Genomic DNA, 72089 nt, shown 5'->3' with positions numbered 1-72089 from the left:
CCTGTCTCTCTGGTAAAAGAGGGAGGGAGAGGAGAGGAGCCTGTCTCTCTGGTAAAAGAGGGAGGAGGGGAAAATGTTTCTCTGGTAAAAGAGGGAGGGAGAGGAGAGGAGCCTGTCTCTCTGGTAAAAGAAGGAGGGAGAGGAGAGGAGCCTGTTTCTCTGGTAAGAGAGGGAGGTAGAGGAGCCTGTCTCTCTGGTAAAAGAGGGAGGGAGAGGAAAGGAGCCTGTTTCTCTGGGAAAAGAGGGGGGAGAGGAGAGGAGCCTGTTTCTCTGGTAAAAGAGGGAGGTAGAGGAGCCTGTCTCTCTGGTAAAAGAGGGAGGGGAGAGGAAAGGAGCCTGTTTCTCTGGTAATAAGAGGGAGGTAGAGGAGCCTGTCTCTCTGGTAAAAGAGGGAGGGGAGAGGAGAGGAGCCTGTTTCTCTGGTAAAGAGGGAGGTAGAGGAGCCTGTCTCTCTGGTAAAAGAGGGAGGGAGGGAGAGGAGAGGAGCCTGTTCTTTGGTAAACAGGGAGGAGAGGAAAATGTTTCTCTGGTAAAAGAGGGAGGGAGGGAGAGGAGAGGAGCCTGTCTCTCTGGTAAAAGAGGGAGGGAGAGAGAGGAGGAATGTCTCTCTGGTAAAAGAGGGAGGGAGGGAGAAGAGAAGAGCCTGTCTCTCTGGTAAAAGAGGGAGGAGGGGAAAATGTTTCTCTGGTAAAAGAGGGAGGGAGAGGAGAGGAGCCTGTCTCTCTGGTAAAAGAGGGAGGGAGAGGAGAGGAGCCTGTCTCTCTGGTAAAAGAGGGAGGGCGAGGAGAGGAGCCTGTTTCTCTGGTAAAAGAGGGAGGAGAGGAAATGTTTCTCTGGTAAAAGAGGGAGGGAGAGGAGAGGAGCCTGTCTCTCTGGTAAAAGAGGGAGGTAGAGGAGCCTGTCTGTCTGGTAAAAGAGGGAGGAGGGGAAATGTTTCTCTGGTAAAAGAGGGAGGGAGAGGAGAGGAGCCTGTCTCTCTGGTAAAAGAGGGAGGAGAGGAAAATGTTTCTCTGGTAAAAGAGGGAGGTAGAGGAGAGGAGCCTGTTTCTCAGGTAAAAGAGGGAGGAGAGGAGCCTGTCTCTCTGATAAAAGAGGGAGGAGAGGAGCCTGTCTCTCTGGTAAAAGAGGGAGGGAGAGGAGAGGAGCCTGTTTCTCTGGTAAAAGAGGGAGGAGAGGAGAGGAGCCTGTCTCTCTGGTAAAAGAGGAAAGGAGAGGAGAGGAGCCTGTTTCTCTGGTAAAAGAGGGAGGGAGAGGAGAGGAGCCTGTTTCTCTGGTAAAAGAGGGAGGGAGAGGAGAGGAGCCTGTTTCTCTGGTAAAAGAGGGAGGTAGAGGAGCCTGTCTCTCTGGTAAAAGAGGGAGGGAGAGGAAAGAAGCCTGTTTCTCTGGTAAAAGAGGGAGGTAGGAGGAGCCTGTTTCTCTGGTAAAAGAGGGAGGGAGAGGAGAGGAGCCTGTTTCTCTGGTAAAAGAGGGAGGTAGAGGAGCCTGTCTCTCTGGTAAAAGAGGGAGGGAGGGAGAGGAGAGGAGCCTGTTTCTCTGGTAAAAGAGGGAGGAGAGGAAAATGTTTCTCTGGTAAAAGAGGGAGGGAGGGAGAGGAGAGGAGCCTGTCTCTCTGGTAAAAGAGGGAGGGAGGGAGAGGAGAGGAGCTTGTTTCTCTGGTAAAAGAGGGAGGAGAGGAGAGGAGCCTGTCTCTCTGGTAAAAGAGGGAGGAGCGGAAAATGTTTCTCTGGTAAAAGAGGGAGGGAGAGGAGAGGAGCCTGTCTCTCTGGTAAAAGAGGGAGGGAGAGGAGAGGAGCCTGTTTCTCTGGTAAAAGAGGGAGGTAGAGGAGCCTGTCTCTCTGGTAAAAGAGGGAGGAGAGGAAAGGAGCCTGTTTCTCTGGTAAAAGAGGGAGGTAGAGGAGCCTGTCTCTCTGGTAAAAGAGGGAGGGAGAGGAGAGGAGCCTGTTTCTCTGGTAAAAGAGGGAGGTAGAGGAGCCTGTCTCTCTGGTAAAAGAGGGAGGGAGGGAGAGGAGAGGAGCCTGTTTCTCTGGTAAAAGAGGGAGGGAGAGGAGCCTGTTTCTCTGGTAAAAGAGGGAGGGAGGGAGAGGAGAGGAGCCTGTCTCTCTGGTAAAAGAGGGAGGGAGAGGAGAGGAGCCTGTTTCTCTGGTAAAAGAGGGAGGAGAGGAAATGTTTCTCTGGTAAAAGAGGGAGGGAGAGGAGAGGAGCCTGTCTCTCTGGTAAAAGAGGGAGGAGGGGAAAATGTTTCTCTGGTAAAAGAGGGAGGGAGAGGAGAGGTGCCTGTATCTCTGGTAAAAGAGGGAGGGAGAGGAGAGGAGAATGTCTCTCTGGTAAAAGAGGGAGGGAGGGAGAGGAGAGGAGCCTGTCTCTCTGGTAAAAGAGGGAGGGAGAGGAGAGGAGCCTGTTTCTCTGGTAAAAGAGGGAGGGAGAGGAGAGGAGCCTGTCTCTCTGGTAAAAGAGGGAGGGAGAGGAGAGGAGCCTGTTTCTCTGGTAAAAGAGGGAGGAGAGGAAATGTTTCTCTGGTAAAAGAGGGAGGGAGAGGAGAGGAGCCTGTTTCTCTGGTAAAAGAGGGAGGAGAGGAAATGTTTCTCTGGTAAAAGAGGGAGGGAGAGGAGAGGAGCCTGTCTCTCTGGTAAAAGAGGGAGGTAGAGGAGCCTGTCTCTCTGGTAAAAGAGGGAGGAGGGGAAAATGTTTCTCTGGTAAAAGAGGGAGGGAGAGGAGAGGAGCCTGTCTCTCTGGTAAAAGAGGGAGGAGAGGAAAATGTTTCTCTGGTAAAAGAGGGAGGTAGAGGAGAGGAGCCTGTTTCTCAGGTAAAAGAGGGAGGAGAAGAGCCTGTCTCTCTGGTAAAAGAGGGAGGAGGGGAGCCTGTCTCACTGGTAAAAGAGGGAGGAGAGGAGCCTGTCTCTCTGATAAAAGAGGGAGGAGAGGAGCCTGTCTCTCTGGTAAAAGAGGGAGGGAGAGGAGAGGAGCCTGTTTCTCTGGTAAAAGAGGGAGGAGAGGAGAGGAGCCTGTCTCTCTGGTAAAAGAGGGAGGGAGAGGAGAGGAGCCTGTTTCTCTGGTAAAAGAGGGAGGGAGAGGAGAGGAGCCTGTTTCTCTGGTAAAGAGGGAGGGGAGAGGAGAGGAGCCTGTTTCTCTGGTAAAAGAGGGAGGTAGAGGAGCCTGTCTCTCTGGTAAAAGAGGGAGGGAGAGGAAAGAAGCCTGTTTCTCTGGTTAAAGAGGGAGGTAGAGGAGCCTGTCTCTCTGGTAAAAGAGGGAGGGAGAGGAGAGGAGCCTGTTTCTCTGGTAAAAGAGGGAGGTAGAGGAGCCTGTCTCTCTGGTAAAAGAGGGAGGGAGGGAGAGGAGAGGAGCCTGTTTCTCTGGTAAAAGAGGGAGGAGAGGAAAATGTTTCTCTGGTAAAAGAGGGAGGGAGGGAGAGGAGAGGAGCCTGTCTCTCTGGTAAAAGAGGGAGGGAGGGAGAGTAGAGGAGCTTGTTTCTCTGGTAAAAGAGGGAGGGAGAGGAGAGGAGCCTGTTTCTCTGGTAAAAGAGGGAGGGAGAGGAGAGGAGCCTGTCTCTCTGGTAAAAGAGGGAGGGAGAGGAGAGGAGCCTGTTTCTCTGGTAAAAGAGGGAGGAGAGGAAATGTTTCTCTGGTAAAAGAGGGATGGAGAGGAGAGCAGCCTGTCTCTCTGGTAAAAGAGGGAGGAGGGGAAAATGTTTCTCTGGTAAAAGAGGGAGGGAGAGGAGAGGAGCCTGTCTCTCTGGTAAAAGAGGGAGGGAGAGGAGAGGAGAATGTCTCTCTGGTAAAAGAGGGAGGGAGGGAGAGGAGAGGAGCCTGTCTCTCTGGTAAAAGAGGGAGGAGGGGAAAATGTTTCTCTGGTAAAAGAGGGAGGGAGAGGAGAGGAGCCTGTCTCTCTGGTAAAAGAGGGAGGGAGAGGAGAGGAGCCTGTTTCTCTGGTAAAAGAGGGAGGAGAGGAAATGTTTCTCTGGTAAAAGAGGGAGGGAGAGGAGAGGAGCCTGTTTCTCTGGTAAAAGAGGGAGGAGAGGAAAATGTTTCTCTGGTAAAAGAGGGAGGGAGAGGAGAGGAGCCTGTTTCTCTGGTAAAAGAGGGAGGGGGAGGAGAGGAGCCTGTTTCTCAGGTAAAAGAGGGAGGTAGAGGAGAGGAGCCTGTCTCTCTGGTAAAAGAGGGAGGAGAGGAGCCTGTCTCTCTGGTAAAAGAGGGACGTAGAGGAGAGGAGCCTGTCTCTCTGCTAAAAGAGGGAGGGAGAGGAGAGGAGAATGTCTCTCTGGTAAAAGAGGGGAGGGAGGGAGAGGAGAGGAGCCTGTCTCTCTGGTAAAAGAGGGAGGAGGGGAAAATGTTTCTCTGGTAAAAGAGGGAGGGAGAGGAGAGGAGCCTGTCTCTCTGGTAAAAGAGGGAGGGAGAGGAGAGGAGAATGTCTCTCTGGTAAAAGAGGGAGGGAGGGAGAGGAGAGGAGCCTGTCTCTCTGGTAAAAGAGGGAGGAGTGGAAAATGTTTCTCTGGTAAAAGAGGGAGGGGGGGGAGAGGAGCCTGTCTCTCTGGTAAAAGAGGGAGGGAGAGGAGAGGAGCCTGTTTCTCTGGTAAAAGAGGGAGGAGAGGAAATGTTTCTCTGGTAAAAGAGGGAGGGAGAGGAGATGAGCCTGTTTCTCTGGTAAAAGAGGGAGGAGAGGAAATGTTTCTCTGGTAAAAGAGGGAGGGAGAGGAGAGGAGCCTGTCTCTCTGGTAAAAGAGGGAGGAGAGGAAATGTTTCTCTGATAAAAGAGGGAGGTAGAGGAGAGGAGCCTGTTTCTCAGGTAAAAGAGGGAGGAGAAGAGCCTGTCTCTCTGGTAAAAGAGGGAGGGGAGGAGCCTGTCTCTCTGGTAAAAGAGGGAGGAGAGGAGCCTGTTTCTCTGGTAAAAGAGGGAGGAGAGGAGAGGAGCCTGTCTCTCTGGTAAAAGAGGGTGGGAGAGGAGAGGAGCCTGTTTCTCTGGTAAAGAGGGAGGGAGAGGAGAGGAGCCTGTCTCTCTGGTAAAAGAGGGAGGGAGAGGAGAGGAGCCTGTCTCTCTGGTAAAAGAGGGAGGAGGGGAGAGGAGAGGAGCTTGTTTCTCTGGTAAAAGAGGGAGGAGAGGAGAGGAGCCTGTCTCTCTGGTAAAAGAGGTAGGAGGGGAAAATGTTTCTCTGGTAAAAGAGGGAGGGAGAGGAGAGGAGCCTGTCTCTCTGGTAAAAGAGGGAGGGGGAGGAGAGGAGCCTGTTTCTCTGGTAAAAGAGGGAGGTAGAGGAGCCTGTCTCTCTGGTAAAAGAGGGAGGGAGAGGAAAGGAGCCTGTTTCTCTGGTAAAAGAGGGAGGTAGAGGAGCCTGTCTCTCTGGTAAAAGAGGGAGGAGAGGAGCCTGTTTCTCTGGTAAAAGAGGGAGGTAGAGGAGCCTGTCTCTCTGGTAAAAGAGGGAGGGAGGGAGAGGAGAGGAGCCTGTTTCTCTGGTAAAAGAGGGAGGGAGAGGAGAGGAGCCTGTCTCTCTGGTAAAAGAGGGAGGGAGAGGAGAGGAGCCTGTTTCTCTGGTAAAAGAGGGAGGAGTGGAAATGTTTCTCTGGTAAAAGAGGGAGGGAGAGGAGGAGCCTGTCTCTCTGGTAAAAGAGGGAGGAGGGGAAAATGTTTCTCTGGTAAAAGAGGGAGGGAGAGGAGAGGAGCCTGTCTCTCTGGTAAAAGAGGGAGGGAGAGGAGAGGAGAATGTCTCTCTGGTAAAAGAGGGAGGGAGGGAGAGGAGAGGAGCCTGTCTCTCTGGTAAAAGAGGGAGGAGGGGAAAATGTTTCTCTGGTAAAAGAGGGAGGAGGGGAAAATGTTTCTCTGGTAAAAGAGGGAGGGAGAGGAGAGGAGCCTGTTTCTCTGGTAAAAGAGGGAGGAGAGGAAATGTTTCTCTGGTAAAAGAGGGAGGGAGAGGAGAGGAGCCTGTTTCTCTGGTAAAAGAGGGAGGGCGAGGAGAGGAGCCTGTTTCTCTGGTAAAAGAGGGAGGAGAGGAAAATGTTTCTCTGGTAAAAGAGGGAGGGAGAGGAGAGGAGCCTGTTTCTCTGGTAAAACAGGGAGGGGAAGGAGAGGAGCCTGTTTCTCAGTTAAAAGAGGGAGGTAGAGGAGAGGAGCCTGTCTCTCTGGTAAAAGAGGGAGGAGAGGAGCCTGTCTCTCTGGTAAAAGAGGGACGTAGAGGAGAGGAGCCTGTCTCTCTGGTAAAAGAGGGAGGGAGAGGAGAGGAGCCTGTCTCTCTGATAAAAGAGGGAGGGAGAGGAGAGGAGCCTGTCTCTCTGATAAAAGAGGGAGGGGGAGGAGAGGAGCCTGTCTCTCTGGTAAAAGAGGGAGGGAGGTAGAGGAGCCTGTCTCTCTCGTTAAAGAGAATGTCTGCTGAGACACCTGATTTTCTTATTGGGGAGAACTCCTAACATACTTTAATGTGTTCATATCAAGAATTGGAATTATCTAAAACTAGTGCCTATATTGGCTATTTTCTTTTTTCTAGATGTTCAAAGCTCTTTTCATTGTCTGGTGAGAAACTCACCTCATTCTCTACCAATGTGTAACAACTACTACCTCTGTCGTTGATAGAAGCAGAGAAGTATAGTCTAACTTGTTGTGGAAGTCTCACAACACAGTGGTCAACAACCCTGGTGCTGGAGAGCTGTGCACACTATCTTTATGATTAGTTAATTAGCTTGATTCAGGTGTGTAAGTGCTGGGCTGGAACAAAAGCCTGATGGTAACCACTGTCGTCGGACATCTCTAAGTTCTGTTTTAATGTTGAGAGGCTGTTACTTGTTCACGTCATCTCTCTGACTCACTATGACTGGTTGATATGTGTTCATATTTTAATCCTAATTTTTCTATAATTAGAATCTGATAAGTGTTGCGTGAAGTGAGTGTAAAGAAAACTTGAATTAGTTTGTTATCGCCAGGCAAGGCTGAGTTTACATCACAGTACAGCAGTCAGGTACAGCATAAGACCTGTCAATAGGCACCGTCCAAATCGTCTGGTAGAGGGAGGATGTTACCTTCTGTTTGGTAGTGGTGATACCTTCTGTTTGGCAAGGATGTTACCTTTTGTTTGGCAAGGATGTTACCTTCTGTTTGGTACTGGTGATACCTTCTGTTTGGCAAGGATGTTACCTTCTGTTTGGCAATGGTGTAACCTTCTGTTTGGCAATGGTGTTACCTTCTGTTTGGCTCTGGTGAGGGTTCCCTATGACAGCTTTGTCCCCCCATCCCCATCACTTGCTGTCTGCAGCCACATGAAACAACACAGTTTTACCTTCACATCTCCATGGTAACCAGCTGTTGCCCACGTCCGAGTAGATTTGTGGGCTGTGACTGGTTTGCCTTAACCCCCTTCCTCAATCTCTCTCTCTCTCTCTCTCTTTCTCTCTCACACACACAAAAAAGCTCCCTTTTCACATCCCTGCCTCAATTAATCTATCACTGATAAACAGTCTGGTAAAGAATATTGCAGCAGTTTAACTTATGTATTATAAATAATGTTAACTGTACAACCTAGAATATTTCATGTTCACATTTTGAAGTTACCTAATACATGCTGGAATATTTCACATTACAGGTCTTCCCACAGTGTGAGGGATTTTTTAGCTCTGTGAAGTATTTCAGAGATTTGAGACTTATGTATCTGTGTAAAAAGTGCATGATCAAAACCATGTCTTCAGCCATTGTATGGTAGAGTGGTTGAGTGATTTGTAAGACAAGCTTTCATGTACAGGTAACTGCCAAAATAATGGAAACACTTGAGTAAATGAGGGATACAAAGTATATTGAAAGCAGGTGCTTCCACACAGGTGTGGTTCCTGTGTTGATATCTTAATTATCATGCTTAGGGTCATGTATGAAAGTTCTGGACAGGCCATTATTTTGGCTACCATGGCTATGCCCCTATAGCATGACAATGCCCCCATCCACAGGGCATGAGTGGTCATTGTGTGGTTTGATGAGCATGTGAACCATATGCCATGGCTGTCTCAGTCACCAGATCTCAACCCAATTGAACACTTATGGGAGGATTCTGGAGCAGGGCCTGAGACAGCGTTTTCCACCACCATCAACAAAAACACCAAATGATAGAATTTGTCCTGGAAGAAATGGTGTCACATCCCTCCAGTAGAGATCCAGACACTTAGAATCTATGACAAGGTCCATTGAAGCTGTTCTGACTAGTGGAGGCCCAACGTCCTATTAAGACACTATATGTTGGTGTTTCCTTTATTTTGGCAGTTACCTGTACATGTGGGCAATGAATGTATATGGATGGACAAATCCATCGATCACGTGACACCATTCATTCCTATGTGAATAGCGCATTGAAACCAAATGAAGTCTGATAAATTGGCATCTCATGGAGACGTAACATGCGCAGTTAAAGCTAGTCCAGGAAATGATGTAGGGTAGCTCAGTGCTGCCCCCCTCTCATTGAGTAACTTAATTAGAAGGCTGACCAGGGTACTGCAGGCTGCCATTAGCGACTAAATTACCCTTAACACCTTCTGTGTACGATTTGTAAAGAATCAGTTCAAGGGCATACATCTGGTGTATTAGAAGCAACTATAATTTCTATGATTGTCTTAGATTTAAAAAATGTACACGGATATTGCAATCTATAATGAGGGATCCTGTTTTCTGCAAACAATGCCTGCAGTACCACGGTCAGCCTTGAACTGCCGTGGCTTCAATGATAGGGGACAGTCGTTCTCCCCTGATATGTGGTTATACTGTTGTTGTTTTTGCTTGTATTGTCAACCTGTTTTTTTTTTACTCCATCCAGGTATGGCCCGGGGCTATCCACTACTTGTCAGAACTGACCCATCCCGAGTCTTCCTGCTTCCCAGCATTTGAAATTTGACCTGGGCCTCTGGAGGCGTAGACTGTGACCTCATCCCCCTCCCATTCTGAACATTGTGAGAGATGAGCAGGGTTCTTAGATGAGGGGGTAAGGGTGGGCAGTCTGGACCATGCGGTCAGGAGATTTGGTCAGACATGGAACCTTCAGACCAGAAGCTCCAAACTGCAGCCTGAGGAGAGATGTGTCACGTGAAGACTGTCACAGAAAAATGTGCTGAAGACTGATAAATACCACGTTGGCCTTGCTGTTCTGCAGACACATGGACAGAGAGGAAACAGCCCTTTAACTCTGTAAATGCTGTGTACACTATGGGTTCTTGCCTGGAGTCTCTGATACAATGTTGGGTTTCGTTGTGAAAGACAATTAATTTTTTGTTCATTTGTGGGGTCTTTGCCGCTGCATTCCTATCTAGATTCTCCACCCCTCCTTCCTTTCAATGTGATTCCTAATCCTTGTCCCCCACATAATGTTTCAGTGTGACGCTGGGGTTTCTCACCCAGCTCCCCCCTCTTCCCTAGAGAGTCAGTCGTTGTTGTCTTTGCATGGGGACGTCAGCCTTGGAATGTGCCCGCGTGCGTCTGTCAGGTCAATGTCTAATGGTGAAGTGGCGTGGTTGTTCTCTTTGTATGCCACTGTGCTTTTCTCCCATTTGGTTAATGTGCTGAAGAGAATACTTTGTGTGTTAAATACCATGTTGACCTTTTCCAGTGGGTATCGTTTCCCTCAGGCGAACAGTTACATTATGAATGTTGTACAATGAACTAACGTTCTGTTATGACTTGGTGTTATACCAATCCATAGTGGTATTGCACTCTAGGACTCGGTGTGATACATTTAAATAATCAAATGTCATCTATGTAATGATTTATCATGAGAGGGCCATAAACAATTAACAATGCAATTAACAATTTCTTGCATTCTCCAAGAAAGGTTAAAATCTCACCTTTCTGGAAAACAATAGTTATAAATTGCTAATGTTTAGTCACTTTTGAGGGCAAGCACAACTATGAAATATTTTTATGTATTTCCTATTGTCATGACGTTGGCCTGTGGGTAAGGTTTATGACCCCCCCCATAAATACCTTTCTCCCTTCCCCTCTCTTACTGACCCTGCTGAAGGACTGCTGTCCTGTTAAATATAGAGAGTCTGGGAACATCAAACAAATGGGGAAAGGAACCATATTTTGATAATAAAACCAGTTGGAAATATGCTTGATAACGTAATGAGTATGTATGTCAGTTCATTGTTATCTGAGACATTATGATTGATGACAGGATGACATAAACTGTACCTGAGAAAGTATACACCCTCTAGTTATCAGAGTCACATGGAATTGTTATGCAATTGAAATGTTTGATATTGAAATTGTTTGTTAGGAGATTAAATGTAATTTTAGCTTCCAAATGAGAGAATTGGGTTTTCATAAGGAAAGTGCCCTGCTCGATCAGTGGCCAACCCTGTGAAGAGACAGGGGTTATAAACGATGAAACACCTCCTTCCCCCCTCTCCACTATATAAGCCTTTGACGAAAAGACATTCACCAGTTCCAGTAAGGGAGGTCTGCAGCCTCTACGTTAGAAGGACACATGACAACTAAGCCAACCTCGGCGTGAGCTATGGTATGAACTGGTATGAACTTTGAGCTTATTCACTACAGAAGTGATACTTCCTAGCCGTTGAGTTAGCCGCTGCTAACGTGGGCTAGGAAAGGACGGACGGTGGATCCAGTCTAACAGACGGACGAAGATACCACCACGTATCTAATTTACCACCAGAGACATTCTTAAGAGTTTACAGGAAGATCTGTTGGCCAACCCGGCCAGCATCTACGACCAATCTACCGAAGCGCAGCTCAGAGTAAATATTTATTGCATTTTCCTTTTCCAAATGGGCGGTAATTTAGAATGCATAAGATAATGTATTTACGATAGCATAGCTGCTGTTTCTTTTGTTCCTCAGTCTTCCCGCCCTTTCATTCAAGCCCAACCCCCTTTCCTTTGTGTAACCAGCTTTCATACAGGTTCCGTCCACCAGGGATGAATTCTGTATGACATCATTGTATTCTGTGTATTTGTAATTCTGTGTGATTAGTTAGGTATTTAGTAAATAAATAATTAAACCCAATTTTGTATTGCTGATTCAACTTGTTAGCCAGGGTTCGTGAAGATAACCAAGAATTTACAACTTTCATTATGAGACTGAAAATAAGATAAGGGTTAATATTGACTGCTTTCGATGTAAAATATTACTAAGTATTTTAAGAGTTTATTCGGAAGATAACGGCTCTATAAACGTTCTTCTGTGGTGCCCCGACTTTCTAGTTAATTACATTTACATGATTAGCTTAATCAGGTAATATTAATTACAGAGAAATCATTTTATAAGTTAGCATGTCATATCACTTAATCCGGCATAGCCAAAGACACGACACTATTCAACAAAACTGTATAAGGCATTAAATGACATTCTTTCTAAATGTAGTAAAATCTAATTATAAAATGATAACTATATTATTTCACTTTCTTTATAACTGTAAAATACACATTTGTATGTTTAGTGTTAGAGGAAAGGTGCATATTTTCTAAAAAGGTCTTGATTAAAACGTCTGTCCCATCACTGTGAACGTCTCAGAGCTCTCGTTTGACTTCCTGAACTCATTAGGAACTCGCCTTTCATCTCATTAATCTTGTCGGTCTATTTTAAATGTAACCTTTAACTAGGCAAGTCAGTTAAGTACAAATTATTATTTACAATGACGGCCAAACCCGGACGAAGCTGGGTCAACTATGCGCCGCACTATTGGACTGTAATATAGGGTTCAGCCCACCCTGGTCAGTGCATTTCGTATTATTCTGTACGTAAATCTGAGACACTCCATTTAGTATGATATGTAATGTTTCGTATGGTATGTCATTCATTTGTTGTCCATCACCTATTTCGTAATTTGTTGTCCATCACCCATTTCGTAATTTGTTGTCCATCACCCATTTCGTATGATATGGTACAATTAGTATTGATACAAATTTGCTGAAATGTACAATATGTTACTTACTCTAACTAGGTGGCTAATGTTAGCTATAAGTTTAGGCGTTAGGTTAAAGGGTTGCGGTTAGGGGAAGCGCAAGTACTATAGTTGCAAAGTAGCTAAAAAGTTAAGTATACTGAACAAACATAAAAACAACATGTAAAGTGTTGGTCCCATGTTTCATGAACTGAAATAAAAGATCCCAGAAATGTTCCATACGCACCAAAAATGATTTTTCCTCAAATTCTGTGCACAATTTTGTTTACATCTGTTAGTGAGCATTTCTCCTTTGCCAAGATAATCCATCCACCTGACAGGTGTGGCATATCAAGAAGCTGATTAAACAGCATGATCATTACACAGGTGCACCTTGTACTGGGGACAATAAAAGCCCACTAAAATGTGAAGTTTTGTCACAACACAATGCCACAGATGTTTTGAGGGAGTGTGTAATTGGCATGCTGACTGCAGGAATGTCCACCAGAACTGTTGCCAGAGAACTGAATGTTCATTTTTGTACCATAAGCTGCCTCCAATAATGTTTTAGAGAATTTGGCAGCAAATCCAACCTGCCTCACAACCGCAGACCACGTGTAACCACGCCAACACAGGACCTCCACATCCGGCTTCTTCAACTGCGGGATCGTCTGAGGGGGGGTGCTGAGGAGTATTTCCGTCTGTAATAAAGCCCCTTTGTGAGGAAAAACTCATTGTGATTGGCTGGGCCTGGCTCCCAAGCTGCGCTCCTGCCCAGTCATGTGAAATCCATAGACTAATGAATTTATTTCAATTGACTGGTTCCTTCTATGAACTGTAACTCAGTGAAATTGTTGCATGTTCCATTTATTTTTGTTCAGAATAGTTGAAAAGTTGTTAATTAGTTGTCTATGATGATTCAAACTCGCAACCGTTGGGTTGCTAGATGTAAGCGTTGTACATCTGACCAATCAAAAAACTTTCGTTTCTGCTTTAAGTAACCATCTGTCTTATGAAACCATACCAAACATAACATATCATGCTAAATGGAGAGTGTGTAGGATTTACGTACAGAATAATACAAAATGCTCTGTGACCAGTTTGTTCAGCCAGGAGTTTGGAGAGTCTGAAGAGCAAATGAAAATGGTAGGAGGGGCATCCTAGCTTCAAGTTTACATCCTATGTCAGACAAGCTGAGAAAGAAAAAAAAATGTGGGAACCGGGGCTATCGCTCAGTGCAAGCCACTTCGGTCTACCGTGTCCACAGATCAATTTATAAACGAAATTGTCAGTTGGAACCGGTACCAGACCCACACAGGTCCCCACATCTAAAATGGTTAATGAGGAAAAATGTGGCTTATTTCCTTCATTAAAATGCAAATCAATTTATAACATTTTTTACATGCGTTTTTCTGGATTCTTTTGTCAGTGGGCAAACGTACAAAATCAGCAGGGGATCAAATACTTTTTTCCCCTCACTTTTTTCTCCAAGCAGGACTGAAGTGAGACGGCAGTCACGGACAACTTTAAAGTGAATAAATCAACCCCAACTTTGATCAGAAGGAAACTTTATTAACCACATCTCATGGATGGATAATTACTTTTTTTGTCGTAACATAAAATGGCAAAAACCAACCGATCGCTACAACAGTAAAATAAAATCCTCAAGCTCCACGATTTAAATCTCTGTTGCATAGTTAAAATGATTAAATAAATAAAAAGTCAGATTAGCCAAATGTCTGTACAACATCCAATACTAAACACTTACCCTACTGTAGATCCCCCTTCTTGGTTCTGCTCTAATAGTGTCCATATACACAGTTTGCCAGCTATCTACACAAACAGACTTGAAATGTCCACGAGGATGTTGCTCTATGACAGTAATGGTTGGTTAGTTGGATCTGGTCAACAGATCTTATGGTCTCATATCCTGCAAAGACAATAGTCACCTCTCTTAGGACATTTTCACATGATCGTGTTCCTTGAGGGTTTGGGTGCCTGTTTCACACTAGATGTCAACAGAACACATCCTGGTACTTTCGTGGGTCCATACCAGGGTCTAGGAACTACTCAACCAATAGCCAGTCACATGGAGTCTTTACTGTACACATCATGTAGAATGGTTGTCTTGTGAAATGTGTTATCTGAAATTAAATGCTTCCAGATTTATACATGAAATCATTTTTACCAATTTACAGAGTTTTACCTATGCAGGACCAGTTGACCAATAACATTCTGCTTGTTTGAACAACTAGGCTACTGAAAGTAGTAAGATATGGCAGCTCTGCTTCTAGCTCCTAAGCAACTTTGACAAGCATTTCGCTACACCCGCAATAACATCTGCTAAATATGTGTATGTGACCAATAAAATTAGATTTGAAGAGTGCCGTTAGCGTTTGTGACTACCACTACATTTTCTAGAGATTTATTGCAGCACAGAAATTGAGAATCCGTCAGTTCTACCAGTGTGTCATTAGTCAAAGCTTCCCATACACACTGTCTTCAGAAAAGTATTCACACCCCTGGACTTTTTTCTAAAATTGTGTGTTACAGCCTGCATTTAGAAATTGCTTAAATTGAGATTTGTCCCTGGTCTACACACAATAATCCCATAATGTCAAAGTGGAATTTAGGTTAAGAATTTTTACAAATTCATTCAAACTGAAAATATGTCATGTCTTCAGTCAATTGGTATTCGACCCTTTTGTTATGGCAAGCATAAATAAGTTCAGGAGTAAAAATGTGCATAACAAACTCAAACAGATTCAACCACAAAGACATTGAATATCCCTTTCAGCATGGTCAAGTTATTAAACTTTGGATGGTGTATCAATACACCCAGTCACTACAAAGATACAGGCGTCCTTCATAACTCAGTTGCCGGAGAGGAAGGAAACCTCTCAGGGAGTTCACCATGAGGCCAATGATGACTTTAAAACAGTTACAGTTATTAATGGCTGTGAAAGGAGAAAGCTGAGGATGGATCAACAACATTGGTGTAACTCCATAATACTAACCTAAAGGACAGAGTAAAAAGGAAGCCTGAACAGAATAAACATATTCCAAAACATGCATCCTGTTTGCAACAACACACTAAAGTAATACTGCAAAAAATGTGTCAAAGCAATTAACTTTTTGTCCTGAATACAAAGTGTTATGTTTGGGGAAAATCCAATACAGCACATTCCTAAGTACCACTCTCCATATTGTCAAGCCTAGTGGTGGCTGTAGAATATTTCTTCCACTTTGACATTCAAGTATTGTGTAGATCGTTGACAAAAAAACATCATTTTAATCCCACTTTGTAACAACTACATGTGGAAAAAGACAGGGGATGTGAATACTTCGAAGGTCCAGTATTCAAAGTCCTTGAGTTCCTCAGCGAAACGTGATCCAGTTGCAACCTGCATGCATGCGCGTGCAGAACAAACGCATTGATTTGAGTTAATCCTCATTCTGGTCGAGCTCCTTACATTACAAACTGAAGTCCAGATCTCTGAAAAACCATGGCTGAACCTCTGTGGCGGTGAGTGGAAGTGGATTCTTAGAGAATATGGCGTTGGCAGGGTTGCGATAGCTTTCACTCTCGACATCCTGTTACTGACTGAAGTTATCACAATGGAAACCACATGACTTGGTCTCAATTTGGAGTCTGGCTGGTTGATTGGATTTCTTGCCAGTTTGTTGTGTCCCGATCCAGAGGGATGAATCGCCACAGTCCGCACAGTAGGAATACACGCGTCCATAATGTGAATAAACAAATAAAAAAATCTGCCTCTCCATATTATCGCTCTCTCCAATGCACATAATAGGTGTGATAAATCCAGGTCTGATTAATCCAGGTCCGTTTCCCCTCCTTCACAGCGATCAGACTTCCTGCCCGGAGTGTTTATAGTCACAGGATTCAGGAGGAGACAAGCAGCCCAATTAGTGTGGACGCATCCTAACAGAGTCTTTAACCCTTTAAGCTATTCAAAACAACTTGTGTAGTAACTTCTCCAAGGTGCCTTCAACTCCAATTTGCTGTCACTCGTGTACAGTTTTAGACAGTGTCTGTTCTTATGCCCTGGTCCTAGGTCAGCTTACTCTACCATAATACTAACGTGAATCTGTTCATCTAAAAGCAATTTGCTGATCTTGGGTCAGCATTCTCCATTGAAATTCCTCAGTTTAGTGTCATTTACAGGAGTCTGAGTGCCTCATGACAGATCAGTCACAGACCACGCTCATCAAGATGACACTGCCAGCAGAAAAAGACTGATATATATATAATTATGCTTTTGTGTAAATTAGAAAGTATGATTGATTGTGAAAATCCAAACCATGGAGACATATTGAGCCGGTCTGTATCCAGGTCCTCAGGAAGGACAGTTTGTTCCTCTAGGTGGTTGTCGGTTTCTTGTCCCTGTGACCTGGGTGAGCACTTGGGCTGACACACTGTGGCTGTCCCCTCCTGTCCTTGTCCATTCTGCTGGTGATGTCACAACGAAGGAGAAGGAACGGAGGGAACGCCGCTGAGACTTACTTCTTCTCTGGTGTCCGGAAAATCTGTTCGTAGGGTGGGGGTGGGTGGTTGCAGTACGAGGGCGGTGGAGGGTAGTCGTTCATCGTATGGGCGGGGCCGGGATGGATGGGGGTGAGGGGGGAAGTCATGACGCCACCGGGGTCGCCGTAGCCTACCATGCCAGGCTGCTGGGATACTGCATGGGGAGGACAGAGAAACCATTGTTAAATCAGAGTGCAAATTCAGATCTGTGTGAGTTATGTGATTTGTGGATTCAAATAAAGTATTTAAAAATGTTCCTCTTTCCGCCCTCTTCTAAACAGCTCAAAGCCCCCGGTTAAGTGTTCTGACACAGGATGCAACATCAAATATTCATGACAAACATCCCACATACTGTTCCCACAACTACCAACATGCTTAGCTGTCAACGCTGTGTTTCCAATGTTATTTGAACAACAACAACAACAAAAATCAATGTGACGACGTTGAATCAACGTGGAAAACGGATTGGATTTACTAAAAAGTCACAATTTGTTGATTTCACGTTGAATTATTGACAACTGAACAAAATGTAAATCAAAACTAGACTTTGAACTGCGCCAGTTCTCAGCCGCCTTGGAAACCGAAACCATACACTCGTTTAGCCTAAATGCAGTGGTGGGAAAAAGTACCCAATTGTTATATTTGAGTAAAAGTAAAAAAGGTATCTTCATAAAAAATGACTCAAGTAAAAGTCACCCAGTAAAATTATACTTGAGTAAAAGTATTTAGTTGAAAATATACTTAAGTATCAAACGTATTAATCGTTTCAAATTCCTTATATTAAGCAAACCAGACGGCACCATTTTCTTGTTTTTTTATTCACGGATATTCAGGGGCACACTCCAACATAATTTACAAATTAAGCATTTGTGTTTAGTCAGTCTGCCAAATCAGAGGCAGTAGGGATGAGCTCTTGATAAGGGTGTGAATGAAACCATTTTCCTGTCCTGCTAAGCATTCGAAATGCAACGAGTACTTTTTGGGTGTCAGTGAAGTAAAAGTTATCAAAAATCTAAATAGTAAAGTACAGATACTCCCTAAAAAACTACTTCAATAGTACTTTGTTTTAAGTATTTTTACTTAGGGTACTTTACACCACTGCCTAAATATATGGTTTTGACTAAGAGCGGCTGCCTGGCTCTACGTGTGTATATCATCAGCAGCCATTTTAATTATCTCACTGCACCTGGAATGAACATAATTAGATCTGATTAAACACACACCCCCCCCCCCCCCGGGGTGTAAATTGGCTCTTTGAATCAAAATAACCTGTGATTCGGTCTCCTTCAGCGATGTCTTAATCAGAATGAAACCTGTTTGACAGATATCCTCCTGCTCTAGAAATGTATTTCTGAATACTTAAAACATAACTGTACAGTATAGATAACCATTGCTGACCCCCAAAACAGTTATACAAGCCATACTCAACTGGCAGACCGCGGTTCCGGATTCAGACCCAGAACGGGATCAATGTGGACTGCGGGTCCCGACATTAAATCATATTTTTTAGGAAATCAGTCAGGTTTTCAAATTACTGTTGTTGACAGTTCTAATAGTAGAAGGCACAAAGGTGCAATATGGGCAGTTTTCATCTTATGTCGTTCACTGACAGACTTTGGAGAGATATTTATAACCTGTCAGAAATGCCCTGTTGATCAGCTAGCCCATGTCAGCCAGATAGCTGGTTAGCCTAATTTACCCATCTACATCTTCTAGTCATCATGGCCAAATGACATGCTGCATCCAATCATGGGGCAGATGTAAGTCACGTGTTTTGCTGTCGGGTGCCGCCATGTGTTTGCTGGCGTATCACGTGACTTGTATCTGCTCTGTGATTGGATGATACAGACTGCAAGGTTAGTGAAGTTTTTGGGGCTCTTTGCACCAGAAATGGGCTTAAAAACAACTTCAAGACAGAGGTTGAAACCAAATACATCAACATATGAATTTGTCTTGCAATCTCGGAGAGAAAATAGAACATCTAGGTTGCACAGTAATATCGCTAACATTTATCACAATGGGTTAAAAGAATTGAGAATCCACTTCCTGGAACCGCTCGTCTATGCCGTATACTCCCACTGACCTGGCGTGGATACAGGCTGCCTGGTAAAGGAGACGTTGAAGGCATGCTCGTCGCTGAGGGGCGAGGGGTGAATGCACCTGCGGAAAAAGATGCCCGCTCCGCAGCAGAACAGCACCCCCATCATCAGCATCAACCTGGAGAAAGAGAAGGGGAGAGAGAGAGGAGAGAGAAAGAGAGCAGTCAGAGTGGGACATGCATTGGAGTATAAAGTTAAACTTTGCTATGGCTTTCGTCAATCTAGTAAGAGGGGAATATTTTATTAATGTAGTAGTGTTTCCAACCTCAAGAAAGCTATGGAATTGTTTATTTATGTCTGAAGAGATACAATTCCATAGCTTTCTTGAGGTTGGAAACACTATCAACCCATATGATCTAGTACACAATAAAAGTAAAATAATAATATATATATTTTTGCTTTTTCATACTTTACAGTGTATTCGGAAAGCATTCAGACCCCTTGACTTTTTCCACATTTTGTTACAGCCTTATTCTAAACTGTATTCAAATAGTTCCCCCCGCCCCCAACATCAATCTACACACAAAACCCCATAATGACAGAGCAAAAACAGCATTTACAAATGTATAATAAAAAATAACTTCAAATATCACATTTACATAAGTATTCAGACCCTTTACACAGTCCTTGGTTGATTACAGCCTTGAGTCTTATTGGGTATAACACTACAAGCTTGGCACACCTATATTTGGGGAGTTTCTCCCATTCTTCTCTGCAGATCCTCTCAAGCTCTGTCAGGTTGGATGAGGAGTGTCACTGCACAGCTATTTTCAGGTCTCTCTGGAGCTGTTAGATTAGGTTCAAGTCCGGGCTCTGGCAGGGCCACTCAAAGACATTTCTGAGACTTACCACGAAGCCACTCCTGCGTTGTCTTGGCTGTGTGCTTAGGGTCGTTGTCCTGTTGGAAGATGAACCTTCGCCCCAGTCTGAGGTCCTGAGCAGGTTTTCATCAAGGATATCTGTACTTTGTTCTGTTAATCTTTCCCTCAATCATGACTAGACTCTCAGTCCATGCTGCTGAAAAACATCCCCACAGCATGACGCTGCCACCACCATGCTTCACCGTAGGGATGGTGCCATGTCTTTCCTCCAGACGTGACGCTTGGCATTCAGGCCAAAGAGTTCAATCTTGGTTTCATCAAACCAGAGAATCTTTTTTTGCATGATCTGAGAGTCCTTCAGGTGCTTTTATGGCAAACTCCAAGTGGGCTGGGATGTGCCTTTTACTGAGGAGAGGTTTTTGTCTGGACACTCTACCAAATAAATGCCCAATTTGGTGGAGTGCTGCAGTGATGGTTGTCTCTGGAGCTCTGTCAGAGTGACCATCATGTTCTTGGTCACCTCCCTGACCAAGACCCTTCTCCCCTGATTGCTCAGTTTGGCCGGGCACCCAGCTCTAGGAAAAGTCTTGATGGTTCCAAACTGTGTTCCTGGGGACCTTCAATGCTGCAGAACTGTTTTGGTACCGTTCCTCAGCTCTGTGCCTCGACAGAATCCTGTTTCGGAACTCTACGACAATTCATTCAACATCATGGCTTGGTTTTTGCTCTGACATGCACTGTCAACTGTGTGATCAATCATGTCCAATCAGTAGAATTTACCACAGGTGGACTCCACTCCAGTTGAAGAAACATCTCAAGGATCATCAATGGAAAAAGGATGCACTTGAAAAAGGTCTTTTTAATTTGCATACATTTGCAAAAAATTCTAAAAACCTGTTTTCGCTTTGTCATTATGGCATACTGTATTATTTAAAAAAAAATAGATTTTAGAATAAGGTTGTAACGTAACAAAATGTGGAAAAAGGGAAGGGGTCTGAATACTTTCCGAATGCACTGAGATGTGTGTACACACACTTCAAAAGTTTGGGGTCACTTAGAAATGTCCTTGTTTTCCATGAAAAACATACATGAAATGAGTTGCAAAATGAATAGGAAAAATAGTCAAGATATTGAAAAGGTTATAAATAATGATTTAATTGAAATAGTGTCCTTCAAACTTTGCATTCGTCAAAGAATCCTCCATTTGCAGCAATTACAGCCTTGCAGACCTTTGGCGTTCTAGTTGTCAATTTGTTGAGGTAATATGAAGAGATGTAACCCCATGCTTCCTGAAGCACCTCCCACAAGTTGGACTGGCTTGATGGGCACTTCTTATGTACCGTAAGGTCAAGCTGCTCCCACAACAGCTCAATAGGGTTGAGATCTGGTGACTGTGCTGGCCTCTCCATTATAGACAGAATACCAGTTGACTGCTTCTTCCCTAAATAGTTATTTTATAGTTTGGAGCTGTGCTTTGGGTCATTGTGCTGTTGTAGGAAGAAATTGGCACCAATTAACCGCCGTCCATAGGGTATGGCATTGCAAAATGGAGTGATACCCTTCCTTCTTCAAGATCCCTTTTACCCTGTACAAATATCCCACTTTACCACCACCCAGACCATCACATTGCCTCCACCATGCTTGACAGATGGCGTCAAGCACTCCAGCATCTTTAAATTTTTTCTGCTTCTCACAAATGTTCTTTGTGATGCGAACACCTCAAACTTAGATTTGTCTGTCCATAACACTTTTCCAATCTTCCTCTGTCCAGTGTGTGTGTTATTTTGCCCATCTTAATCTTTTATTTTTATTGGGCAGTCTGAGATATGGCTTTTTCTTTGCAACTCTGCCTAGAAGGCCAACATCCCGGAGTTGCCTCTTCACTGTTGACATTGAGACTGGTGTTTTGCGGGTACTATTTAATGAAGCTGCCAGTTGAGGATTTGTGAGGCATCTGTTTCTCAAACTAGACACTCTAATGATGTACTTGTCCTCTTGCACCGGGGCCTCCCACTCCTCTTTCTATTCTGGTTAGAGACAGTTTGCTCTGTTCTGTGAAGGGAGTAGTACACAGCGTTATACGAGATCTTCAGTTTCTTGGCAATTTCTCGCATGGAATAGCCTTAATTTCTCAGAAGAATAGACTGACGTGTTTCAGAAGAAAGTTCTTTGTTTCTGGCCATTTTGAGCCTGTAATTGAACCCACAAATGCTGATGCTCCAGATACTCAACTAGTCTAAAGAAGTCAAGTTGTATTGCTTCTTTAAATCAGAACAACAGTTTTCAGCTGTGCTAACATAATTGCAAAAGGGTTTTCTAATGATCAATTAGCCTTTTAAAATGATCAACTTGGATTAGCTAACACAACGTGCCATTGGAACACAGATGTGATGGTTGCTGATAATGAGCCTCTGAACGCCTATGTAGATATTCCATAAAAAAGAAATCAGTTTCCAGCTACAATAGTCATTTACAACATTAACAATGTCTATCCTGTATTTCTGATCAATTTGATGTTATTTTAATGGAAAAAAAAAAAAATTCTAAGTGACTCCAAACTTTTGACCGAGGAGAGTGATCCAACACAGCCGGTCCTAATCACGTTGTTGACCGAGGAGAGTGATACGACACAGCCAGTCCTAATCACGTTGTTGACCGAGGAGAGTGAAACCACACAGCCAGTCCTAATCACGTTGTTGACCGAGGAGAGTGAAACCACACAGCCAGTCCTAATCACGTTGTTGACCGAGGAGAGTGATACGACACAGCCAGTCCTAATCACGTTGTTGACCGAGGAGAGTGATACCACACAGCCAGTCCTAATCACGTTGTTGACCGAGGAGAGTGAAACCACACAGCCAGTCCTAATCACGTTGTTGACCGAGGAGAGTGAAACCACACAGCCAGTCCTAATCACGTTGTTGACCGAGGAGAGTGAAACCACACAGCCAGTCCTAATCACGTTGTTGACCGAGGAGAGTGAAACCACACAGCCAGTCCTAATCACGTTGTTGACCGAGGAGAGTGAAACCACACAGCCAGTCCTAATCACGTTGTTGACCGAGGAGAGTGATACCACACAGCCAGTCCTAATCACGTTGTTGACCGAGGAGAGTGAAACCACACAGCCAGTCCTAATCACGTTGTTGACCGAGGAGAGTGATACCACACAGCCAGTCCTAATCACGTTGTTGACCGAGGAGAGTGAAACCACACAGCCAGTCCTAATCACGTTGTTGACCGAGGAGAGTGATACAGCCAGTCCTAATCACGTTGTTGACCGAGGAGAGTGATACAGCCAGCCCTAATCACGTTGTTGACCGAGGAGAGTGATACAGCCAGCCCTAATCACGTTGTTGACCGAGGAGAGTGAAACCACACAGCCAGTCCTAATCACGTTGTTGCTCGAGGAGAGTGAAACAAGAGTAAACAGCAACAGGTGATTATCATGTGTTACAGCTGTCTTAGCCGTGTATTGCCCTGGCCACATCTGCAGTCCTCATGCCTCCTTGCAGCCTGCCTAAGTCAAGTTCACGCAGATGAGCAGGGACCCTGGTCATCTTTCTTTTGGTGTTTTTCCAGAGTCAGTAGAAAGCCCTCTTTAGTGGCCTAAGTTTTCATAACTGTGACCTTAAATTGCCAACCGTCTGAAAGCTGTTAGTGTCTTAACGACCGTTCCACAGGTGCATGTTAATTCATTGTTTATGGTTTATTGAACAAGCATGAGAAATAGTGTTTAAACATTGCAATGAGAAAGCCTTACAATTCAGCTAATGTCATGCATGCTTTTGATTGGACCAAACAAATAACACTGAAAATCTCTCCAAAAACTCTTGTCCAGTCCATTTATAGTCAGAGTTAAGATGGACTCACCAGAAGTACCATAGCCGCTGGATGGAGAGGGCTCGGACACAGCAGCGGGTCCCGCAGCAGTCCTCGTACGAGCGGCATCTGAAATGAGAGCGCAATCTTGGTAAAAACATTTTGTCTAGTCACATCTAGAAACAGAGTGGAGTGAGTTATATACACTGAATGCACCAAACATTAAGAACACCTGCTCTTTCCATGACAGACTGACCAGGTGAAAGCTATGATCCCTTATTGATGTCACCTGTTAAAATCAATTCAAATCAGTGTAGATGAAGGGGAGAAGACAGGTTAAAGAGGGATTTTTAAGCTTTGAGACATGGATCGTGTATGTGTGCCATTCAGAGGGTGAATGGGCAAGACAAAATATTTAAGTGCTTTTGTATGGGGGTATGGTAGTAGGTGCCAGGCACACCGGTTTGAGTGTGTCAAGAATTGCAATGCTGCTGGGTTTTTCATGCTCAACAGTTTCCCATGTGTATCAAGAATGGTCCACCACCCAAAGCACATCCAGCCAACTTGACAAAACTGTGAAAAGCACTGGAGTCAACATGGGTTTCCCTGACAGAGTTTAAAATCAGGACTAGGCTAAATTCTACTTAAATGAATCCAGAATAAAAATTGCTAAACTTAATTATTTAGATTAATTAGTTCTAGACTAGGGAGTCCCAGACTAAGGCATGTAAGGACTAACCAGTTAATCTTTGTGAAGCCTAATCAGATAACAATGTGCACTTAGTGCAGACCTGAAGATGCTTCAGAAACCAGGGATGGGAAACTAATACATAGCATTGTGTGGAATTGTAGGAAATCACCTAAACCAAAAATAAAACGTTCAAAAATGTCAGTGGCTTTGAAAAAAAACCTAAAAGAGAATTGTGCCGACGCATCCAATTATCGAAAAAATAAAGTACTTTATGGGGACTGAATGCTGACTGAAGTCTACCAGGCTTGCTAGGACAGACCAGATACAATTTCAATTAGCACGGAGGTGTGAGGTGTCGAGGCCTTTGGGCCCGACAAGTGGCAAGAGTCTTTGAAGTCCCCTCCTGCTGTTCAAAGACCATCCATTGGCATTTCCTACAAGAAATCTGCCTTCAGAAATAAAAGCTTCTCCCAAGTGGGTGTGACACCTACTCATCGGATTCCACCTGGCGACCTGTTCACAGTCTGCCCTAGCCCGTCTCCCAGTCTGGTACAAGTACCCCCACCACACTCCCCTCTCCCTGTCCTCTGCAGTGCCTTGATTATACTACTGCTGATGATATCTGGAAATGTGCATGTACACCGTTGCTAGCCCCTTGTACTCGGAAATCTGGTTCACTGATTTCTGCTCTCGTAAAAGCCTAGGTTTTCTGCACGTTGACACTAGAAGCTTATTACCTTAAATGGATCAATTGAAAGTGTGAGTTCACAGCTCCAATCCAGATGTGTTGGTCATTACCGAGACATGGTTAAGGAAGAGTGTTTGAATACTGATGTTAACCTTTTTCGACAAGACAGATCTTCCAAATGTGGTGGAGTGGCAATCTTTACCAAGTATCACCTTCAGTGCTCGGTTGTCTCCACCAAGACTGTCCCCAAACAATTTGATTTGCTGGTTCTAAGCATTAAACTTTCAAATAGCTCTTTGTTGACTGTTGCTGGGTGCGATTATCCTCCATCAGCACTGGCCTGTACCCTACCTGTACCCTACCTGCCCTAAGCTCTCTTCTGGCCTCTTACACTAAGTCTGAATTTGTCCTGCTATGTGACCTAAACTGGGACATGCTTAAATCACCTGACCAAGTCCTAAGGCAATGGGACTCCTTAAATCTTTCTCAGATTATTACCAATCCCACAAGGTATGACTCCAAACACCCAGAAAATACTACTCCTCAATGTTATCCTCACAAATAATCCTGATAGGTATCAGTCTGGCATTTTCTGTAATGACCTTCATGATCAGTGTTTTACAGCCTGTGTTCGTAATGGCTGCTCTATGAAATGACCTGTCCTGATTTGTCATAGACGCTTACTAAAACACTTTAATGAGCAAGCATCATGAACTGGCCTCTGTAAAATGGTATAGAATCAGCTTGATCCCCTCTGTCCCCTCACTTGAACCTTCTTTTTTTATATTTTCAGTGGTATTGTTAACAAACATACCCCCATAAAGAATCCCTTAATGTTGATGATGTGGTTGTTACTGATAAGAAGCTCATGGCTAAGCTCTTTCATCACCACTTCATTAAGTCAGGATTCCTATTTGACTCAGCCATTCCTCCTTACCCGTCCAACATTTCCTCACCTCCCACCCCTTGTAATGCGACTAGCCCCGACGCTTCTCCCTGCAGGGAGTCAATGAGTCCGAGGTGCTAAAGGAGCTCCTGAAACTTGACACACAAAAAAAACACCTGGGTCAGATGGTTTAGAACCTTTCTTCTTTAACCTGTTGGGGCTAGGGGGCAGTATTTGCACGGCCGGATAAAAAACGTACCCGATTTAAACTGGTTACTACTCTTGCCCAGAAACGAGAATATGCATGTAATTAGTAGATTTGGATAGAAAACTCTAAAGTTTCTAAAACTGTTTGAATGGTGTCTGTGAGTATAACAGAACTCATATGGCAGGCCAAAACCTGAGAGGATTCCATACAGGAAGTGCCCTGTCTGACAATTTCTTGTCCTTCTGTTGCATCTCTATCGAAAATACAGCATCTCTGCTGTAACGTGACATTTTCTAAGGCTTCCATTGGCTCCCAGAAGGCACCAGAAAGTGGAATGACGTGTCTCCTGTCTCTGGGCGAAGAACAGCAGGAGATTTTGTGAGTGGTCAGGCTGGGAACAGTGACACTGGAGATGCGCGTTCGTGAGAATTCTCAATTTTTTTCTTTCAGCCTTTGAATGAATACAACGTCGCCCGGTTGGAATATTATCGCTATTTTACGAGAAAAATAGCATAAAAATTGATTTTAAACAGCGTTTGACATGCTTCGAAGTACGGTAATGGAATATTTAGATTTTTTTTGTCACGAAATGTGCTCGCGCGTCACCCTTCGGATAGAGACCTGAACGCACGAACAAAACGGAGCTATTTGAATATAACTATGGATTATTTGGAACCAAAACAACATTTGTTGTTAAAGTAGAAGTCCTGGGAGTGCATTCTAACGAAGAACAGCAAAGGTAATCCAATTTTTCTAATAGTAATTCTGAGTTTAGTTTAGCGCCAAACTTGCTGGGTGTCAAATTAGCTAGCCTGTGATGGCCGAGCTATCTACTCAGAATATTGCAAAATGTGCTTTCGCCGAAAAGCTATTTTAAAATCTGACACTGCGATTGCATAAAGGAGTTCTGTATCTATAATTCTTAAAATAATTGTTATGTATTTTGTGAACGTTAATCTTGAGTAATTTAGTAAATTCCCCAGAGGTTTGCGGTGGGTATGCTAGTTCTGAACATCACATGCTAATGTAAAAAGCTGTTTTTTTATATAAATATGAACTTCATTGAACAAAACATGCATGTATTGTATAACATAATGTCCTACGAGTGTCATCTGATGAAGATCTTCAAAGGTTAGTGCTGCATTTAGCTGTGGTTTTGGTTTTTGTGACATATATGCTTGCTTTGAAAATGGCTGTGTGATTATTTTTGGCAGGGTACTCTCCTGACATAATCTAATGTTTTGCTTTCGTTGTAAAGCCTTTTTGAAATTGGACAATGTAGTTAGATTAACGAGAGTATTGTCTTTAAAATTGCATAAAATAGTCATATGTTTGAGAAATTGAAGTTATAGCATTTGAGGTATTTGTATTTCGCGCCACGCGATTCCACTGGCTGTTGACTAGGTGGGATGCAAGCCCAGGGAAGTTAAGGTTGCTGCCCCTATCATCGCCAACCCTATCTCCAACCTATCTCTTCTTTCTGAGGAGGTTCCCATTGCTTGGAAGGCAACCACGGTTTGTCCAGTATTTAAAGGGGGAGATCAAGCTGATCCTAACTGTTATAGGCTTATTTCTATGTTGCCCTGTTTATCAAATGTGTTGGAAAAACTTGTCAATAATCAACTGACTGGCTTTCTTGATGTCTATAGTATTCTCTCTGGTATGCAATCTGGTTTCCGCTCAGGTTATGGATGCGTCACTGAAACCTTAACGGTCCTCAATGATGTCACCACTGCTCTTGATTCTAAGCAATGTTGTGCTGCTATTTTTGACTTGGCCAAAGCTTTTGATACGGTAGACCATTCCATTGTTGTGGGCCAGCTAAGGAGTATTGGTGTCTCTGAGGAGTCTTTGGCCTGCTTTGCTAACTACCTCTCTCAAAGAGTGCAGTGTATAAAGTCAGAAAATCTGTTGTCTCAGCCACTGCCTGTCACCAAGGGAGTACCCCCAAGGCTCGATCCTAGGGCCCCATGCTCTTCTCAATTTACATCAAGAACATAGCTCAGGCAGTAGGAAGCTCTTTCATCCATTTACAGTTGAAGTCGGAATTTTAAATGTAAACCTCCGACTTCACCTGTAAATATTTCTCACTGCTGTCGCTCCCCTCTCTCTCTCCCTTTCTCTATATACAGTTGAAGTCGGAAGTTTACATACACTTAGGATTGAGTCATTAAAACTTGTTTTTCAACCATTCCACAAATGTCTTGATAACAAACTATAGTTTTGGCAAGTTGGTTACTTTGTGCATGACACAAGTCATTTTTCCAACAATTGTTTACAGACAGATTATTTCACTTATAATTCACTGTATGACAATTCCAGTGGGTCAGAAGTTTACATACACTAAGTTGACTGTGCCTTTAAACAGCCTTGAAAATTCAAGAAAATGATGTCATGGCTTTAGAAACTTCTGATAGGCTAATTGACATAATTTGTGTCAATTGGAGGTGTACCTGTGGATGTATTTCAAGGCCTACCTTCAAACGTAGTGCCTCTTTGGCTTGACATCATGGGAAAATCAAAAAGAAATCAGCCAAGACTTCAGAAAAAAAATTGTAGACCTCCACAAGTCTGGTTCATCCTTGGGAGCAATTTCCAAATGCGCGAAGGTACCATGTTCATCTGTACAAACAATAGTATGCAAGTATAAACACCATGGGACTACACAGCCGTCATACTGCTCAGGAAGGAGACGCGTTCTGTCTCCTAGAGATAAACGTACTTTGGTGCGAAAAGTGCAAATCAATCCCAGAACAACAGCAAAGGACCTTGTGAAGATGCTGGAGGAAAAAGGTACAAAAGTATCCATATCCACAGTAAAACGAGTCCTATATCGACATTACTTGAAAGGCCGCTGAGCAAGGAAGGGGCCACTGCTCCAAAACCGACATAAAAAAGCCAGACTACAGTTTGCAACTGCACATGGGGACAAAGATCGTACTTTTTGGAGAAATGTCCTCTGGTCTGATGAAACAAAAATAGAACTGTTTGGCCGTAATAACCATCGTTATGTTTGGAGGAAAAAGAGGGAGGCTTGCAAGCTGAAGGACACCCTCCCAACCGTGAAGCACGGGGGTGGCAGCATCATGTTGTGGGGGTTCCTTGCCTGGTGCACTTCACAAAATAGATGGCATCATGAGGAAGGACAATTATGTGGATATATTGAAACAACATCTCAAGACATCAAGTCAGGAAGTTAAAGCTTGGTCGCAAATGGGTCTTCCAAATGGACAATGACCCCAAGCATACTTCCAAAGTTGTGGCAAAATGGCTTAAGGACAACAAAGTCAAGGTATTGGAGTGGCCATCACAAAGCCCAGACCTCAATCCTGTAGAAAATGTGTGGGCAGAACTGAAAAAGCATGTGCGAGCAAGGAGGCCTAAAAACCTGACTGTTACACCAGCACTGTCAGGAGGAATGGGCCAAAATTCACCCAGCTTGTGGAAGGCTACCCGAAACGATTGACCCGAGTGAAAACAATTTAAAGACAATGCTACCAAATCCTAATTGAGTGTATGTAAACATCTGACCCACTGGGAATGCGATGAAAGAAATCATTCTCTCTACTATTATTCTGACATTTCACATTCTTAAAATAAATTGGTGATCCTAACTGACCTAAGACGAGGACTTTTTACTAGGATTAAATGTCAGGAATTGTGAAAAACTGAGTTTAAATGTATTTGGCTAAGGTGTATGTAAACTTCCGACTTCAACTGTTTAGTATATGCAGATGATACGGTCATACTCAGCTGGCCCCTCCCTGGATTTTGTGTTAAACGCTCTACAACAAAGCTTTCTTTGTGTCCAAAAAGATTTCTCTACCCTTAACCTTGTTCTGAACACTTCCAAAACAAAAGGTAATGTGGTTTGGTAAGAAGAATGCCCCACTAAGCACAGTCATGATTACTACCCCTGTGGATTTAGAGCTTGAGTCACCTCATACAATTACTTGGGAGTATGGCTAGACGGTACACTGTCCTTCTCTAAGCACATATCAAAGCTGCAGGCTAAATTAAATCTAGACTTGGTTTCCTCTATCGAAATAGCTCCTCTTTCACCCCAGCTGCCAAAATAACCCTGATTCAGATGACCATCGTACCCATGTTAGATTATGGAGAAATCATTTATAGATTGGCAGGTAAGAGTGCTCTCGAGTGGCTAGATGTTCTTTTTCCATTCGGCCATCAGATTTGCTACCAATACTCCTTATAGGACACATCACTGCACTTTTTACTCCTCTGTAAACTGGTCATCTATGTATACCCGGCGCAAGACACACTGGTTGATGTTTATTTATAAAACCCTCTTAAAACTTCTTAAGGCTAGGGGGCAGTATTCGTGAAGTTTGGATGACTGAGGTGCCCAAAGTAAACTGCCTGTTACTCAGGCCCAGAATCTAGGATATGTATATGTATGGTAGTACTGGTTAGAAAACTCTAAAGTTTCTTAAACTGTTAAAATAATGTCTGTAAGTATAACAGAACTGATTTGGCAGGCGAAACCCCGAGGAAAATCCATCCAGGAAATTCTTTTTTTGAGGTCATTGGATTTTCCAATGCTTTTCTATGGGGAAGACAAATTATTAGGACCCAGATTGCAGTTCCTATGCCTTCCACTAGATGTCAACAGTCTTTAGAAATTGTTCAATGTTTTTTTGTTGAAAAATGAAGTAGTAGTCGTATTCTTTAAGTGTCACTCAGGTGGACTCTAATCTTTTAGTGCGTGTGAATGAGAGCGCGCTCCTTGTTTTTCTCCGGTATTGGAAACAATTTATTCCGTCTTAAATTTGATCGATTATTTACATTTTAGGGTACCTGAGGCTGGATTAGAAACGTTGTTTGAAATCTTTGGACCAAGTTTACAGGTAACTTATTAGATCCGTTGTAGGCATGTTGGGCGAGTTGGAACCGGTGTATTTCTGAATCAAACGCGCCAAATAAACAGACATTTCTGGGATATAAAGAAGGACTTTATCGAACAAAACGAACATTCATTGTGTAACTGAGACCTTTGGGATTGCAAAAAGATGAAGATCTTCAAAGGTAAGCGATTTATTTTATCGCCATTTCTGACTTTCGTGATGCATCTGTTTGGTTGGAAAATGTTTTTCATGCTTTTGTAATCGCATGGTATGCTTTCGTTGTAAAGCCTTTTGAAATCTGACAAAGTGGTTGGATTAACAAGAAGTTAATATTTAAGCCGATGTATAACACTTGTATTTGTTATGAATGTTTATTATGACTATTTCTATATTTTGAATTTGGCGCTCTGCAATTTCACCGGATGTTGTCGAGGTGGGTCGCTAGCGGAACGCCTGCGCCAGAAAGGTTAAGCCTCACTCCCCCCTATCTGAGATATCTACTGCAGCCCTTATCCTCAACATACAACACCCGTTCTGCCAGTCACATTCTGTTAAAGGTCCCCAAAGCACACACATCCCTGGGTCGCTTTTCAGTTCGCTGCAGCTGGCGACTGGAACGAGCTACAACAAAACACTCAAACTGGACAATTTTATCTCAATCTCTTCATTCAAAGTCTCAATCATGGACATTCATACTGACAGTTGTGGCTGCTTTGCGTGATGTATTGTTGTCTCTACCTTCTTGCCCTTTGTGCTGTTGTCTGTGCCCAATAATGTTTGTGACATGTTTTGTGCTGCTATCATGTTGTGTTGCTACCATGTTGTCATGTTGTGTTGCTACCATGCTGTGTTGTCTTAGGTCTCTCTTTATGTAGTGTTGTTGGCTCTCTTGTCGTGATGTGCATTTTGTCATATATATTGTTTTTAATTTAATCCCAGCCCCTGTCCCCGCAGAAGGCATTTTGGTAGGCCATCATTGTAAATAAGAATCTGTTCTTAACTGACTTGCCTAGTTAAATAAAGGTTAAATAGAGGTTAAATAAAAAGAACAAACAGCATGATTCCTCAACAGAAAATAAAATGAATGCCTGGACCACAATTTTGTAATGCATTCAACTCAAATGAAAAAGCAGTACCAATGTTCTTCATGTTAAGTTGGCTACGAAGCAGGAGAGAAACATGAAGCAGCAGCAGTAGTGCCAATGTGCTTCTCAAACCAGCACCAGTCCGGGGGTCCCCATATTTCCATTTGTGAATTAAAAACCTTGTTACCAATCCATGGCTATTGTTTGCTTCAATCACTTGAACCATCTGTTGTGAGAAGTACTGCATCTCTGCAGGCTAGTCCATTTCTGTCATTGTCTGGCTTAACCATGGGAACATCTGGGTCATCATCTTCAATGTGAAGCACTGGGCAGCCATGCTGTTTGAGGTCATTGTGAAGCACTGGGCAGCCATGCTATTTGAGGTCAATATGAAGCCATGCTGTTGCAATTATGTCAATGCAGCATGTCCTTGGTTGAAAGCCCTATACCCACCATCACCAAGTATGATTCCACTACGTTGTCCTCCTTCGAGCTGAGCATACAAAGAGTTTTAGAAAATTCTTGAGTCATGATTTGCACCTTAACAACGTTGGAGAACTGAACACTGGTAGGGCATACACTTTGTACATTTGAGAACCAGATGTTTACAGCATCTGCTGTATAGGGACACTTGATGGGACTATGACATCCATACGTACAGCCAGTGACTCCAGGGAAGTTCCCATAGTCATCGAACTCTACCTTGTAGTTGGCTTGGGCAGCATCAGGAACTTGATGTCCACTGAACATAAATATAAAAAACGCAACATGTAAAGTCTTGGTCCCATGTTTCAGGAGCCGAAATCAAAAAAAGATCACAGACATTTTCCATTCACTCAAATTTTGTGCACATCATTTGTTTACATCCCTCTTAGTAAGCATTTCACCTTTGCCAAAACAATCCATCCACCTGACAGGTGTGGCATATCAAGTAGCTGATTATACAGCCTGATCATTACACAGGTGTGCCTTGTGCTGGGGACAATAAAAGGCCACTAAAAATGTGCAGTTTTGTCAAACACCACAATGCCACATATCTCAAGTTGAGGGAGCGTGCAATTGGAATGCTGACTGCAGGAATGTCCACCAGAGCTGTTGCCAGAGAATTGACAGTTCATGTCTCTCTTTTGAGTATTTGTCAGTACATCCAACCGGCCTCACAACTGCAGACCACACGTAACCACGCCAGCCCAGAACCTCCACATCCGGCTTCACCTGCGGGAAAAATAATGAAACTGGGTTTGCACAAACAAAGAATTTCTGCACAAACTGTCAGAAATAGACTTGTCGTCTTCACCAGGGTCTTGACCTGACTGTAGTTTGGCATCGCAACAAACTTTAGTGGGCAAATGCTCACCTTCGATGGACACTGGCACGCTGTGTGCTCTTTACGGATGAATCCCAGGTTTCAGAATTTTATCGATGGCAATTTGAATGCACAGAGGTACCGTGACGAGATCCTGAGGCCAATTATCATTCCATTCATCCGCCGCCATCACCTCATGTTTCAGCATGATAATGAATGGCTCCATGTTGCAAGGATCTGTACACAATTCCTGGAAGCTGAACCTATCTCAGTTCTTCCATGGCCTGCATACTCACCAGACATGTCACCCATTGAGCATGTTTGTGATGCTTTGGATCGATGTGTACAACAGCGTGTTACAGTTCTCGCCAATATCGAGCAACTTTGCACAGATATTAAAGAGGAGTGGGACAACAAACAATCTACAGTCTGATCAACTCTATGCGAAGGAGATGTGTCGCGCTGCATGAGGCAAAAGGTGTTCACACCAGATAGTGACTGGTTTTCTGATCCACGCCCCTACCTTTGTTTTTTTAAGGTATCTGTGACTAAACAGATGCATATCTATCTGTATTCCTAGTCATGTGGAATCCACAGATTAGGGCCTAATAAATTCATTTCAACTGAGTGATTTCCTTAAATGAACTGTAACTCTTTGTGGACTACTCTGCATACAGGTTGGTTCATTTATACCACACAAATCTCCTGTTTCATGATGGAAGGTTCCAGGTGATCAGTACATGTCGGGAAGGAGGGACGGGGCTTCCCCCGAAGAGAGAGTCAGACGAAAGCCTTGGCTCAAGCAAACAAATTATGTCAGCTCCATTTTCTTTGTACGGAAAAACGGAAATTGATTTAATCAAAAATCATTCAGTGTGTTGCTCCGGTCTATAACCGTCCTTCCGTCTAGTCTTGGTGGTGCTCTGTGATCATCATTGAAATAGTCCAGGTAATTCAGTTTCTCTCAACCTGGGCGCAAACATCCATTAATCTGAAATTAAACCCGCCTTTGGCCAGATTTAATTGAAAACCTTCACTTAGCTCTAGACTAACTAATTGGCATTTTGGAATTCAGATTTATAATCCAGACTAGGGCAAGTCTGAGACTATTTTAAACCATGTCTGGGAAATGCCATTTCAGTTAAAAAAAGTGGAATTTAGTCTAGGATTAGGCGTAATCTGTGTCCGCAAAACTGCCCTTCAATGTACGGTGTACCCAAATCATTATTGGCATTTCTTATTTCCATTCAATCTCTATTTTGACCAGGCAGGTTCAGTGTCACATCTCAGAATTACAGACAAGGTTCTGCATACAGTTCATGTAATGCATTAGACAGGGGCCACATAAACATCTTGTCTTTTTTTGCATTATCATTCTGAGATAGGATATGTTTGTGTTAACTAACCCCACAGGCGCGGTGTCGATTTCTCCACACAGCAGCATGTAATGGAGTCAGACAGCGAGGCGGCAGCACAGTCAGCACAGTCTCCTGATGCTATACTTCAACACTCCACCCAATTAGCCCTGCTGACCGTGGTTGGCGTTTTACAATGTCACGGCTGTCTGGGGAAAGAGCTGGCAACAAAAGTACTGCGGCGAGGGACTACGCCACAATGTCCCCCAGCTGATTGACAACAAAGGAGATGAGGTAAAAAGGTCACGTGTGAAGGGTCAGTACAGGGACATATTTCACCATTCATTCAAAAGAGCCTGGTGGGTCTGGTGCTCTGTGGGTTTTATGTGGTGACAGATTATTTGAAAATACCTTTTGTAACTGGCTTCTTGAGTGTGGTTGTATTTAAAATCAGATTCTGTTTTAATGTAATGAAAAGTCTAAAAGAATAAGTTACAGATTTGATGTTTTAGAAGTTTGGTGTTTTGAGAATGTGCCCACTTTCTAATGTTGTAAAGTCCATAGGTGCATGAGGCACTTTTCAACACTTCTTGGCTGCAAAAGCCTTGTCCAAATTATATTTGATTAGAGCTAAAAACGTAGTTTCAATACCAGGCACAGACAGGGTCTTAGATAATGCAGAACCCTGAAATCTCTATGCAGTGGCATGAGGACCCTGGATGTCTGCCAATGCCATGCTTCCCATAAATAAAGTAACATTTTTTACAACACAGCGTTTGAACCTCTGATGCTGGACCAAAAAAAGGATTCTTCATTACTATGTAGTATCAATTATACATTCTGTTGCCCTCTGATGCTTTGATACTTCTTGGCAGAAAGCACGAGATGGGAGCTGCCAATACTGCATGTCTGAATTATTCAGTGTTCCTCAAAATTAAAGATTTGGGCAGTGATTCTGTTCCAGCGCCGAGGCAGGAGCCTGCTACACGCCTTCCAAATAAGTCATGGCAACAAGCAGAACTATATCAATACAGTCAGCTAATGGTGTTTTTTTAATGTTTGTTTTACTCCTTACGACAGGTCTCTTACTGCTGTCATGCTTGGTTTGGTTCTCGCTGACAGGGGGAGAGAGGGTCAGAAGCAGGGTAGATCAATAGATTTGTCAGGAGAGAGAGTGCACAATCTTTATTCAACACCCATCCATCAACCCCCTCTGCCATGGCCGTGGGAAGATGTTTATTATTATTATTTTATTTATCAGGGGGTGCTGTAGAACCCTCAGAACCCCTACTTCCCGTGGCTATGCCCTCCGCATGATAAAACGCACAGTGTCACGTCCTGACCAGTAAAGGGGTTATTTGTTATTGTAGTTTGGTCAGGACGTGGCATGGGGTGTTTGTTTTATGTGGTTCGGGGTTTGTTGGGCTATGTGTTTATGTAGAGGGGTGTTTGTTTAGAGTGTTCCGGGGTTATGTTCTAGGTTAGTGTATTTCCATGTTAGATCTAGGTTGTTTAGTTCCATGTTTAGTTAATTGGGATTGGCCTTCAATTGGAGGCAGCTGTTCCTCGTTGCCTCTGACTGAAAGTCCTATGTATAGGGGTGTGTTTGTAATGAGAATTGTAGGTAGTTGTCTCCTTGTTTAGTGTCTGAGCACATGACAGGACTGTTAGTGCCGTCCGTTTTGTTTGTTTTTTCCTTCTTTTTACCAATTAAAGAAGATGAGTGTACACGTTCCCGCTGCACCTTGGTCCAATCATTACGACACCCGTTACACACAGCCCTAAAAATCGGTCTTCAGATGGTTGAATCCATTCAGTTGTGCAACCGACGAGGTATCCGCTTTACTTTTCAGTGGCCAGGATATCCTGACACTCCCCAGGGCAAAGGTCAGGAGATACAGCCTGGATCTAATTGGAAGATCCTGCTCTCTTTCCCTGCCATCCTCGTCACCAGAACGCTAACCACGGCTCTAGACTTATCTCCAGCCCTTAACCAGATAAGACAGTGATTAAGATAATCAAGTGACAATTCATTGAGCTCCAACATATTGGGAGAGTGACCCATTTGTTGTGGTTTCAGCTCTGTACTCCAACACTTTGGATTTGCAATGATATAATGACTAGGAGGTTAAAGTTCAGTCTGTCAGCTTTAATTTGAGGGTATTTTCAATCATATCAGGTGAACCGTTCAGAAATTACAGTACTTTTGTACATAGTCTCCCCCCCCCCCATTTTAAAGGACCGAAAGTATTGGGTCAATTTTACTTGTATTAATGTAGTCAAATGTTTTGTATTTGGCTCCATATTCCTAGCACACAATGATTACTTCAAGCTTTTAACTGTACAAACTTGGATTCATTTGCAGTTTGTTTTGGTTGTGTTTTCAGATTATTTTGTGCCCAACACAAATGAATGGTAAATAATGTATTGTCATTGGAGTCATTTTGGTTGTAAATAAGAACAGAATGTCTGAACTGCAACCTCAGTCATTGTATCATTTCAACTCCAAAGTGTTGGAGTACAGAGCCCCCCAAAATGGTCATTGTCCCAATACTGTCACTGCTCACTGTAGCACACACACACTGGTATGTAACAGAGTTAAGAACATAACGTAAGCTCACGCTACAGCTAACTTGAAATGTCGTGGACGGAGCCATCCAATTGGTACCTTTTGGCAGCGGTGTAAAAATACTTTAAAAGTACTTTTGGAGGGTATCTGTACTTTACTATTTATGTTTTTGACAAGTTTTACTTCACTAAAGAAAATAAATGTACTTATTATTTCATACATATTCCCTGACACTCAAAAGTTGGTCCAAATTCCAGCATTAATCAAGGGAATATCTGGTTTCCGAGCTGGTCATAGGTGCACCTCAGTCACGCTCAAGTTCCTAAATGATATCATAACTGCCATCGATAAGAGACATTACTGTGCAGCTGTATTCATCGACCTGGCCAAGGGTTTCGACTCTGTCAATCACCACATTCTTATCGGCAGACTCAATAGCCTTGGTTTCTCAAATGACTGCCTCGCCTGGTTCACCAACTACTTCTCAGACAGAGTTCAGTGTGTCAAATCGGAGGGCCTGTTTTCCGGACCTCTGGCAGTCTCTAAGGGGGTGCCACAGGGTTCAATTCTTGGGCTGACTCTTCTCTGTATACATCAACGATTTCGCTCTTGCTGCTGGTGATTCTGTGACCCACCTCTACACAGACGACACCATTCTGTATACTTCTGGCCCCTCTTTGGACACTGTGTTAACTAACCTCCAGACGAGCTTCAATGCCATACAACTCTCCTTCCGTGGCCTCCAACTGCTCTTAAATGCTAGTAAAACTAAATGCATGCTCTTCAACCGATCGCTGCCCACACCTGCCCGCCCGTCCAGCATCACTACTCTGGACGGTTCTGACCTAGAATATGTGGACAACTACAAATACCTAGGTGTCTGGTTAGACTGTAAACTCTCATATTAAGCATCTCCAATCCAAAATTAAATCTAGAATCAGCTTCCTATTTCGCAACAAAGCGTCCTTCACTCATGCTGTCAAACATACCCTCGTAAAACTGACCATCCTACCGATCCTTGACTTCGGCGATGCCATTTACAAAATAGCCTCCAACACTCTACTCAGCAAATTGGATGCAGTCTATCACAGTGCCATCCGTTTTGTCACCAAAGCCCCATATACTACCCACCACTGCGACCTGTATGCTCTCGTTGGCTGGACCTCGCTTCATATTCATCGCCAAACCCACTGGCTCCAGGTCATCTATAAAAGTCTTTGCTAGGTAAAGCCCCGCCTTATCTCAGCTCACTGGTCACCATAGCAGCACCCACCCGTAGCACGCGCTCCAGCAGGTATATCTTACTGGTCACCCCCAAAGCCAATTCCTCCTTTGGCCGCCTTTCCTTCGAGTTCTCTGCTGCCAACGACTGGAACGAACTGCAAAAAAAAAAGTAACTGAAGCTGGAGACTCATATCTCCCTCACTAACTTTAAGCACAGCTGTCAGAGCAGCTCACAAATCACTGCATATAGCCCATCTTTAAATAGTCCATCCAACTACCTCATCCCCCATACTGTTATTTATTTTGCTCCCCAGTATTTCTACCTGCACATCTATCACTCCAGTGTTTAATTTCTATATTGTTATTATTTCACCACTATGGCTTATTTATTGCCTCACCTCCCTTATCCTACCTCATTTGCACACACTGTATATATACACACTTTTTATTGTATTATTGACTGCATGTTTGTTTATTCCATGTGTAACTCTGTGTTGTTGTTTGTGTCGCACTGCTTTAACTTGGCCAAGTCGCAGTTGTAAATGAGAACTTGTTCTCAACTAGCCTAACAAATAAAATATTCATGGTCATCCCTACTGCATATGACCTTGCAGACTCACTGAACACAAATGCTTCGTTTGTAAATTATGTCTGAGTGTTGGAGTCTGCCCCTGGCTATCCGTAAAAAAAACAAAAAACAAGTGTATGATATTTAAGTATATTTAAAACCAAATAGTTTGACTTCTACTTGAGTCTTTTTCTATAAAAAGGTATCTTTACTTTTACTCAAGTTTGACAATTGAATACATTTTCCACCACTGCCTTTTGGGTGGCTCAACCCGTTGGAACGTTGTCAAGGAGGGCGGTCACGTGTGTTAACAAAGGTCCTGAGTTCCAGCCAGGTATCAGGTGGACGTGGTACCGGCTAAGCAAACAATGTAATGTCTAAACCAGGCAGAATGTGTATGTGTGTTCTTGTTGCTCCACAGCTGTAGGTTCCCATGGCAACAACACACAATCCCAACTCAGTCTGTATTGGTTTGGAGAGATGATTTAATCGCCAATGGAGCTCAGTACCCTGTGATGAAGCAGGGATCAACAGTTTGCTTCCCTCCAGGTGGGTTCATGAACTTGACAAAATGACAAGCCGCTTCTATCAAAGGCCAATTGGTTTTAAAAAGGTTTACTCCACCAGTAGGTATAATGCTGGTGATATTGTCTCCTTCTGAAATGGCACCCTATTCCCTATATAGTGCACTAGTTTTGAATACCTTGACCAAAAGTAGTGCACTATATAGGGCTGTTGGAGTGACCATATTACCGCCACACCGGTGGTCACGAATCATGAAGGCAGTCAAATTCCACGTGACCGTTTAGTTACGGTAATTAGACGTCTCCAAGCTCTGATGCTGCTGATGGTCATTACTAGCCTACCAAACGTGTTTCCTGCCAGGCACTCAATTGTCCCTCTAATCTCTCTGACATGAATGCAAATGTGATCGAAAATGTTCATCAAACACTTCATGAGAGCCCATATTGCGTAACATTTCTATAGGCTATGCAATTGCGGGAGACAACAGGGTGATGGCCGCTAATAAAAATGAGAATCCATCAGTTTTCTATAGGCTAGACCTACTACATTGCCCAAAAAAATAAAAGGGAACACTTAAACAACACAATGTAACTCCAAGTCAATCACACTTCTGTGAAATCAAACTGTCCACTTAGGAAGCAACACTGATTGACAATACATTTCACATGCTGTTGTGCAAATGGAATAGACAACAGGTGGAAATTATAGGCAATTAGCAAGACACCCCCAATAAAGGAGTGGTTCTGCAGGTGGGGACCACAGACCACTTCTCAGTTCCTATGCTTCCTGGCTGATGTTTTGGTCACTTTTGAATGCTGGCGGTGCTTTCACTCTAGTGGTAGCATGAGACGGAGTCTACAACCCACACAAGTGGCTCAGGTAGTGCAGCACATCAATGCTAGCTGTGGCAAGAAGGTTTGCTGTGTCTGTCAACGTAGTGTCCAGAGCATGGAGGCACTACCAGGAGACAGGCCAGTACATCAGGAGACGTGGAGGAGGCCGTAGGAACAACCCAGCAGCAGGACCGCTACCTCAGCCTTTGTGCAAGGAGGAGCAGGAGAAGCACTGCCAGAGCCCTGCAAAATGACCTCCAGCAGGCCACAAATGTGCATGTGTCTGCTCAAACGGTCAGAAACAGACTCCATGAGGGTGGTATGAGGGCCCGTCGTCCACAGGTGGGGGTTGTGCTTACAGCCCAACACTGTGCAGGACGTTTGGCATTTGTCAGAGAACACCAAGATTGGCAAATTCGCCACTGGTGCCCTGTGCTCTTCACAGATAAAAGCAGGTTCACACTGAGCACGTGACAGAGTCTGGAGACGCCGTGGAGAACATTCTGCTGCCTGCAACATCCTCCAGCATGACCGGTTTGGCGGTGGATCAGTCATGGTTTGGGGTGGCATTTCTTTGGGGGGCCGCACAGCCCTCCATGTGCTCGCCAGAGGTAGCCTGACTGCCATTAGGTACCGAGATGAGATCCTCAGACCCCTTGTGAGACCATATGCTGGTGCGGTTGGCCCTGGGTTCCTCCTAATGCAACACAATGTGGCTGGAGTGTGTCAGCAGTTCCTGCAAGAGGAAGGCATTGATGCTATGGACTGGCCCGCCAGTTCCCCAGACCTGAATCCAATTGAGCACATCTGGGACATCATGTCTCGCTCCATCCACCAACGCCACGTTGCACCACAGACTGTCCAGGAGTTGGCGGACGCTTTAGTCCAGGTCTGGGAGGAGATCCCTCAGGAAACCATCTGCCACCTCATCAGGAGCATGCCCAGGCGTTGTAGGGAGGTCATACAGGCATGTGGAGGCCACACACACTACTGAGCCTCATTTTGACTTGTTTTAAGGACATTACATCAAAGTTGGATCAGCCTGTAGTGTGGTTTTCCACTTTAATTTTGAGTGGGACTCCAAATCCAGACCTCCATGGGTTGATAAATTGGATTTCCATTGATTATTTTTGTGTGATTTTGTTGTCAGCACATTCAACTATGTAAAGAAAAAAGTATTTAATAAGATTATTTATTTCATTCAGATCTAGGATGTGTTGTTTAAGTGTTCCCTTTATTTTTTTGAGCAGTATATATTTATTTCTCAAATAATATTAAGCACATTGTTTATCGTTACAACAGGTGTATAGTCTACCTGGATGGCATGCAAATGAACCACAGGAAAAGCATCCTCCATTCGCTATTTAAGTACATAGATGAGTTCTTTCTTCTTCTCCGCTGCCCGTTTCAAAACCAATTTCATTATTTAGTATAGACAAGATTAAAATCAAGAATAGTCTGATGGGTGACAACATTAGCCTATCACTTGTGACTTATATATTATAATTTGTGAATGATGCCCAGCATAAGAAACTGCCTTTTTTTGCGACTTGTTCGAATCATAGTCTCACACCTCATGTAGCCAAGCCCATAGGCCTAAATGTTTTAATAAGGTTAGTATCACACCTCATGTAGCCTAGCCCATAGTCCTATAGGTTTTAATAAGGTTAGTCTCACACCTCATGTAGCCTAGCCCATAGGCCTATATGTTTTGATAAGGTTTATATGGCCAAATAACTTCTTAAAATTGTAAAAATGAAGCACATTAATCTGCTTTACAAGAGGTGCAGAGCCTAACTACATACATAAGCAGTTTCAAGGAAAGATAATTTTCACCATAAAATGAACCTTCATAATAAAAGCATTTACATGCATAATCACATTTGCAGTCACTTTTGATAATGGTGTTTTCCAGCTAATGGAACATTTGTGTTTATAGCCGACTACCATGTGCACACTGCTGCGCTTATAATGTGAAGAAATAGCCTAATAGTCGATCAACATTTTAAGCTAAACTTTCTGATCTGTTGCGTCAGCCAACTTGCGTTACAAATGTTTTGGCATGGTAATGGTTGTATTAAATTTGGGATTTACAGCACCCCACAACTGTCCCAGACAATGTTTGTAATATTTATTTACCGCACAGAACAGGTCAACTTATGTACTATGGACGTAGGCTAGTGCTTTTGCTGTTCGTTAGGTGTACTCATTTTGTTGGCTGACGAAAAGTAAAATGTGGACATTTCTTCAAATATCTTCAATATGCACCTCGGAATTGGATAAGGATGCGCGCAGTTGCGTCCCCGATGTGTGTGTCTTCACTTGTAGCCTGTGAGAAAGACCCGATCACGTGACGCAGAGCCATGTGAGTGCAGCACACCCGGCCGCAAAAGGCATGGATTTTGTTTAGGGTGTATTACGGTCACAAAGGGGATTGCGCTGTGAAATTCGAGGCATTACAAGTGTTTGTCAAAATTGTGAATGAGAGACTATTGGTGTGTACAGCCTGCGCAAAAAAAACAAAGCAGAGCTCATGCATTTCAAGCGACTTTTTTCATCATCATCATCAGTCTCAGCCTTAGAATGTATTACAAATGAAAACATATAGCCCAACGCTTGAATAACAACTAAAAAGTTACATTCATAACTAAGCATATAGAGGTCCTATTTATTTGATAACAGCTCAACACAGAAGCACCAAGTGCGCACTCCCTCAAATCGTTTGGAGAAAATATTTATATTTTATTCATATTTTTTCAATTGTATTCTTCATACTAAAAAAACATTTTTGTTAAATGCCATGGAATTAGAAGCAAAACGTGTCTGTTAAATGAACTAGTGTAGCCCACAGCCATTTGGCATAGCCACATCATGACAACTCAGTACGCTATTATTTTCTTCATACTACATTTTCTTCATATCATGTTTCTATAGACCGGTCTAAAATAAATCATGGATTTATTGTGAAGGTGTAGGCTATATTACATGGATTTATTTTTTTAAATGTAGATGTTCCAAAAGGTCTGCATCAGTGGCTTGTAGGCTGTGTGAAAGACAGGAGATGCTAAATGTGTTTTGTTAATTAACTGTCAATTACGGTGAGACTGACAGTTATTTGCTTGACAGTCACCGGTTGAAAATATCGTGACCACCACAGCCTGAGCACTATAGAGGGAATAGGCTGCCATTTGATCCTCAGACGGTCAAAGTAAAGGCAGGAGTAGAGAGAGCACAATAAAGCCCTGTTGCTAGGGAACCTAAACATCTTACCGGTAAAACAGGTTTGAAAGAAAATACTTTAGTATACTTGCCATAAAATATCACAGTACATTATCTAACATTGCCAAATGAGCTTTGGCATTCTTAACCAGTCCTTAACCAGTCTAAGAACAATACTTTCCAGTTAATTTCAACACATAAAAAAGGGCATTAGGGACCAGTGGGATAAATGTCTGAAGACATTAACATAGTCAATGAGAGCCACTGATAAAGACATTACCAGAGCCAAATGGAATGATTTTGCACAGAGATGGATGCTTTCAACAAGACCACAGCAAGAGTAGTTTAAATGTCAAAATGAATCCACTTCCTAGGCATCTGTATACAGCTCCAGTTAGCTCCTATACCGCAGTACTGAGCACCATGTTATTTCCACATTTGCAGTGCTCATCATTTTATTTAATTTGGGGTTGAGCCATTCAGCTGGATCTACACAACCGATGGCCTGAGACGCAGCTTATTTTTGGAGTGTAATGTCCCTTTACAAGCTGCAATTCATATAGTGAAACTGACACTTCCGTTTGCTATATTACAACAAAGATTTTACTTAAAACAACGAACACAGTTTTTCACTTGGACATCACTGCACATATGATAGTAAATACTCCGCTGTTGGCTGTATGCTAAATTCCTCAAAACAAAAAGAATTACAAACTGTGCCTGGGGCAGCGTTTGTGTCTCATCATGGATCTCAGCTTTAAACAGGCAGGACCATCCACTGAATAGGACTCAATCAACCTGCAGTGTGGCAAGCTCAGGCTGGATGAGTCCATGAGCAGTTATCCTCCTCTGCCGGCCACTCAGAGATAGCGCCAACAACATCTAGCAGAGCAGCACTGAACCCGTCACGCCTTCGTCAATGTACCCTCCCTAACTGTCAAAATTGATATTCGAAGGAGCTCCTCAGGCAAAATGAAGTTCTGCCACGGTTATTTTAGTAGTATATGTCAAAGTGTATTGGGTGGTTGAAATTTAAATAAGTTTGAGGACCTGTTTGATTTGAACAGTCAAACAACGTTTCGACCAATCCCTGAAAAGATCTGTGGTACATACTATACTGTCAACCATATTTTTATACTCAACAAGCACCATACACACATTTCTGACCAACCTAAGGCAATGAGCACCCTTTGAGGGTTTCAAACAAAGCCTGAAAAGAGTCTGAATAGAACAGGCCAATGTTCTTACTCAGCAAGAGTGATCTCTGCTTTGACCAGAAGGCTTTTTAAAGGCCAGGGCATGGGAAGTCTTGATCTGTAACAACAGCTTGGTACTTTGAGCAAAGCGTTGAGATTGCAAAGGCTTTTGTTGGGCAACCTCTGGAAGAATTCCTCGACTGGCCTTTTGCCCATCAACTCTTTTTCCAAAGATGCTGCCTACTATGTTCCATTTACAGCATAGGCTCTAGATAGTGAACTGTGCACTTATAAGAACATCTATGTCAATACAGTATCAAAGTACAGACAATTTAAAAATGTAAATGTTTGCTTACAGTGTATTTGTTTAAGAATCAAATCTATTAGAATAGGTTATATTATGATATACAGTGGGGGGAAAAAAGTAGTTGATCCCCTGCTGATTTTGTATGTTTGCCCACTGATAAAGAAAGGATCAGTCTATAATTTTAATGGTAGGTTTATTTGAACAGTGAGAGACAGAACAACTAAAATATCCAGAAAAATATAAATTGATATAAATTGATTTGCATTTTAATGAGGGCAAACGTACAAAATCAGCAGGGGATCAAATACTTCTTTCCCCCACTGTAGTTCAGTATAGACTTAACATGTTAAATTGTGTCCTTGGGTTTGAGTGACACAGCTCATGATAGACGAGTGGCCTTGTAATTGATGCAACGCAGGTCCATGACATGTTTACGGAGATGTCACCTCGCTTGTTAAGCCTCAGTTACACAGGAACAAAAATGAACTCATTTCCGGAGATGGAGGTAACACATGCCTAATGTATGATATCCTTCTTGTCCTACATTGATTTTGTAAAACTCCTGTGGGTAACATTTTAGAGCTTGTAAAAAACTGGTACTTCATCCGAGTATACTGTAGGCTCTAGGATAGCATCTTCAACTAAATTGTCTTTGCATTGATGGCCATTAGCTGCCCATGCTCACTTGACACATTCACAGATAGGCCGACAGTGCCTTCAGAAAGTATTCATTACCCCTGGACTTATTCCACATTTTGTTGTGTTACAGCCTGAAATCTCATTTACATACAGTTGAAGTCGGAAGTTTACATACACTTAGGTTGGAGTCATTAAAACTAGTTTTTCAACCACTCCACAAATTTCTTGTTAACAAACTATAGTTTTGGCAAGTCGGTTAGGACATCTACTTTGTGCATGACACAGGTCATTTTTTTCAACAATTGTTTACAGAGATTATTTCTGTTATAATTCACTGTATCACAATTCCAGTGGGTCAGAAGTTTACACAAAGTTGACTATGCCTTTAAACAGCTTGGAAAATTCAAAAAAAAAAGGCATGGCTTTAGAAGTTTCTGATAGGCTAATTGACATAATTTGAGTCAATTGGAGGTGTACCTGTGGATGTATTTCAGGGCCTACCTTCAAACTCAGTGCCTCTTTGCTTGACATCATGGGAAAAATCAAAAGAAATCAGCCAAGACCTCAGAAAAAAAATTGTAGACCTCCACAAGTCTGGTTCATCCTTGGGAGCAATTTCCAAATGCCTGAGTGTTTTTTTTATTTTACCTATATTTAACTAGGCAAGTCAGTTAAGAACAAATTCTTATTTTCAATGAAGGCCTAGGAACAATGCCTTGTTCAGGGGCACCTCCACAAGTCTGGTTCATCCTTGGGAGCAATTTTCAAATGCACGAAGGTACCACGTTCATCTGTACAAACAATAGTACGCAAGTATAAACACTATGGGACAATGCAGCCGTCATACCGCTCAGGAAGGAGACGCGTTCTGTCTCCTAGAGATAAACGTACTTTGGTGCGAAAAGTGCAAATCAATCCCAGAACAACAGCAAAGGACCTTATGAAGATCCTGGAGGAAACAGCTACGAAAGTATCTATATCCACAGTAAAATGAGTCCTATATCGACATTACCTGAAAGGTCACAAAACCGCCATAAAAAAGCCAGACTACGGTTTGCAACATGGGGACAAAGTTTGTACTTTTTGGAGAAATGTCCTCTGGTCTGATGAAACAAAAATAGAACGGTTTGGCCATAATGACCATCGTTATGTTTTGAGGAAAAAGGGGGAGGCTAGCAAGCCGAAGAACACCATCCCAACCGTGAAGCACGGGGTGGCAGCATCATGTTGTGGGGTTGCTTTGCTGCAGGAAGGACTGGTGCACTTCACAAAATAGATGGCATCATGAGGATGGAAAAATATGTGGATATATTGAAGCAACATCTCCAGACATCAGTCAGGAAGTTAAAGCTTGGTCGCAAATGGGTCTTCCAAATGGACAAGGACCCCAAGCATACTTCCAAAGTTGTGGCAAAATGGCTTAAGGACAACAAAGTCAAGGTATTGGAGTTGCCATCACAAAGCCCTGACCTCAATCCAATAGAACATTTGTGGGCAGAATTGAAAAGGCGTGTGCGAGCAAGGAGGCTTACAAACCTGACTCAGTTACACCAGCTCTGTCAGAAGGAATGGGCCAAGATTCACCAAACTTATTGTGGGAAGCTTGTGGAAGCCTACTTGATGCGTTTGACCCAAGTTAAACAATTTAAAGACAATGCTACCAAATACTAATTGAGTGTATGTAAACTTCTGACCCACTGGGAATGTGATGAAAGAAATAAAAGCTGAAATAAATAATTCTCTCTAATATTATTCTGACATTTCACATTCTTAAAATAAAGTGATGATACTAACTGACCTAAAACAGGGAATTCTTACTAGGATTAAATGTCAGGAATTGTGAAAAACTGAGTTTAATGTATTTGGCTAAGGTGTACGTAAACTTCCGACTTCAACTGTAAGTGTTCACATTTGGCAGCAATTAGAGCTGTGAGTTTTTCTGGGCAAGTCTAAGAGCTTTGTACACCAGGATTGTACAATATTATGCACGTTTTTTAAACTCTTCAAGCTCTGTCAAGTTAGTTGTTGATCATTGCGAGACAGAAATTTCTAAGTCTTGCCAAAGATTTACGAACGGTGTGTTTACAATACCGTGTTTGTAATAAAGCATCCTTTGTTCGACCGCAACTTCTGAGATAGCTAGCTTTAGCTTGGTACCTAGCTAGCACCAATACAACTAGCCTGAAAACAATGACCAGAAGAAACTGCAGTCATTTTCATAATTTTTAGCAATGATTTAGGAATCCTTGTGAGTAAGTATTAGCTAGGTTGCCACTTATTGTTCTTCGCCTATTGAAATTGAACTTTAGTTCATGAAAATAAATAGCTAGCCAGCTACTTAACCCTGTTGCCCAAAGCTAAAGTTATAAGCAGCCAGCTAGCTTCATCTGGCTTGTGATGCTCGACCGGACCGGGTTATGTGTTGCCACAATAAGGATTAGGCACAATAGTGTAATTTGCGGTTTGCCTTCAAAATAAAAGTGTGTCATTGACAGTGATGCAAATGAATACAAATAGTAGAATTATGCCATATTTTTATTTTGAAGGCTAACTGCAAAGTCCACCACCACCATTAATCAAATAAGAACTGTCTTATAAATTTGGGTTATTTTAGATGACACCTAGCTATATAGTTATCTAGCTAACTACAGCTACTGAAACAGATGTCGTTTTGCTATGTTCTGGGGGAAGGACATTGTTTGCATCCATGAGCTACCTAGCTTTTTTTTTAAAGTTTTAATGACCAGCACTGTAGATGCGCGAGACAACTTTACCAGCATCATAGCATACGTATCAATGAATCGTTGTGACATATGAAATACGAGTGATTGATTACACTATGTGTAATAACTACGTAAAAAATGTATGAATGCGTGAAATTATGTGACGTGCATTCAGGTCCTGATTGGTCAACAAGCTTATTTGACACATGAAAGTGTTATTTGACGTGCATCTTTTTTGACACGCAAAGACCCAAACGGCGTTCCATAGAAATCCTGGTTGAGAATTTAACGACTGAACGAAACAGCACAGCAAGTAAGTGAAAGAAAGAGGTTTTGATTATGTTTTACTGGTAATGGGGACATACGTAAATGCCAACAAAATAACTTTTGGGTCAGTGCGTGTGTGTAACCTTTATTTAACTAGGCAAGTTAAGAACAAATTCTTGTTTACAATGACGGCCCGGATGACGCTGGGCCAATTGTGCGCTGCCCTATGGGACTCCCAATCACGGCCGGATGTGAGACAGCCTGGATTCGAACCAGGGACTGTAGTGATGCCTTTTGTACTGAGATGCAGTGCCTTATACCGCTGCGTCCATGTCTGTGTGTTAAATAGTTAACTGTACTAGAACGCTTAAAAGGCCGCAAAAATTTGAAATATCGGTTAACTACTTACTATAATTGCATAACGGGGAAATTCTAGCCAATGAACATAGCCTGTAGCAGTCTACTGAAATGCAATTGGTCAGGTTTTTGAACGAATCACGACTTGAATGCTCTCTAACCGGAATTTTGACCATGGAAATGAAAAGGGACGGTGAACGTTGGCTGAAAAAAAAAGAGGTAAATACGATAGTTTCAGTAGAGAAACTTGCTAACCAACTAGCTAGCTAACCAACTGATTTCATGAAGTAGGTAGTTATTTGGTCTTCCGTTATTGAAGCAGGCTATTGATGAGGCAAGCTAGGTGAGCTAGGAAGCTAACGCTAGCTAACTAACGTTTAGCTATGTAGTTTATCCAAAGCTGCTTCTACTATTGGTTAGAAAGATGGTTCTATACTTAATGTGATAGTCATTGATAAACAATAGAGATGAAGTGGACCGACAGTGGTTGCTCCACTAAAAGTTGTGTGATTATGCTGCGGAACTTAGAGGTAATTTGTGGTTTAGTACGTTACCCTGCGTCACCACTTCATTGCTCCAGACCAGCGCAAGTGGGAGTTAGAGCACTGATTATGCTTTTGGGTCCTACTGTGTCTCTAACTGACAATGAACGGGCGACATAAACCTAAATAGAAACTGATAATTGTGCACGACTTCAGTATTACTTACTAAAACTGTTGTTACACTAAGGTTTTTATTCTTTTATTAGGATTATTTTGCCCTTACTGTAGTACTGTAGCCCACTCCCAACCAGTAACGTTGTACAGCGCCTGTATGGCACAACGGTCTGTGTTGCTACAGACGCTGGTTTAATACCTGTGCCGGCCTCGACTGGGAGACCCATGAGATGGCTGTAGGTTTTTGGTTTCTCTCCCTCTAAAAACAGAAATAAATAACAAACTGGCTTTATTTACAAATTAGTAACAATGTCTCACCCCATGTTCAAGAATGGCTCATTTTACATTATTTGAAAACAAAATAATTTCAAATATTGTTATTTTTTAAACAAAGCGATTATTATTAATATTCATTTAGAATTATATAAAAGCCCCTTGGATATTCTCACAGATAGAAACTGAGCAAAAAAAAAAAAAAAGTTCCTTTTTCAGGACCTGTTTTTAACAGATAATTCGTAAAAATCCAAATAACTTCACAGATCAGCGAGACAGGACAGACAGCTGATCGTCCTCGGAAGTGGTAGACCACATGTAACAACACCTGCACAGGATCGGTACATCCGAACATCACACCTGCGGGACAGGTACAGGATGGCAACAACTGCCCGAGTTACACCAGGAACGCACAATCCCTCCATCAGTGCTCAGACTGTCGGCAATAGGCTGAGAGAGGCTGGACTGAGGGCTTGTAGGCCTGTTGTAAGGCAGGTCCTCACCAGACATCACCGGCAACAACATCACCAATGGGCACAAACCTACCGTCACTGGACCAGACAGGACTGACAAAAAGTGCTCTTCACTGCCGAGTTGCGGTTTTGTCTCACCAGGGGTGATGGTCGGATTCACGTTTATCGTTGAAGGAATGAGCGTTACACAAAGGCCTGTACTCTGGAGTGGGAGCGAGGTGGAGGGTCCGTCATGGTCTGGGCGGTCTGTCACAGCATCATTGGACTGAGCTTGTTGTCATTGCAGGCAATCTCAACGCTGTGCATTACAGGGAAGACATCCTCCTCCCTCATGTGGTACCCTTCCTGCAGGCTCATCCTGACATGACCCTCCAGCATGACAATGCACCAGCCATACTGCTCGTTCTGTGCGTGATTTCGTGCAAGACAGGATTGTCAGTGTTCTGCCATAGCCAGCGAAGAACCTGGATCTCAATCCCATTGAGCACGTCTGGGACCTGTTGGATCGGAGGGTGAGGCCTAGGGCCATTCCCCCCAGAAATGTCTGCGAACTTGCAGGTGCCTTGGTGGAAGAGTGGGGTAACATCTCACAGCAAGAACTGGAAAATCTGGTGCAGTCCATTTTTTATTTTTTATTTTATTTCACCTTTATTTAACCAGGTAGGCAAGTTGAGAACAAGTTCTCATTTACAATTGCGACCTGGCCAGTCTATTGTCCAGCTATCTGTTAGAACAGCGGGAATGTTTCCCTAGTCAGCGCCATTATTAGTTCAATGCTCTTAAAGTGTTGCTCTGTGCTACCCAGTGTGGCGGTGTAGCACGGAGCAAAATACAGAGAGATCCTTGATGAAAATCTACTCAGGACCTCAGGCTGGGAGCGAAGGTTCACCTTCGCTGTGTGCTTAGGGTTCTTATCCTGTTCGAAGACAACGCAGGAGTGGCTTCGGAACAAGTCTCTTAGTGTCCTTGAGTGGCCCAGCCAGAGCCTGGACTTAAACCTGATCAAACATCTCTGGAGAGACCTGAAAATAGCTGTGCAGCAACACTCCCCATCCAGCCTGACAGAGCTTGAGAAGATCTGCAGAGAAGAATGGGAGAAACTCCCCCAGTACAGGTGTGCCAAGCTGGTAGCGTCAAAGGACTGAGTAAAAGGGTCCGAATACTTACGTAAATTGTTTTTTATTTTTAATACATTTGCAAAAACTTCTTTTTGCTTCGTTATTATGGGGGTATTGTGTGTAGATTGAGGGGAAAAAATACAATTTAATCAATGTTAGAATAAGGCTGTAATGTAAGAAAATGTGGAAAAAGTCAAGGGGTCTGTATACTTTCTTAAAGCACTGTATGCGTCGCTCCACCTTCCTCAAACTCCAGTGCCATGCTTTTGTTTACCTTTTTACCAATGTCTATGGATTATACAAATGTATCCTGTATTGTTCTGCCCTGTCTATAGATTATACTGATACCCAACTGTAAAAACCTGGAGCTCTTCACTGGTTCTGAGGAAGGTGACATGGTCACAAACAGTGCCTGGGACACCTTCCAGTGCTACAACTGATTAGAGAACAGCCAGAGGGTGGTCAAGACACCTGCCTGGAGAACAACCAGAGGGTGGTCAATACATCTGCCTGGAGAACAACCAGAGGGTGGTCAATACATCTGCCTGGAGAACAGCCAGAGGCTGGTCAAGACACCTGCCTGGAGAACAGCCAGAGGCTGGTCAAGACATATGTCACAACTGGGATCTAAAGGTATGGCACCACCCTCGCAACAGTCACGTATGCTTAAAACAAACATGTATGCTCATTTATGTGTTTCTTAAAGCGCCAAACAAACGAGTTCTCCTAGCCCGTTTCGTAAAAATCTGAGGGACGGGGCTGGAGAAATATAACCACTCAAATTCATAGACAGAGCTATAGATGCAAGGACTGACCATCGGGCCTCCTAAAACCCCATTGGGTGGAGACAACCCTTCGCCGAAGACCTCCAAATGGGTTTTAAGAAGGATGCAAGAGGAAGTGAGTTGAGCAGAGATGAATTGGGACAGGGCTTATGTCATTGTTTTAGGTGGAATCGGATGTTGAATGAAACATTTATTCTGCTTGCACTTATATCTTTACTCTTGTGCTCTTTCCACAGGTGACTCTGGCTTGCTGATACCATCTGATCTGATGAGACTATGTATGCGATTTGACTCCTGTATTACTGACTCTATTTAATAAAACTTCCAATGTAAAAATATAAACAAGACGATGTAGACTATGGTAGCTCCCAATCAGACAATCACTATAAAAAAATATATGTTTTCCCTCAGTGAAATGTATGTGCAATGTTTGGCGATTGCATGGTGTTTTTGTCCTCAGTCCTCCTTTTGAATGCTGTGTGTACGGATTAAGTTCTAAAACAACCATCAGAGTCCATCCTCACCACCTCCATCACTGCAACGGATTGTCCGGGCTGCTAAGAGGGTCCTGCACGACTCCAGGGCAAGGAAGCGTGCTGGAAAGATAGTCGTAGACCCCTTCCACGTCCTCTTCCAAAGATTCTCCTCTCGCAAACTATTCAGGTCAAGCGTGACCAAAACCTCCCACCACCTGAACAGTTTCTTTCCCTGTGCTGTGGCTTTCACCAACCGTCCACCTGGTCCTCTCATCCATGGACTTTAACTCTGCACCATTATCTCAAAATTGCACATCGCTTATATACATTATTTTACTTTTGTTTAAATTTGTCATTTAGCAGACGCACTTACGCTGTCGTACACGTAGATTCAGAGCATCCCAAAAATGCTCAATGTGTGACATGTGTGGTGAGTATGCAGGACATGGAAGAACTGGGAAATGTTCATCTTCCAGGAATTGTGTACAGATCCTTGAGACATGGGGCCATGCATTATCATGCTGAAACATAAGGTGATGTCGGCGGATGAATGGCATGACAATGGGCCTCAGGATCTTGTCACGGTATCTCTGTATATTCAAATTACCATAGATAAAATGCAATTGTGTTCGTTGTCCGTAGCGTATGCCTGCCTATACTATAAACCCACCACCACCATGGGGCCTATACTATAAACCCACCGCCACCATGGGGCACGCTGTTCACAACGTTGACGTCAGCAAACCGCTCGCCCACACAACGCCATACACGCTGCCTGCCATCTGTCCGGTACTGTTGAAACCGGGATAATCCGTGAAGAGCACACTTCTCCAGCGTGCCAGTGGCCATTGAAGGTAAACATTTGACCACTGAAGTCTGTTACGACGCTGAACTGCAGTCAGGTCAAAACCCTGGTGAGATCGAAGTGCAGGCAGATGAGTTTCCCTGAGACAGTTTGTGCAGAAATTCTTCAGATGTGCAAACCCACAGTTTCATCGGCTGTCTGGGTGGCTGGTCTCAGACAATCCCACAGGTGAAGCCGGATGTGGAGGTCCGGGGCTGGCATGGTTACACATGGTGTGCGGTTGTGAGGCCGGTTGGATGTACTGCCAAATTCTCAAAAACAACATTGGAGGTGGCTTATGGTAGAGAAATGAACATTCAATTATATGGCAACAGCTCTGTTGGACTTTCCTGCAGTCAGCATGCCAATTGCAAAACTTGAGACATCTGTGTCATTGTGTTGTGACAAAACTGCACACTTGAAAAGTGGCCTTTTATTGTTCCCAGCACAAGACACACCTGTGTAATGATCATGCGGTTTAAATCAGCTTCTTGATATGCCACATGTCAGGTGGATGGATCATCTTGGCAAAGGAGAAATGCTCACTAACAGGGATGAAGAAATTTGATTTAAAAAAAAGTATAAATAAGCTTTTAGAACAAATCTCTGGGATCTTTGATTTCAAGTCATGAAAAATGGACACCCCCTTCAAATTAGTGGATTCGGCCATTTCAGCCACACCCATTGTTGACAGGTGTATAAAAATCGACATCCATGCATCCACACATCCATGCAATCTCCATAGACAAACATTGGCAGTAAAATGGCCTTACTGAAGAGCTCAGTGACTTTCAATGTGGCAGAGTCATAGGACACCACCTTTCCAACGAGGGAGTTCATCAAATTTTTTCCCTGCTAGAGCCCTGTTAACTGTAAGTGCTGTTATTGTGAAGTTGAAACGTCTAGGAGCAACAACGGCTCAGCCGCGAAGTGGTAGGCCACACAAGATCACAGAACAGGACTGCCAACGTGAGTATATATAAAAAACAAAAAACATTTTAAATTGGTCCTCGGTTGCAACACTCACTACCGGGTTCCAAACTGCCTCTGGAAGCAATGTCAGCACAATAATTGTTCGTTGGGAGGTTCATGAAATGGGTTTCCATGGCCGAGCAGCCGCACACAAGCCTAAGATCACCATGTGCAATGCCAAGCATTGGTTGGAGTGGTTAAAAGCTCACCACCATTGGACTTTGGAGCAGTGGAAAAGCGCTCTCGAGTGATGAATCACACTTCAACATCTGGCACTCCGACGGATTAATCTGGTTTTGGTGGATGCCAGGAGAACGCTACCTGCATAGTGCCAACTGTAAAGTTTGGTGGAGGAGGAAGAATGATCTGGGGCTGTTTTCCATGGTTTGGACTAGTACCCTTAGTTCCAGTGAAGGTAAATCTTAACCCTACAGCATACAATGATATTCTAGATGATTCTGTGCTTTCAACTTTGTGGCAACAGTTTGGGGACAGCCCTTTCCTGTTTCAGCATGACAATGCCCCTGCGCACAAAGCGAGGTCCATACAGAAATGGTTTGTTGAGAGTTCAGCATACTACAGTCATCAGGGGACTAGCTCTAGTGTGAATGTGGAGTGAATGTGAGTTGAGTTGTCCAGTTCTGTGTAAGCAGAGTCCCCCCCCCCATCTATAACGTTATCCAGGGGTTCCGTCCACCACCACCACCCATCTATAACGTTATCCAGGGGTTCCGTCCACCACCACCACCCATCTATAACGTTATCAGGGGTTCCGTCCACCACCACCACCCATCTATAACGTTATCCAGGGGTTCCGTCCACCACCACCACCCATCTATAACGTTATCCAGGGGTTCCGTCCACCACCACCACCCATCTATAACGTTATCCAGGGGTTCCGTCCACCACCACCACCCATCTATAACGTTATCCAGGGGTTCCGTCCACCACCACCACCCATCTATAACGTTATCCAGGGGCTCCGTCCACCACCACCAACCATCTATAACGTTATCCAGGCGTTCCGTCCACCACCACCACCACCCATCTATAACGTTATCCAGGGGTTCCGTCCACCACCACCACCCATCTATAACGTTATCCAGGGGTTCCGTCCACCACCACCCATCTATAACGTTATCCATGGGTTCCGTCCACCACCCATCTATAACGTTATCCAGGGGTTCCGTCCGCCACCACCACCACCCATCTATAACGTTATCCAGGGGTTCCGTCCACCACCACCACCCATCTATAACGTTATCCAGGGGTTCCGTCCACCACCACCACCCATCTATAACGTTATCCAGGGGTTCCGTCCACCACCACCCATCTATAACGTTATCCAGGGGTTCCGTCCACTTCCACCACCCATCTATAACGTTATCCAGGGGTTCCGTCCACCACCACCACCCATCTATAATGTTATCCAGGGGTTCCGTCCACCACTACCACCCATCTTAGTCTGGGAGTACTACTAATAATATGAGTGTTATTGAACACGGGGTGTTTGATATGTATAGGAAGTAGCAGTCTATAGGCATTTCTGAATTGTCTCTGTGGTCTGGGACTACTGTCTCTGGGAGGATAGAACTGTTGAAGATACATAGATGCACATGGAGTGGATGTGAATACCTAAGTATAGTTGTATAAAGGAAAATAATGAATACCCCAACCAGCTCTATGTGGGTTATGACTCCCATTCTGGACCCATATAGCCGCTCCAGCAGACTCCCATTCTGGACCCATATAGTCGCTCCAGCAGACTCCCATTCTGGACCCATATAGCCGCTCCAGCAGACTCCCATTCTGGACCCATATAGCCGCTCCAGCAGACTCCCATTCTGGACCCATATAGCCGCTCCAGCAGACTCCCATTCTGGACCCATATAGCCGCTCCAGCAGACTCCCATTCTGGACCCATATAGCCGCTCCAGCAGACTCCCATTCTGGACCCATATAGCCGCTCCAGCAGACTCCCATTCTGGACCCATATAGTCGCTCCAGCAGACTCCCATTCTGGACCCATATAGCCGCTCCAGCAGACTCCCATTCTGGACCCATATAGCCGCTCCAGCAGACTCCCATTTTGGACCCATATAGTCGCTCCAGCAGACTCCCATTCTGGACCCATATTGCCGCTCCAGCAGACTCCCATTCTGGACCCATATAGCCGCTCCAGCAGACTCCCATTCTGGACCCATATAGCCGCTCCAGCAGACTCCCATTCTGGACCCATATAGCCGCTCCAGCAGACTTCCATTCTGGACCCATATAGCCGCTCCAGCAGACTCCCATTCTGGACCCATATAGCCGCTCCAGCAGACTCCCATTCTGGACCCATATAGTCGCTCCAGCAGACTCCCATTCTGGACCCATATAGCCGCTCCAGCAGACTCCCATTCTGGACCCATATAGACGCTCCAGCAGACTCCCATTCTGGACCCATATAGACGCTCCAGCAGACTCCCATTCTGTTAAAAAAAAAACTCGGCCTCACCTGTATTCTTCATGCCCCTATGGAGGCACACCTGCTGTGTAAACAAAAACTAGGTTCACTTTGTTGCCTCCCGCTGCTGCCTTTGGACAGATATTATTCAGAAGAGGCCCACTCTTCAGTACATTGATAAGAGAAACGAGAGAAGGAGATGAAGTGATTTACGAACTGGTGCGGCCGAGCCAAGGTCCTCTAAATCATGAAACCCTGGATTTTACCCTAACACAAATGTTTAATCTGAATGAGGGAAGGCAGGAAGGAGACAGGAGAGAAGGAGGGAAGGACGAAGAAAGAGAGAGAGAGCGACAGAGGGGGAGAAAAGGACACAGAAGAGCAAGAGGAAGGGAGAGAGAGGGAAAGCAGAACTAATGCTGAAATCAGAGAACAGAATCACACTGATGTGACAGTTAACTCAAGTGTGTGCCATCAGTGGACGGTGGCCACCGGCGGGGACTGTATGTTTTAATAATGTCTACAGTAAACATGTGAGAGACATGGCAACTCACCTACTATAAAAACACTGATGGCTTGAGAGAAGAAGCAGTGATTTGGGTATCTGCAAAAGTCACACACACACACTCAATTGGCAACGAGCAATTTCCCTGACAGTGGGAGAGAAATGACAGTGATAGGGACATTAAGGTTGATATCAGGGAGCAACAGGGAGCCGCCATCGCCACGTCATCCTCTGAACGTTCACAACAAAGTTTAGGCTGCAGTGGGGCTGAGCAATGACCAGGCACGTGTGTGTATATGAAGTTGTGGGAACGGGATCAGTGTCAAACCAACACTTCTGCCTTAGCTTCTCTCCAACTGATGGCCACGTTTTCCTAATGCCTCAAAAGCCCTTCATTGCATTACCACTGTACATAACCCAGCCGCATTCCATCCGCCACGTCATCATTCGCTGCCGCGGCTACGGCACGATATGGTCCCCGGACGTCACACTCGCCGTGGCTGGAGACATTAAATCCAGATGGGTAGAATGATTAGCGCTACAGCGGTGTGGATGCAAATGCAAATCCAACACTTATTCCAGGCCTCAGAAATGCGCTATCTATAATTGGTTCCTGCTCAGTGAACTCTTGCCTGGCCCCTTAGGGGGAACCTGCATCTTTTAAAGCCCCAAGCACAAAGCTCTGGCGTTTGGCTGTGGGCGAGGGGAATCCCTTCCGGAGCATGCAGTCAGAGACCTGTGCATTAATCAGGAGCCCCAGATGATCTGCCCTCTAACCAGGGCTGGGACTTTAAGACTGCCCCTCCCCCTTTACCCATAGACACCATTGGACAGTAAACAGCTGGGAGACATGATCTGATTCACCCACTGTTTCCTCATGTAAAGACTGAACACCAGTGCTGCCAGTACACACAGTACTCTGGTCTGTGTAGTTTCACTCTGGTCTGTGTAGTTTCACTCTGGTCTGTGTATGATGGTCTGTGTATGATGGGTTGTGTAGTTTCACTCTGGTCTGTGTATGATGGTCTGTGTATGATGGGTTGTGTAGTTTTACTCTGGTCTGTGTAGTTTCACTCTGGTCTGTGTATGATGGGTTGTGTAGTTTCACTCTGGTCTGTATATGATGGGTTGTGTAGTTTCACTCTGGTCTGTGTATGATGGGTTGTGTAGTTTCACTCTGGTCTGTGTATGATGGGTTGTGTAGTTTCACTCTGGTCTGTATATGATGGGTTGTGTAGTTTCACTCTGGTCTGTGTATGATGGGTTGTGTAGTTTCACTCTGGTCTGTGTATGATGGGTTGTGTAGTTTCACTCTGGTCTGTGTATGATGGGTTGTGTAGTTTCACTCTGGTCTGTATATGATGGGTTGTGTAGTTTCACTCTGGTCTGTGTAGTTTCACTCTGGTCTGTGTATGATGGTCTGTGTATGATGGGTTGTGTAGTTTTACTCTGGTCTGTGTATGATGGGTTGTGTAGTTTCACTCTGGTCTGTGTATGATGGGTTGTGTAGTTTCACTCTGGTCTGTATATGATGGGTTGTGTAGTTTCACTCTGGTCTGTGTAGTTTCACTCTGGTCTGTGTATGATGGTCTGTGTATGATGGGTTGTGTAGTTTTACTCTGGTCTGTGTATGATGGGTTGTGTAGTTTCACTCTGGTCTGTGTATGATGGGTTGTGTAGTTTCACTCTGATAACACAGCAGCTACATACTCATTTTGTGTTTTTAAAGGATTGTTATAATTTTTGACAGTACAGCTGGATACAGAGAGGGAGACAGTAGGGGCATAGACAGAGGGTGGCATGTCACCAGGGGTATATGTGGTCCACAGTCAGGAGCTTAAAGGCAAGAGGAAGAGGACAAATGTTGATTTCTTCCATTACCTACATGACATCTTTTCAGAGGCACACACCCTCATTCCATTACCTACATGTTATATCTCTTCAGAGGCACACACCCTCATTCCATTACCTACATGTTATATCTCTTCAGAGGCACACACCCTCATTCCATTACCTACATGTTATATCGCTTCAGAGGCACACACCCTCATTCCATTACCTACATGTTATATCTCTTCAGAGGCACACACCCTCATTCCATTACCTACATGTTATATCTCTTCAGAGGCACACACCCTCATTCCATTACCTACATGTTATATCTCTTCAGAGGCAAACACCCTCATTCCATTACCTACATGTTATATCTTTTCAGAGGCACACACTCTCATTTTATTGAACAATGGCCGACACCAGTAGTTACCAGCGAGGGAGAATGGATGGGAAGCTTAAAGCTGCAACATGTAACTTTTTGGGCGATCAAATTCACATAGAAAATATATATATAGTTATAGCAGTAGAGGTGTGTGGGTAAAATCATTGGGGAAGCCAAGCCCCCTGCGTTGTTAATTCATATGCCTTGCGACCGTGACAAAACGACTGTGGCAGAATAAATTTAACCACACCTGTTTATCACAAAACCGGATAGCAACCTCTGTCCAGTCAAGTCCATAAAGCATATAGCATGTACATTAACAGACAGTTACATGACCTATAGCTTGGTCAAGCAAGTTAATGTTTCCGACATTTTCGGACAACTAAACCGCTATTGACTTAGAACCACTGAGAGTTACAGCAAGTCGTAAAGAAAACAAGAGCTGTTTCCACTATTCCAGAATCATTTCAACATCAAATCACCTCTGCTTAGTCTAATACAGTGACAAATAAAAGATAGCGAAAACAAATGTAGTCCAAATCAACATAAGCTAAATATGTGTCTGTCCATGGTTCTGATTTCTGTGTGCGTGCGTATTCATAGGCAACGTTAGCTAGTTAACATTAGCCTTCTACATCTAGCTACATATTGAACTTCCATCCTCTCAGGCCAGAGGCACAACAATGTAAGAATTAATGGTTGGATCAGAATCTCCGTTATAATCATTAGCCAGTACGGAGAATTAAGTAAAACCACAAGTCCAAATCCCTATCATGGCTAATTTAAGAAAAAGGCCAATTTTAGCTACCCACCAGAGGACAACACAACGAGATGGAACAATTCAAGTGACACCAAATCCAAGCTGGCTTCCCTTGACACTTTTTTTTTTTTTTGGTGCTCCAGGACCATTCAGAGTTGAGCTCACTCAGTTTAGCTCAACGCTGATTGGCACATTTATAAAAAATAAAAACAATTAAATCAAGGGAGTCCAGATGCTCGCTGGCTACACTTGCCTTCAATGCTACAGGCAGGAAAATGTCACTCGTTCAAACCAGACCTTTGGGCTACATGTAGAAAGAGGGGCGCTATTCCGCTCGCTCGGATGCTTTCTCCTGTGAGCTACATTCAGCCTCTTGCGACATAAAGGAAAATTATGAAACAGAGACGAAAGATACATAATTACATTTTGATCTGTCATTCTAATTGAAAGCAAGTCTAAGAACATTAGATCTGTTCTATGTGCAGTATTTCTATATTTCCCATTTTCAAGTTTAGTTTTTGGGTCTTTTATTTCATTTTGTACACCAGCTTCTAAGAGCTGAAAATACAATATTTTTGTTTATGGAATATATATTTCAGAGGTTTAGATGGTACAATGACTCTCACACACACACACACACACACACACACACACACACACACACACAAAATTGTAAAGTGTTTTGTCTGTAACATCTTTGTCGTTACAGTATGTGTGTCAGACCCCAGTAAGACTAGCTGTCTCCATTGCCGTCGGCTAATAGGGATCCTAATAAATCAAAATCAACACTTGTGCTTGTTTTGTCACAAACTGAAACTAGGCGAATTATCAAGAGTTTTAGCAACCAGGAAATGGCAGAGCGATTTCTGCATAGTACAGCTTTAACCAGAGGAGATGGGGTCTGAATTAAAGGCCCCGGTCAGAGGGAAGGGAAATGCAAGATTGCTTAGCCTGCTGGACTGTGACATTAACAGGTGAAATGGCCACATTCTCACACATATGTATGGTAAGCCTTGACAAAAGACATTTGTGTTGACTCAGATGAGATGACTGCCTCAGACACTATGGTTCCTCTGAATAGAAATGTTAAATCAAACAAAATGATGGTTATTCATAAGATGCCACCATTTGGCGGTATGTGGCTTGTTACCTATCACAATATCAAAAAATTGGCTATGTATGTACAATGCATACTGTGGCAGATGGTACTTACATAAAGTAGATGGGGTATCCGCCTTCAAAATACCAGCAGTACTTTTTGGCCCCTATGCACTGCAAGAGGGAGAGAAAGAAAGTAAGTCCATGCTCTTTACACAATAAAAAAATATATATATATACTCCCTCTTGTCCCACCCACAGTGCAGAATATGACCTGCCATTGGACAGACCATCTCACCCACAGTGCAGACTATGACCTGCCATTGGACAGACCATCTCACCCACAGTGCAGACTATGACCTGCCATTGGACAGACCATCTCACCCACAGTGCAGACTATGACCTGCCATTGGACAGACCATCTCTCCCACAGTGCAGACTATGACCTGCCATTGGACAGACCATCTCACCCACAGTGCAGACTATGACCTGCCATTGGACAGACCATCTCTCCCACAGTGCAGACTGTATGACCTGACATCGGCTTCAGGCCCACATTTACTAAGTCTCGTTATTTCAGGCTTCAACCAGGTTGTTTAATAACCTCCATTCTCTGTCAATCTAGTGCTAGACGAATCGGCATATGCTCTGGGCTTCACTGTTGAAGAGATGATTTTCTCCGCCTACAGAGAATTGGATAAGAATTTGATACCGTCTTGCGATAAAGAGCGTACCAACAAACCATTTCAGAGCGGCGTGCCATCTGCCTGCATCCCATTACGCCAGGCTTCGTTCATCCCGGGCAGCAGTTGTTTCTTAATCAATACGCCTCGCGGCAACACTACGCAGCTGCCTCCAACCGCCCTCTATCAAAATGCTGACTGAGGCAGTCTCTGTAAAGCGTAAGGCATATTTCAGTTTTATGGCCCTCATAAGATGTGCTTTGTAGCTTAGTAGAGTGCTTTCCATCCGTTCTACACAAAGCAAGGAGCGAGAGAGGCAAGATGAGGAAAAGGAGGATCTGTCCTAGGAGTGCAATGCCACAAGGCCAGGCATAACCTCCAGGGCTTTATGCGCAAGTAATGCTTTTCATTAAAAATGAGGCACCACATTGAAGCTTTGAAAGATAAATGAAACCGCTCTGTTCACATATGAAAAACATGTTGGTTATAATACAGTATTGAAACTGGTATGGTTTGCAGTGTCTAGATGATCTGTTTGTCTATGAGCAAATGAACAACCTTTATGGGTCTGTTAACCCATGCAAATATTCTTGCTGTTTTGAATCATACATACAGCTTCTCTCTGGCAGCCCTGGCTTTATGCAACACACAATACAGTCCTCCGCCAAAGTGTCACTGTCGACTCAGTGATAAGACAGATGTAGAGTGTAAACAGCATAGTGGATCATACGGTGTTGTCTAACTAAAAACAAAAAAAATGCCCCTTTGCTCTTCAATGTAACTGAAATCCACTGGCCTCCAACATAAAGGCTATAAAGTCAGACATGGGCTGCATCTCAATAGTCTGTGGCTGGCTCAGAATAGGTGACCATGCCCTACTGCGCTCACCTGCCCAGTTGTGGAAAAAAGTCAGACTATTGAGGTGCACCCAAATACATCTCTCAACGAGGTGAGAGATTAACTATAGAAGACAATGAAGCCTGGCTCGTCTTTGGAGGTGTGGGTGGAGAGGCTTTTATAGAGAAGTGAAAATGGCCGCCAACGGACTGGCTGGAGCAAAATCACGGACGGATGGATGGCAGGCTGAGGTGACATTTTATCCCAGGAGCATCCAGGAATCCCCTTCGTGGTTTGTGTCATGTGTTTTCCCCCACAATGTGCGGCCACAACGGATGTGGGTCCTACCCACACACACGGTGAGTGACAAGGGGCGCTGTTTTGAAGCCACCGTGCCTCCCTTTTGGTACACCCCACCAAACATTTGTTTTTGCCATGTTTATTCTATTAGACACCTTAATGCATATATTTTTTATTATGAGCCAATTTTGTCCTTGAAACATTTAATTTAAATAGTGTTGGACTCCATTCATTCCTATGGACGACTGCTTCTTCAGAGGAATGCCAATAGAGACAACTGGTGGCTTCAAAGCCTCTCATTGGCCAATACATAGTGTCAGCAATACAGGGTTTACACACACACACACACACACACACACACACACACACACACAAAAGAAAATACAAACGCAATTTCAACAATTTTACTGAGTTACAGCTCCTAAGAAAATCAGTCAATTGAAATAGGCCCTAAACTATGGATTTCACATGACTGGGAATACAGATATGCATCTGTTGGTCACAGATACCTTAAAAAAGGTAGGGATGTGGATCAGAAAACCAGTCAGGATCTGGTGTGACCCCCATTTGCCTCATGCAGCATCTCCTTCACATAGAGTTGTTCAGGCTGTTGATTGTGACATGTGGAATGTTGTCCCACTCCTCTTCAATGGCTGTGCGAAGCTCCCGGATATTGGCGGGAATTGGAACACGTCGATCCAGAGCATCCTAAACATGCTCAATGGGTGACATGTCTGGTGAGTATGCAGGCCATAGAAGAACTGGGACATTTTCAGCTTCCAGGAATTGTGTACAGATCCTTGCGACATGCGGCCGTGCATTATCATGCTGAAACATGAGGTGATGGCGGCGGATGAATGGCATGACAATGGGCCTCAGGATCTCGTCACGGTATCTCTGTGCATTGAAATTGCCGTCAATAAAATGCAATTGTGTTCGTTGTCCATAGCTTATGAATGCCCATACCATCACCCCACCACGGGTCACTCTGTTCAAAACGTTGCCATCAGCAAACCGCTTGCCCACACTACACCATACACACTGTCTGCCAACTGCCCGGTACAGTTGAAATCAGGATTTATCTGTGAAGAGCACACTTCTCCAGCGTGCCAGTGGCCATCGATGGTGAGCATTTGCCCACTGAATTGCAGTTAGGTCAAGACCCTGGTGATGACGATGAACACGCCCATGAGCTTCCTTAAGACAGTTTGACAATTTGTTCAGAAATTATTTGGTTGTGCAATCCCACAGTTTCATCAGTTGTATGGGCAGCTGGTCTCATCAGATGATCCCGCAGGTGAAGGTGGTTGACGCGGAGGTCCTGGGCTGGCATGGTTATACGTGGTCTTCGGTTGCGAGGCCGGTTGGACATACTGCCAAATTCTCTAAAACGACGGCTTATGGTAGAGAAATCAACATTCAATTATCTGGAAACAGCTCCAGTGGACATTCCTGCAGTCAGCATGCCAATTGCACGCTCCCTCAAAACATCTATAGCATTGTGTTGAGTGACAGAACTAGGCATTTTAGTGGCCTTTTATTTTCCCCAGCACAAGGTGCCACTGTGTAATGATCGTGCTGTTTAATCATCTTCTTGATCTGCCACACCTGTCAGGTGGGTGGATTATCTTGGCAAAGGAAAAATGCTCACTAACAGGGATATAAACAAATTTGTGCTCAAAACTTGAGCGAATACTACACTACCCCACACAACACATCCCAAGCTTAAGGTGCTTAAAGTACTTGAAGTTGGCACTCTCAAATATGTTTATGAAAAATATTAGAAAATTAATTTCCAGGCAGACTACCAAGTTTCATTTTCCCACGGGTTTCGCGCTCTGCTTGCCAGGCGAGCTCGCTCATTCCACCCACACTCCCACTCAGCCAGGCGTAGGGCTGGGCGGTATACCGTAGTTTATGATGCAGAGACCGGTTTGGGTTTTACTTTACCTTTTATACCTGTATTTGAATGTTTGGTTTGTTAAATGTGATACACCATGTGTAATGTCAATTTTTATAGTTTACTTCACTACTTGAGTCATCTCTCTCCGCTCTTTCTCTCCGTGGCACTTTCCACACAGACCTAGCCACGCCCCCTGTCACTCAAGGAGCGCATTTGATGCTCCTCAACCACGAGACACTTGCCTTCAGTCTGCATGGTCAAAGCAGCACATGCAACAATGTTGATGACAACAACACTGTTTTCACTTTGATCCTAATATAAATCCACTAGCGTTCCATAATGACACTATTAGTTTCTGTTTCTTATATCAGCAAACAGCTAGTTTGTCTTTTCTTAGCATGTTGCCCTAAATCTTGTGAGATGCTAATTGTTAGCCGCTAATGCTAATAGCTAGCTAGCTAATAAATGCACTGAGTAAGAGCAAACGTAGCTAGCTAATACAGCCTGATAATACCAGTGATGGTTTAGACCTAAAATCAGCATGTTGTTTGTACAACAGTATCTTCTAAATCAAAGAGGACTATGCAAAGCAAGAATATGTTAGCTACATGAAGTAGATAAGAGAAAACATGCAATGTAGCCAAAGCTTATAGGGTCCCCTAGGAAACACTTATCAACACTTTAGTTCCTACCCTGTCACAATAACTCCTCCCCTGGCATTTTAATTCATTGTCATCTCAAACAACACTGTATTCAAAGTGCCCACTATTATATTCTAACTATAGAATAGTCATAATATTTCCATGATTCCAACAGTTTTGCTCTAATTCGCAAGTCAAATCACAATTGCAACATTTGGTTAAAAATAAGTCCTATATTATTTGCCCATATCGTGCAGCCCTACGTGGCAGTGTGGAAATTACCTCAATTGAGTAGTGGTGAAAAGTACTTAAGTAAAAATCATTTCAAGTACTACTTAAGTCATATTCTTTTGGTATCTGTACTTTACTATTTTTATTTTTGACAACATTTACTTCACTACATTCCTGAATAAAATACAGTACTTTTTACTCCATACATTTTCCCTGACACCTAAAAGTACTCGTTACATTTTGAATGCTTAGCAGGACAGGAAAATGTTCCAATTCACACACTTGTCAAGAAAACATCCCTGGTCATCTACTACCTCTGATCTGGAATACTCACTAAACACAAATGCTTTGTTTGTAAATTGTCTGAGTGTTGGAGTGTGCCCCTGGCTATCCGTAAATAAAAATAAACAAGAAAATGGTGCCATCTGATTTGATTAATGAGGAATTTGAAATGATTTATACTTTTACTTTTGATACTTAAGTACATTTTAACAATTACATTTACTTTTGATACTTAAGTATATTTAAAAACCAAATACTTTTAGACTTTTGCTCAAGTAGTATTTTACTGGGTGACTCACTTAACGCATCTTTACTTTTATTCAAGTATGACAACTGGGTATTTTATCCACCACTGCAATTGAGTGCAGGAAATGCAGAAATGATAAAAGTGCTGAAATTTGTTTTGGTTGAATTGAACAGTATTAACCAATCAGAATGGAGAAAGAATGTATATGTTTCCACCCTAGGATCACTCACAACTCATAAAGCAAATGTACAACTTTAACTATTCAAAAATACCGTCATACCGTCCAATTATTATTATTATTTTAAATACTGTGATATAATATTTGGGCCATATCGCCCAGCCCTAGCCAGGCGAGTACAGAACTGACTGATTAGGCGCCGCCACATGTCATATTGATACCTAAAATGCAAATGTAGAATCAATCCTGCCTTTTGTGTGTAAGGAACATTATGGGGATCTTTTATTTCAGCTCATAAAACATGGGACAAACACTTTACGTGTTGCGTTCAGAGTAGATCACTGGTTCTACCGCTTAACGACCCTAGGATGTTTCCTAGCTCTCACCACCAGAGAACGGGGACAGTCATTGAAGGTTGGGACTAGGGCCATACAATTGAGCATTTGGCAGGGGGTTGGCTGTTGGGAAGAATGGACAATACGGGGACACCCTGGCAGGGAAGCCAGGCAGGGAGAGGGCCGCCATGGTTGGAACAAACTGCCCGTTTGTGGGACCAAACTCCCCACTGTGGCACTGCCAAACAGCAGGGTCCACAGCTATGTAGTAGCTGTGGAGCTGAGACCCCTCCAGATACCCAGGCAACCACAAAGACCACAACACTCCCACTGCACACGCTTAGTTAAAGCAGGGGAGTTTGCAAATATGTTAAATTGTCCCTCTAATGTAGTATCTGAAGACCTGCAGAGCGTCAGTTGCTTGGTCGGCTGTTTTCTCTGTAGCCGAAGGCACAACCGAGTGAGTGACCGTTATACAACAGCAAAACTGCGGCATCCTGCTTGGTTTTGTCCCAGATGGGCCTGGATTTTGGGAGGACAAGTGTTATTTGTTTAGGAGTATAACTGCCTCTTTATATTCAGCCTCAGCCATTTGAAGCCTTTTAAAGTGATAAAAATACTCCAGAGATTTGATTCACTCACAGTTGACGCGATCGGACAGTTTTATGGCTGGTTTTATGTAAAGTAAAGTGGGGAAATCCATCAAAAGAGGATCACAAAGCTAATTTGCCATCCAAAAGGATTACTAAATTATTTTAAAACTACTGCATTAATCCAACCAGTCATTCATTAGTCATATCATGTCACTGTACTGTAGCTGGGTCATAAATCATAGACAATGGAGGTAGAGTCATAATGGTAACACTACTATTACATTTACTAGATTATAAAATTGTCAAGTCAATGAGATACTGTTTGACTCACGACAACCAACCTCAGTTGTGATCATATACATTTTTAAAATGTAGCCATGACCTTGCATGTCCCTACTCCTACTCCCCCCATACTGAAAGTCATACCCAACAGTATTCCAAAATACCTCGGTATACCAACCAAGCCCAGACCGAACCCCTCTTTGTTGTCATACTGCCAACAATACAATTCCGCAACCAAATATATAACAAAACTGGCCCTCCACGTTTCAAGACATTGACCAAGCCAAGACATTTTTTTCTTCTTTTTTTCCTACTGGCCCCCAGTGGGAATCGAACCCACAACCCTGGCGTTGCAAACACCATGCTCTACCAACTTAGCCACAGGGAATCCACTAGGCTACCCCACTTGGCTACCCTGCCACCTCTACACTCTAACCACGAGGCTACCCTACCGCCCCAATGTGACAGTGGAAGCTAGCTGAAGCGGTGGTGATAACCCAGAATTTATCCTAATACCTCTGATCAGTATAGAACTATAATACAAGATGAGGTACAATCCCCTCAAGGAACACCCATTGTTGAATAAGATCCAGTGGGGTCTCCTCCCTCTAATGCTATTCTGGTAGTCGAATTGTGAAGATATACAGTAGCCCCTATCTATTGGAATCCAAAGTAACAAAGAGCCCAATACTGTAGGGTATGCTTTTTTGGCTATAAGATACAAACGTCATACTGGAAACATCAAAACATGTACACTCGATTTCTGCTGAGTCAAAAGCTTACAAAACCATAATAGCGCCTTCTACAAAGATGAGCCCGTGAGGAAGGCAGTCCATGCTTAAGCTCTTATCCAGCTCTCTCCCAGTCACAGAGCTGCTATCTTAGTGCCAGAGAGTGTAAGGGAAGTTAATGCAGCCACACCCTGGGGGGGGACAGTGACCTTCCAGCATGGAGAGGCTGACTCGTCTCAGAGTCGCTGAACCGCAAACCCTCCAACACCGCAGAACCTGACACCTCCAGCACCGCAGAACCTGACACCTCCAGCACCGCAGAACCTGACACCTCCAGCACCGCAGAACCTGACACCTCCAGCACCCCAGAAGCTTCTGGTCACATTCCTGCCGTGGAGCTTTCCACTGCCATGTTATACTGTCATAGTGAGCCGGCCAGGCGAGGTTCATCTCAAAACTAACCTGCCACTTTAAAAATGTATAGCCAGTCTCTCTCTCTCCCCCCCCCTCTCGAAAATGTGTCCATGACCAAGCACATCATCTGATATGCCTTTCCAACTAAGCACCCAAAGACATTTGACAATTGAGTTGAGCAAACCAATTCTGGATTCATGACCAAGCAAAGCTTAGTTATTGCAGCCTGCACCTAGACTTTTTCCCTACTTGACTTATTTACTTGATTAAATAAAGGCAGCATTTCAATTTCAGTGGTAATCATACATTTACTTATGCTGCGATTTTACACTTCTTGTGAAGTAGGTTGGTGAAAGTAGGTTGGCAGACATGGTAGAATTTGGATATTGCTTGAACTTCAGCATGTGTTTACAGAGTGAACGTTAGTGTCAGTTTGCATGCGTGTTAAACGGTCTGTTTTTGACTAAGCATGGACTAAACCAGCACAAAACCTTGTACATTAGTTACTTTAATAACATAACTGAAATTAAATATTATAGGGCATGAGCATCCATAGGGTGCTGCTCCCGAGTGGCGCAGCGGTCTAAGGCACTGCACCTCAGTGCTAGAGGCGTCACTACAGACCCTGGTTCAATCCCGGGCTGTATCACAACCAGTCGTGATCGGCGCACAATTGGTCCAGCATCGTCCGGGTTAGGGGAGGCTTTGGCCGAGGAAGGCCGTCATTGTAAATAAGAATTTATTCTTAACCGACTTGCCTAGTTAAATAAATAAAAAATATGAGCCAAGTACATTAGACAGCATGATATCCTGCACAGAGTAAGGTTAAACTAACTTGGCATAATTGAAAAGATAAAAGATCTAGTGTAATGAAAATGGACTCAACAGAAACCAAAACAGGCTTGTTGCAGTGTTATGGATATAGCACACAATATGTTTTACTAGGCCATGGCAGATTACAAAACCATTCAAAATTGTTAATTTCTGAAAAATAAAGAAAAAAAAAATGGTGAAATTGTCAAAAAAAGTCTTCCAACAATCTTACATTATGATTTTCAGTGGTCCAAGAGGGCAATTCCACATGTATGTTTCTCATACAAATGTGTGGCTCATGAATGAGTTTGTAATCCTATACCGTCTCCAAATGTTAAAGAAGAGAGACATTGAAAGGGTCATGATAAAGTTAGGAACTCAGACAGTATCACTTACGGTTGTACAGAAATAAAATCATTTCCTTGTAACCATTTTCGCACTCGATCAGGTCAGTATTAAGAAGATGAAGAGTTCCGTTTTGTTACGGAGGAATGGACAGAAAGACAAAAGGTTAGACAAATTGCATCATACTGTAGCCTACACTGTATATCATCTGATGGGGGCAGATGCTTCGTTCTTTGAAAATATTGTTAAATATATCCACCATGACAAATTAACAGTAAAGCATCATTCACGTCATAATGTTCTCTTTACCACCATAATTAAAATTCTAATTTTATCAAAAAGGTACATCGTAATCCCATAAAACGCCCGTTATATAGTTGGCAATAGCCGATGTTGTCTAAGGGCTGCTCACCTCTAAAAATATCAAAAACGTCAGGACTATCCCAGGGAGTAGATTCTTCATCTCTCCTTGCCGAATTTCAAACTCCGTTTCGAATGAAAAGACGAACAAAGTCCTTATCACAATGTCGATTTCATTCCACTACAAAACGTTGAGCATCTTCCCGCATCACATACCACCGACGAGCCTTCCCGTAGCCCAGCTGTCAATGCAGGATAGGAGCAGTGACAGCGCCAATGTTAGCTCGAGTTCCTGTTGGTCTACTGGCATTGTTTCCGCGATTAGATCATATCATTTTGAAGCAAAACTGCTCAAAGGAAAGATAAAAAATAAGGTGGTCAATGGCATTATGCAGGCTATCCTAACAGCTGCATTACATTAGGATTTACGGTAATCCACGCCTCCTTTCGCTGACAAACAGCCCGGAAGACACTCCTGTTTAGGTCAATCAAATAAGGTGAATCAAAAGGTTGTCAACTCCTGTCCCTCCCCATAATGCAGTTGAGGAATTCTTGGTTCTGAAAATGTGAAATATGATAACTCGAATGTGTATAATCACCACATAATCTTATATGCGATGAGATTTTCTGACATTTCATCTAGGTGCAGTAGCCTTTTCTAAACTCAGCAAAAAAAGAAATGTCCCTTTTTCAGGATCCTGTCTTTCAAAGATAATTCGTAAAAATCCAAATAACTTCACAGATCTTCATTGTAAAGGGTTTATTAAACACTGTTTCCCATGCTTGTTCAATAAACCATAAACAATTCATGAACATGCACCTGTGGAACGGTCGTTAAGACACTAACAGCTTACAGACGGTTGGCAATTAAGGTCACAGTTATGAAAACTTAGGCCACTAAAGAGGGCTTTCTACTGACTCTGGAAAAACACCAAAAGAAAGATGACCAGGGTCCCAGCTCATCTGCGTGAACTTGACTTAGGCATGCTGCAAGGAGGCACAAAGGACTACAGATGTGGCCAGGGCAATAAATAAATTGCGATGTCCGTACTGTGAGACGCCTATGACAGCGCTACAGAGAGACAGGACGGACAGCTGATCGTCCTCGCAGTGGCAGACCACGTGTAACAACACCTGCACAGGATTGGTACATCCGAACATCACACCTGCGGGACAGGTACAGGATGGCAACAACAACTGCCCGAGTTACACCAGGAATGCACAATCCCTCCATCAGTGCTCAGACTGTCCGCAATACGCTGAGAGAGGCTGGACTGATGGCTTGTAGGCCTGTTGTAAGACAGGTCCTCACCAGACATCAGTGCGACAAGCAGTGCGACAAAAACAACAACAGAGTTACAAACAAACGTACAGTCAATAACACAATAGAAAGAAAAATAGAAAAATCTATGTACAGTGTGCAAATGTGGAAGAGTAGGGAGGTAGGCAATAAATAGGCCATAGAGGCAAAATAATTACAATTTAGCATTAACACTGGAGTGATAGATGTGCAGATGATGATGTGCATGTAGAGATACTGGGGTGCAAAAGAGCAAGAGGGTAAGTAATAATATGGGGATGAGGAAGTTGGGTGTGCTATTTACTGATTGGCTGTGTGCAGGTACAGTGATCGGTAAGCTGCTC

At 43.5% G+C, this 72089-nt stretch overlaps 1 protein-coding gene across 2 annotated transcripts; it reads right to left on the bottom strand.

The window, feature by feature from the left end:
• Positions 1-14991: 14991 nt before the first annotated feature.
• On the bottom strand, positions 14992-70873 carry LOC115149416 (vesicular, overexpressed in cancer, prosurvival protein 1). 2 transcript variants are annotated; one of them, XM_029692254.1, is made up of 5 exons: positions 70498-70873; positions 61386-61444; positions 23187-23264; positions 18477-18610; positions 14992-16547 (listed from the first exon to the last, which is right to left on the bottom strand). In XM_029692254.1, the coding sequence occupies exons 1-5, from the start codon at positions 70546-70548 to the stop codon at positions 16369-16371; spliced, it is 501 nt and encodes a 166-aa protein (XP_029548114.1). In that variant the 5' UTR covers positions 70549-70873; the 3' UTR covers positions 14992-16368. The 2 variants fall into 2 exon arrangements, with proteins under 2 accessions (XP_029548114.1, XP_029548124.1); XM_029692264.1 differs by lacking the exon at positions 70498-70873 and adding an exon at positions 62013-62086.
• Positions 70874-72089: the final 1216 nt, after the last annotated feature.

This window comes from Salmo trutta, chromosome 2 (assembly GCF_901001165.1).
Source record: "Salmo trutta chromosome 2, fSalTru1.1, whole genome shotgun sequence".
Lineage (NCBI taxonomy): Eukaryota > Metazoa > Chordata > Actinopteri > Salmoniformes > Salmonidae > Salmo > Salmo trutta.
Note: the sequence above shows the minus strand (reverse complement) of the source record. Positions and strands in the feature narration are given on the sequence as shown.

Coding starts and splice junctions, on each gene's coding strand:
- LOC115149416 (XM_029692254.1), bottom strand. CDS start 70,548: ATGAAGAATCTACTCCCTGGGATAGTCCTGACGTTTTTGATATTTTTA. Junction 61,445..70,497: donor CGTTTTTGATATTTTTAGAG/GTGAGCAGCCCT, acceptor TCCCTCTTGCAG/TGCATAGGGGCCAAAAAGTA. Junction 16,548..18,476: donor GCAGCCTGTATCCACGCCAG/GTCAGTGGGAGT, acceptor CTCCCCATGCAG/TATCCCAGCAGCCTGGCATG.